At 56.5% G+C, this 70,303-nt stretch overlaps 2 pseudogenes; both read right to left on the bottom strand.

Annotated features, from left to right (window-relative positions):
* Positions 1-16,132: 16,132 nt before the first annotated feature.
* On the bottom strand, positions 16,133-56,064 carry LOC135325568 (class I histocompatibility antigen, F10 alpha chain-like; annotated as a pseudogene).
* On the bottom strand, positions 16,629-19,073 carry LOC135325534 (class I histocompatibility antigen, F10 alpha chain-like; annotated as a pseudogene).
* Positions 56,065-70,303: the final 14,239 nt, after the last annotated feature.

Genomic DNA, 70,303 nt, shown 5'->3' with positions numbered 1-70,303 from the left:
ACATACCTCTGTTACTGTGACCTTTTAAAGGAGTCCCTAAAACATCTAGCCACACTCCCTTTTCATTCCCTGCACGGTCAATGAAGTGTGACGTTAGTTTAGGGGACAACAGGGAGGAGGCTGATCTCACCCCATGCCAGACCCCGTCAGTGCAGGTGTCTCTGTCCGACACAGTTGTCTGCACTTCTCTTTCTAGTCAATGGAGGGAAATAGATTACTCAACTGAGCTGTTTAAAGATACATCTCCTAATGACAAGCTAAGGTCCCGTAGGAGCCCCCTCCAAAATCTCCAGCACCACATGGGAACACAGCAGCTATCCCAGGGCATCTCAGGCAGCAACAGCCTCTCTATGCAGTCAAATGAATCAAGCACCAGAAGGAGATTGTAGTCATAAGTTGAAATCTTCTCAAAAAATAACTCAATGAAGTAATTGACAAAAAAATCCTCTTTTCCAAAACTTCACACATTTTTACCACTTTGATATATATTTTTTTCTTTCTTATTAACTGGCAGCACCATGTTTGTGCTGCCACTACCGTGACCACGGCTATGAAGCATGGCAGGCACCAGGGTTCCAGATATAGCTCTCAGGATGATGTGTGTTCAGGGCACATTTGCTCTTTTCTGGCATATCATCTCCATCTTAAGCACCACAGGCTGGGAAACCCAGCTGAGGACTTAAAATCAAAGAGGCTGCTTTGGTGCCTCAAGCAGGAAGGCTGTGTGCTGTCCCATACTGTCCTACATCCTACTTCTACAAAAAGAGCAACCCACAGTAGAAACCAGTTTTGAGGCTCACCAAAGCATCTCAAACTGTGGCCATTCTTTGTGCTGTTTCATCCCATGTGACTTTAATCCTGTCTTAAAAAAACACTAAATCCCAGACCAACTAGATCTAGGTCCTAGACTCCCACACAGGTCTGCCCAGCGCAGAGATCTGACAGTGCAGAGGCACAGAAGTGACCTCACCAGTGCCCAGAGATATTTAGATATTTCAAAGCCTTTGGCACCATCTGGAGATGTTCTTGAAGAATTTGTCAGAAATTCTTGGAAAAACCTGGGGTGAAGGAAGGTGAGGTGAGGGGAAATCTCTCTGCTCTCTCCCTGGCTGTGCCATCTCCATGGCGGTGCCCTACTGAGCCCCCAGATGACACGAGCTGAGGTCACAGGGGGATGTGCTGCATCACAGGGAGGTCTCCCTGGTACCACAGGACTGTCCTCACTTCCCTGGGAGGATCAGGAGCTGCTTCCCTGCAAGCCCCTGCAGCCCCACTGCTGCCCTTCGGAGCTGCTTCATGGCAAGGAGGGGGAAGAGGAGACAGCGGGGCCACGATGGGGCCCCTCGATGGCAGGCAGAGGAGCAGGTTGAAGAGGAGTTTTGGGTGACGAGACAGGAAGAGCGTCCTTTTTCCTTGGATGGACAGAAGATCTGAGAGCAAGGAGACAAGTGAGATGGAGGAATGCTGAACCGAGACCATCGGCCTGTTACCACAGTTCCTTGTTCCCAACACTCCTGTGGCTCTCCACCAAGGTAAGGGCTTTGGGAGCTCCTTCCCAAGGTATTGCACAGAGACTGTTAACTGCAATAACTGCTGCAGATCCCGGGCTGTGAGGGTGGCTGGACAGGGTGGGGGCTGCGACAAGAGCCCTGCCTGACTGTCCCATCTGGCTTGGGGGACAATATGGCAGCCAGAACTCCTGGGTCCTGGGGATGGCACTGCCCTGAGCCCCAAGGCTCCTGTGGGTCTGGCTCCATCCCCTCATGGAGGGTGGGGGGCAATCCATAGCCAGGTTTCCCTGGGAGTGGGTCCCCCTTTGGGATCTGGCTCTGGCAGTAAAAGGGTCCTGTGTCCTGCAGCTCGGGTGTCCTGCAGCTCCCATGGGGCTCTCAAGAGCCTGCTGGAAATGCCCGTATGGGAAAAGAAAACTTCACCTTGTAATAACCCCAAGGTGTCTACTTGTCTGGGAGAACCTCTCTTCCTTCCCCATGGATCCCTTTATGCTTCCAACTTGGCAGAGCATATTTTGGGCTCAGAGATGTTGTCCTCCGATGGCCACAGCCCCTGTCCTCCTGCAAAATGGGGTCAGACCTCTGCACTCAAAAAAACCCTTTCTGGAGAACAGGCTGGAAACAAGTGGGGGTGCCATCACCACCCCACAAGACCCTGCTGACCCCAAGCCTGTTTCTCTGAGCCATGGGGGGCAGTGCTGGGGGCAGCCCAGGAGGGCCACGTCCCCCACCCCCTCCCGGCCCCACACCTCCGCTGCCCAGCACCCGCAGTCCCAGAGCTGCTCTGGCCCTGGCTGCCCCATGGCCCTGGGGCTCCTCAGCCCTGCGGTGTGATGCGCTGGGGCCCAGCCCAGCCCCGCAGAGAGCAGCCCCTGCCTGGCCGCGGTCCAGCCCTGCCGGGTGCAGCGCGAGGGCTGCTGAGCCCCCGGGGCTGCTGCCCACAACATGGCACCCCACCACGGTGCGGGGGGCTGCCTGCCGGGTCACACAGGGCAGCAGTGTTGCCATGGCCTCGCCCCCAGTGCTGCCCTCCCATTGGCCAGCAAGGGGAGGAGGGCAGGCTGGCCTTGACTGATGGCTCCGTCAGCCAATGGGAGTGCAGCAGGCTGCTGGGGGCCTCGCCAGGGCCCTGCCCCAGGCTCCCTTCTGTCCTGAACAGTGCGTTTCCCAGGGCTCGCAGAGAGGCTGTCCCCGCGGGTCCCGCCGGGCCCCAGCCGCTGCGGCTGCTCCGTGCCTCTTGCTGGGCCGCAGCCCTGTGGCCCTGGCAGCAGCCGGGAGGGTGTTTGCAGAGCAGCTCTGTGCTGGGAGCTGCTGGGCTCCTGCAGGGCCTTGGCAGCTGCTGGGCGGCCAGTGCTGCCCTGGCCGGTGCCATTAGCCCTGCTCCCAGGTGGGGCTGCAGAGCTGCTGAATCCCGGCTCTGCTGGTTCCACCCGCTGAGATGCCCTGGCCGCAGTCCTTCCCCGTGTCTCAGAGTGTCAGGGCCCCAAGCAGGAGAGTGCTTGTTGTCCTGGGGGTGTGTGGAGGATGTGCTGGGCAGGTTCAGCACTGGGGCAGGAACCAGACTTGGGAGTTGTGGGAAGGCTTCTCCCTCTGCCTGGGCCATGAGGCCCTGCTGTCTGCAGCTCCATGGTGGCTGCTCCCATGCAATCCTCCTGTTAGGAGATGTTGCCCAGAATTACTTGCAGGCCTTTCTGAAATTGCTAAATTTCACGGGCCAGGTGTAGGTGCTACCTAGGCACAGGCTGATGTTCTCTTGGGGCAGTAACTGGTGCGTAGTGGGTGTTTTGCTGCCCGATGAGTGTTGTGAGGCCTCGGGGTGAGTCCGGGTGGCCACTCAGGAGCTGGCTGAGCCTTGGGGGAGGCAGGGGGGCCTGCAGGCAGCAATAGCCACGTGGCCGGGCTGTGGGCAGGGAGGTCACGGCTGTCTGCGAGAGCTGGGCCGGGAGATCCCCAGTGTCAGATCAGCTCTTGGTCAGTAGCTGCCAGGCCAGCAGAAGCCACATGGCTCGGCTGTTGTTGATGAGGTCACTTCTGACTGAGTCCCTGATAGGCCAGCAGCAGGCAGATGGGTGTGGAAGCAGATCATGATCTCTCCTAGGTCAGAGTACCTGGTAGGGCAGCAGCATGTTCATGGCAGGGGAAGCCCAGAGGCCATCAGCAGGCCCCTGGTGGAGGTATGGACTTGTGAGGTCACTTCTGTCGAAGCAGCTGCTAGTTCAGGAGAGGGTCCATGGCACAAATCCCCACATAGCTGTGTTATAGCCATGCCTTACAGGTGTCCCAATGAATCTAGCCACACTCCCTTTTCATTCCCTGCACAGTCAATGAAGTGCAACTCCATTTTTGGGGACAACAGGGAGGAGGCTCATTTCACCCCATATCAGACCCAGTTGTCCGTACTTCCCTTTCTAGTCAGTAGAGGGAAATAAGCTTCTTGAACTGAGTTGTTTTGAGTTACATTTCCTAATGACAAGCTAAGGTCCCATAGGAGCCACCTCCAAAATCTCCAGCACCACATGGACAACCATGCAACCAGCAACAGCCTCTCTGTGTGGTCAAACGAATCAAGCCCGAAATGGAGATTCCAGTCATAAGTTGAAATCTTCTCAGAAAATAACTCAATGTAATAATTGACAAAAAAAAAAAAAAAAATCCTCTTTTCCAAAACTTCACACAGTTTTTACCATTGCCAATTATTTTTTCATTCCTGTTAATTGGCAGCACCATGTGTTAAAGAACAGTGAATTGAAACTGTCTAGGAATAGCCGCTTAGCACAACTTATATAAAACTTGCTTAGCATGAGTGGCTAGATTTGCTGAAGCCTTAGGCTGCATGTGGGAAAAGTAACGAATCTTTACTTAGCTTAATAAGAAATAGTGCCTCAGAGCTCGTTCAGGCTGGGAAGATAAGGAAGCCACACGCCGTCTGCGCACCTGTGTCACCGACTCCGAGAGGGAAGACGCCAAAACAATTGGGAAAAATAAGACCTTGGGAGACAACCGCCAGACCCAACAAAAACAGAAGTACAACCGTCATCAGAGACTGCAAAAAACAAAAATGAGGAGAAAAACAGCTTGCCTCAGAATGACGATGAGACCCAATGAGGAGCAGGAGACCCCAGACCAAAAAATTACTATTGGTCTAACTATCGCATGAGGGGTGGGAAATGTAAGTCGAAGAGACTATAATTACCCAGAATTTGTTTATGTTAGGGTCCCTCTTTGGAGGCACCCAGCTCGAGCTGTAATTATGGCACGTGCGTGATTAAAATTATCTAACTTGTTTTGATTTGATTCTGAACTTTTCTGCGGGAACCTAGGGTCGAGCCCTGTTATGGTGTCTGACAGGCCTAACTTCCATAACAGTTTGGCACCCCAGATGGGACCCTAGGCGACGACTGTCGGGCCTCTCGTCTCCAAACGATCATCTGGCGCCATCAGGTGAGTTCACCTGGGATCTTTGGCACCGAGAGGCACCGAGAAGGTGAGTCTTAAACTCCCGCCTAAATTCTAAAATCTGGTCTGGTAACAGTGCACTGAAGGGGGGGTACGCGGACTGGCCACCGTAAGGCGTACCAGGGGGACGGACGCGAGTCCCATCCCCAGGGTTAGGGTGGGTCTAAGTCCCAGCTCGGTCCGGCCAGAGGAGGGGTGCGCAGCCTGATCAGCGTAAGGCGCACTGCAAAACTTTGACACCAAAAATTAGAGTCACTGTGACTGGTGTGAGTTTAAACAGTACTGTGTATGTGTGTGTGTGTGAGTGCGTATAACTTGGGAACCGATCGGGGCACCCGTCGGCTGAGAAGCCGCCCACTGCGAAGGGACAGCAGTCCTAGCAGTTAAAGACTCGGGTGGTGTGACTGCGGTTCCCAGGGAGCGAGCGAGAGAGAGAGAGAGAAAGAAAGTGTGAAAGTTTGTGATCACACCAGCTACAGGGACTGGTGTTACCGGTAAGGAAGTGCGCTGCCTGATTTGCTTAAGACGCACTTTCCAGAAACTCAGTATGGGAAATAATCTTGACATAGACAAGGGGACGCCCTTAGCCGAAATTTTGGAAAACTGGAGTAAAATCGATGGCACCAAAAATTTAGGGAGAAAAAGGTTAGTCCAATTATGTCAGGAGGATTGGCCGTTCCTGACTAAGGAAGGTAATCTGGCAGAGCGATGGCTGCCCCAGGGGGCCTTCCGTTACCAGGAGCTAGCTTTCCTGTGTCATCATTTGGAGGATAGGTTCCCCACTCAAATGGATTATTGGTATGTATGGGACAACTGTCATTTGCTAGACGAAAAGAGGTGCCTGGGAAAGAGAGAATCTTTCCTCAGAATGCTGCAAGTACCGCAGCTGCTGAAACGCTTGTGGAAACTATTCCACCCTATGCGCCACCCCCTGCTTCAGCTTCCCTATACCCCCCCCTTGCCTTCCGCCCCCGTCCTTCAAGCTCCTCTGGAAATCGTTCCTATGCCAGGAGCAGCCCCACCCGATCCGGAAGGGGTACCTCGGATCGCCACTACACGAGTCTACCGACCCTGGAGACCCCAAGATTTAATTATATGGAGTCAACGGCTCCCCAGACTTAGGGATGATCCAGAGAGAGTGTTACAAATCATGAAGGGAATTATGCGGGCGTATGACCCTACCTGGGGAGATGTACAAACACTCCTTGAATCTGTGTTCACTCCAGATGAAAGGTGCTCAATTTTGGATGCAAACCACCGTTGGGCAGCAGAGGGGGGAGTTGGGGCTGCTCCAACAGCCTGGCCAGCTGTGGACCCCGGGTGGAATCATAATGTAGATGCAGATTACAGGCAGTTGCAATTAGCCAGAGAGGGCTTAGAAGAAGCTATACCTTTGGCAGGACAAAAGACTGCAAATTGGTCTAAAGTAAGGGAGTGTCAGCAACAGGCAGAGGAACACCCCTCGGCTTACTTTGCTAGGCTAATTAAGCAAGTCAGAATGTATGGGGGAGGACTAGACCCAGAAGCTGAGGCTAACAGGCTGCTAATGATTTCTACATTTGTAGACCAAGCAGCCCCGGACATTAAAAAGTATTTTTCCAAACATGTCCCTGACTGGCCAGGAAAGCAAATGGATGAAATATTACGTTTAGCCACATTTGTCTATAATAGTCGAGAGGAGGAGAGGGCAAAAGAAAAGAGACAGCAAAAAAAAAGAAGAAGTTCGTGTGTTAGCAGCTGTGTTAAGAGATGGATTTAAAGGACCCAGGGGGAGGGGAGGTGAAAGAGCCAGGAGAGATAGATGGAGTCAAAGTGAACGTGCTGTACAGTCAGGAGTTAATGATGTTTGTTATTATTGCGGGGAACAAGGACACTGGCAGCAGGAGTGCCCAGTGAGGCCCCGTGTAGTTAGGAACAGAGGAACCGGCATAAGACAATCAGACACTAAGGAGGAGACCAGGCGATTCCCAGTCAATCCACAATGACAGGAAACAGGAGACTCAGAAAATACTGTGGAAATTGGAGTAAATTTATGGGATGTAGATTTGGATTTTGAGGGTCACGTAATGGCAAATACAGAAGGTTTAGAAGTTCCCTTTCTAGTGGATACTGGAGCCACCCTTTCCCTTTTAAATTTTGAGCCTAAAGGATGCAAATCATCAGATAAAATAGTGATGCAAGGAGTGATGGGAAAGGGCGAACGAATGTTATCTAAGCCCTTATTACTCACTATTGGGGGTAAAACAGTGTGGGGACGTTTTATAATTTCCACAGACGCACCCATATGCCTTTTGGGGAGAGATCTCCTGCAAGCCTTGGATACTCAGATCTGCTTACAGCCGGAAGGGATAAAGCTAATAATTATGGGTTCATGTGTTCTGGCTAAGACACCAGAACCAGAGTCAACTAATCTGCAAATTCCAACAGGTTTAGAATCACTTTCTAAAAAGTTATGGAGCTCTTCAGGAATGGATGTGGGACTACTAAAACCAGCCAGTCCAGTCTCGATAAAAACAAAAGGGGGATTGCCTCCCGCAGTTAAACAATATCCTATCCCAAAGGAAGCAGAGAAGAGTATCCAAAAACAAATTGATCATTATCTGAAACTGGGTATCCTTAGAGTCTGTGAATCCCCATATAACACCCCAATTCTGCCAGTTAAAAAGAACAGGCAAGATGCTGATGGTGATCCAGAGTATCGCTTTGTACAAGGGCTATAAACCAACATGTAGTTGCTCCACATCCAGTAGTCCCCGACCCATCAACCATTTTACTACAGATACCCCATTGGGCAACTTATTTTACTGTGATTGACCTAACAGCAGCCTTTTTTAGTATACCGATAGCTGAAGATAGCCAAGATCTCTTTGCTTTCACTTGGAAGGGACAACAATTAACTTGGACAAGGCTGCCACAGGGATTTAGTGGGTCTCCAACTATTTTTTCGCGTATACTCAAAAATGACCGCTCAGATATCGAACTTCCAGGACATTCTGTATTAATACAATATGTAGATGATTTGTTATTAGCAAGTAAAGATTATGAGACATGTTTAAAAGATACTGTTTCTCTATGTAACGCTCTTGCAGAAAAAGGGCATCGGGCATCTCTGTCTAAACTCCAGCTGTGCCAAAGAGAGGTAAAATATTTGGGTTTTATCTTAAAAGAAGGACACAGGTTAGTTGATCCAGAACGAGTAAAGACAATTCTTGATATGCCTCGTCCTGTAACAAAAAAACAGCTTAGGGGATTTTAGGAGCTGTAGGATTCTGCCGACCGTGGATTCCTGGGTTAGCAGAACTTACTAAGCCTCTGGTACAGGCAACAAAAAAGGAGGAGATAGAGCCTTTGGCCTGGGGCCCAGAAAGGGAGAAAGCTTTTACATCTGTGAAAAAAGCATTGGCTTCAGCCCCTGCCCTAGGGTTACCAGATTATAGCAAACCATTTGAATTATTTGTCCATGAACGACAGGGAGTAGCAAGTGGGGTACTCACCCAAAAACTAGGCCCTCACCGTAGACCAGTGGCCTATTACTCCACGCAACTAGATGAGGTAGCTAAAGGCACTCCAGGACGCATCAGAGCAGTAGCAGCTACTGCAGCTCTTCTTGAAAAAACACGACCTGCAGTTTTGGGTCACTCATTGACTGTGTATGTGCCACATGAAGTAGAACTGTTAATGAAACAATACGCGACTCAAGCACTATCCCCACAGAGAGCTCACTGCTATGAACTGATAATACTGCATGCAGATAATGTGACTTTAAAAAGATGCAAGATTTTGAATCCAGCAATGCTATTGCCTCAAGCGGAGGACGGAGAGCCACATCATTCCTGTGAGCAGGTGGTCGTCAGCTCGAGCAAGCCCCGGGAGGACCTTAAAGATGAACCTTTGGAGAACCCGGACTTAGTTCTGTTTACAGATGGATCATCCTATTATTTGGACGGAAGGCGCCACTCCGGCTATGCTGTCACTAACGTCTTTGAGGTACTTGAGGCTAATCCTTTGTCTCCGTCTGTAAGTGCTCAAGGAGCAGAATTAATAGCATTGACCCAAGCAGCAAAAATAGGTAAGAACCTGCAGGTAAATATCTATACTGATTCTAAATATGCATTTGGAGTATTTGATGTAACAGGGATGTTATGGAAAGAGCGAGGATTCTTTTCGTCATCAGGAAAGAAATTAGCTAATGGAGAAGAAATACGTAATTTGCTGGAAGCAGTTCAACTGCCCAAAGAAATTGCGGTAATGCACTGGCCAGCCCATACTAAAGACACTACAGAAATTAGCAGAGGAAATGCTTTAGCAGACGCTGCTGCGAGGGCTGCAGCTTGACAACCTCTGAGAGAATGTATGGGGGCAGTTCCAAGGATGGACCAGAGTGAGTGGCCAAACTTAATAGACCCCAAAACTATGTATGAAAAAGAGTGCTCAGTGGAAGAGATAAAACGATGGCAGCAGTGGGAAGCAAAACAAAATGATGATGGAATATGGACAATTGGGGAAAAACCAATTCTACCAAAAAAATATTTAACTACGATAGCTAGGTGGTTTCATGATAAAGCTCATGGGGGAGCCGAGGCAATAGCTAAGCAGGTACAGAAAGTATGGGCTGCTCCAGGAATTAATGCAGCTGCTAAAAGAATAACAAATAGCTGCCCGACCTGCCAGAAGTTTTCAAATAACAAGCCAAGCTCAGATTTGGGGGGGCGACCATGGGCTTACTTCCCTTTCCAGAAGCTGCAAATAGATTATGCGCATATGCCATCTGTCGATGGATACAAACACTTGTTAGTGACAGTAGATCAGTTATCAGGCTGGGTAGAAGCTTTCCCAACAAGAAAGGCCGACACAGGGGGAGTGGTAAAAGCCTTACTGAAAGAAATCATACCCAGGTATGGGGTCCCAGAAGCCATTGATTCAGACAGGGCTGCCCATTTTACAGCAAGCATAATCAATCAGTTATACAAATCGTTAGGAATAAAAAGAAACCTACATACTCCTTATCACCCACGATCTTCAGGACAAGTAGAAAGAATGAATAGAACATTAAAAGAGAAAATAGCAAGAATATGCACACATGCTAGCCTAGAATGGCCAGAGGCATTAAACTTAGCTCTATGGGATGTTCAAAATTCTCCACGGCAACCCATAGGACTAACACCAGCAGGAATTCTTTTTGGGAGACATTTAGCGATACCAGGGACTTCTATCCCTGCTAAGACCAGCCTATTAGATGGAGATGAACAAGTGACACAATATGTACTAGCCTTACAGGAACGGTTTAAGGCCTTGCAAAATCAGGCTCAGTGGTTTCAGCTGGTGCCATCAGACATTCAGGCACATGATATACAGCCTGGAGATAATGTGTTGATAAAGGTATTCTCGCGAAAAACAAAATTAGAACCAAAATGGGAAGGACCCTATACTGTATTGTTAAGTTCTTACTACGCTGTTAAAATTCTAGGAAAAGAGAACTGGATTCACCACTCTCACGTGAAACGAGTGACAGTCAAGAAGCAAGCACAGCAGAGGGTGCAGCAGAACAGTGAAAACAACCACATAAAGCTCAATGGGATACACGACTTCCCCAGGGTAATCTGTTTGGACTCGCCTCACTAACACAAATCTCTTTTCCGTTACTGCACTCTGCAGGATGGCAGGCAGAAGTGCCGTGCTCATGTTGCTGTTTCAAACCCTGGCAATGCTACTTTCCCTAACCTGTGGTCAAAGAACCTTAGAGTGGCCATGGTCCCAGGCCCGTGTGAAGTATACCGGAAGTATGGGATTAAATTCTACTAAAAACTTAAACCTCTCAACCCTGGTCATGCACGGAACTGAAGTATACTCAGAAAATGAATGGAGCTGGGATAATACTAACCAACTTCCCCAACTCCTGGGAGGGACAGGAAAGGAAATAAAGATAGGGTGTCTAATGATCAACGGGTCCACCCACGAGAAGGCGACTCAAATCTCTCTCACTAAAATCAAATCAAATGAAAAAGAAAGGAAAATTTGTGCCACTGAAAACCTGGATTGTTGGTACAATTTTACCTTCGAACAGCCTGTTTTAATAGTTTGTCTGTGGGCTCACCACAATGTGGGACTATCATTTAAATTTAAAATAGGCGTTATTGAGCCCAGTACAGCAATACCTACCCCGACTACAATTATTTCCACCAATATAAATAACTCTGTTACCATGAAGAGTAAGAAAACCTTATCCCCACAAATCTTTGAAATTGGACCGTATGTGATTAGAAATACAGGCCAACAACAAGTGTTATTTAATCCATCATGGTCTCTCAAACGAGTAGAGCTATTAATGCAAATTAATATCTCTACAATCAAACCGACCTGTTCACCATTCTTAGGTACGTCCTATGTGGGATGGACGGCGTGGTTACATAGGCGAACTCTCACCTCTCCAAAACGAACAAGGAGAGATGTGACCGGTATCATAGGAACAGGATTGGGAGTCCTAAACAGTATAGCTGCTGAAGTACTTGTAAATAAACTGAGCACAACAAGTGACTTATACAGATTAAAACATCCATTGAGGTCTTCTTTATTAGCATTAGGAACTAACCAATGGCTTTCATCCGAGATATTACCTCAATGGGAAAAAATGAATGAAAAAGATCACCAATTGATAATAGATGCACTTGGGGAAACTCTGAACTTTTCTGCGGGAACCTAGGGTCGAGCCCTGTTATGGTGGCCGACAGGCCTAACTTCCATAACATCCTGATTAAACTGATCATTTCTAAAGGCATCTTTTCATCAGATGATCTGGACATATGCACTTTCCATAGTTTCCCAATTTTCCTCCTCCCCTTGCTCTTTATCATTCAGATAGCTCTCAACTCTCCAGTTGCTGCCCTGAGCTTCTGGGCGTCTGAAGCTTGCCTCGTCTTTCAGCAGGCTCATTGTCTCTTAAACAAACTCCTTCACTGTGTGTCTATCCAGCCTTTCCTATCTATTTGTCAAGAACATTTCCTTGTAGACTCTAGACATCAGCACAGGCAACGTGGAGTTGACATAAAGTTGAGGACTGTATTTTATTTCTTATGAAACTGGATAATGTTTATTTTCGTTTGATTGCAATTAAGACAAATCCTTCTGTGTCTGCTTGCAGCTAGTTCTCTAAGGAAAGCAGATGGGAACTGGTGCACAGGAGCTATAGCATTCAGCTACAGCCTTGAGTGGAAAAAGCTTAGATTTTAACCGGAGTGCTCTAAGTCCCCAGTGGCTGATGAGAGAAATGGCAGGGCTGGGGAGCTGGGAGAGAAGGTTGTCCATACATGTCTCCTATCAAAAATACTGCTTGTCCTACATGTCCAGACTTCATCTGGAGACCCAGTGGGTCAGTGTGAATTGGAGAATGTGGGTATGGCTTATTCTGAAAACTGAGGGATAAAGAAAGCTTCAGAAGCAGACATCTGTCTTTTTCAGGTGTTCATTGAAATCTGCCTAATTTCAATACTCTCCTGAAAGTTTCGCAATTAGCCACACAAGAATTGACAAAATGAGGAAAATTATGGAAAGATGCATGGTTCCTTAGGTGTTTTTGCTTTTTAATGGCCCCTCAGCTGTATTTGGTGCTCAGCCTGCAAACCGCAGATGCTGAGAGGAGACGGAACAAACCTCTCCAGAAGTTAAATACAGAAGAAAATTCCAAGTTTCTTGGAGCGTTAACAGGTCTCACTGAGGGTCATTACCAAAAAAACCTCCCCAGGGGCTGATTAGAGCAGAAAGTTGGAGGCCCTGATTGCAGGTAGGCAAAGGCAATGTGCAGGTGGCTCTGAGGCCAAGTCCACCTGGATGTGTGTTATCAAGCACAGCAGCCAGGCACTGACAGCCAGCCCCTGGGTAGAGTGATCCTTTCCATCATGCATTGCTCAGGGCTCTTCCTGGGGGCAGTGTGCGGGTGGGGGTGCACAATGCTGAGTGCAGGACCATGATACGGCACCTCCTGTGCTTGCAAGGGACAAGGAGGCAGCAAGGCCACAGTGCTTTAAGGAATGACATCTTGTGGGCCTCAGTGGCAGAGGCACCCAGCTATCGCCAAGAGGACAAAGACCTAGTTCTGTTAGAAGCTTTCAACCCTGGCAGTGCCTTTGGCCATCTTCACCTCAGGCTGTCCTACGCTTTCCCATGCCTGCGCCTGTTTCCTTGCAGAATGTAGACACCCAACCTGCTTCCCCACCTTGTTCTCACCCTGGGATCTCCCGACCTCCCCTGATGTCTTCCTGTCCTCACTTGCTTTTCCTTAAAACACAAAGCCAGGGGCTGATCACAGACTCCCTCTGAGTGACCTGTTGCACCACAGCACTGCCCTACGAGTGACATTTTCTTTTCCTAAAGTCACATCTAAACCCTACAAGCTGCTGTTTGTGGCTCTTTCTCCTTCTCATGCTGTTCCCCACTACCAAGAAAAGCTCCATCATCTCTGAAACCACCCTTCAAGCAGTCACAGGCTCCTACTCTACTGCCCTTTGCCTCCACGTCAGCAGGCTAAAGAAGCCCAGGTCCCTCAACCTCTACTCATGGACGGGGTCATTCCTGCCTAGGCACAGGACTTGACACTTCTCTTGTAAATCTTCACAGGGTATCTGTTGTCCGAATCACCCAAGTTTCTCAAGATCCTTCTGGACAAAAGCTCCTCTGTGTCAAAACAAAAAAGCACCCCCCCACACACCAAAATAAAAAACAAGAAATCCCCAGCACCAAAGAGTTAAGGGTAATCAGGAGTGGGCTGACTGTAGGGGAAGGGATTAGGATAGTAAAAGAGACACACTTAGAAGGGGGAAAAGAAAAAAACAAGGAAATTAAAAGTGAAGCAAAGCATTGGTCATGGCTGTCTTGGGGATTCCTGCCAAGAAGCCCTGCATCTGAACAATTCTGCCTGGAGGAGCACAAGAAAGCTGGCCTACTTCCACCGTCACAGGGAACCTGCCTCCTTTCCCTGACATCAACAAGAGAAGATCGAGAGTGGGATGAATCACGGACTGCTTCAGGGTGGAAGGGACCTCAGGAGGTCTCTAGCCCAGTCTCCTTGCTCACAGCAGGGTCAGCTCTGGGGTCACACCAGGTTGCTCCGGCCTTCATCCAGTCTGGTCTTGGAAACCTCCAAGGGAGGAGACCGCACCACCTCTCTGGGCAACCATTTCCAATGTTTGACCATCCTTGCAGTGGAAACCTTTTCCTTATGTCCTGCACGAATGTCTCTTCTCTCAACTTATGCCCATTGTCTCTTGTCCTCCCCCCATGCACCCTGGTGAAGAGCCTGGCACCATCTTCTTGACGACTTCCTTGTAGCCATTGGAAGGCTGCCCTGGGATCCCTCCAAAGCCATCTCTTCTGCAAGTAATCAGTAATGAGACCTGTGGAGAAAGCAAGAAGAGATCCCATGGATCCCCAGAAATTGCCCCTTGGCTGGAAGGGCTGTCTCAAATCCTGATGCCCTGTGTGCCATGAGGGCTATCAGGAAAAGACCCTCCGTCCCCCAGGTGCTGCTGGTTGTGGAAGAACGCCCTTGCCAGAGTGGGGGCAAAATCCACCTGTATTTGGAGATGTTTACCGGTGGGCCTCCTTGCCTGTATTGCCCCTCCTTTGATTCATTTCTACTTTCTTCCTCCCATTCTCCCACAGAAATTTATTTGACTCTGGGGTGTGTGTCATGAGCCCATGTCATGAATAATCCAAGGAGGACGTATCCAGCCCCATGGCTCAGGGACTGGGATTCTTGGCACCTCAGGAGGGACACGGCCACTTGTGTTAAAGAAGAGCAAACTGAAACTGTCTAGAGGTAGCCGCTTAGCACAACTTCTCTAAAACTTGCTTAGCATGAGGAGCTACATTTGCTGAAGCCTTAGGCCGCACTTAGAGAAAATAATGAACTTTTACTTAGTCCAGTAAGAAAAGGGCCTCAGAGCTGGTTCCAGCTGGGAAGATAAGGGAGTTACAAGCAGTCTGCATTCCTGCGTCTCACACTCCCAAAGGGAGGGTGTCAAGGCTTTGAAATAAGACCAGTGCAGGGCATTAGGACCTTGAGGGGCAAAGCCTTAGCTCACTGCTGGGGCAGTGTTCATTGTTATGATTTAGAATCACCTCCTCCTCCTCCTCTGGACCTTGAGAGACAACAGTAAGACCCAGCAAGAAACGAAGGTATAATCGTCGGCAGAAACCACAACAGTAAAGATAAGGAAGAAAAAGAGCCTGCCTAGGAACAATGATGAGATCCAATGAGGAGCAGGAGACCCCAGACCAAAAAATTACTATTGGTCTAACTACCGCGTGAGGGGTGGGAAATTTAAGTTGAAAAACTATAATTGCCCAGGATTTTTTTTTTTGTTGGGGTCCCTCTTTGGAGGCACCCAGCTCGAGCTGTAATTACTGCACGCATGTAACTAAAATTTAATTATTTAATTTGCTTTGATTTGGCTCTGAATTTTACTTGCGGGAACCTAGGATCGGGCCCTGTTATGGTGGCCGACAAGCCTAATTTCCATAACAGTACAGTCAGAAAACAGCATTGTTGTCGTAACAGACACACCTAAAAACAACGTTCCTATGCTACGAGACACACCAAAAAAACAGCGTTCTTGTTCAGAGGCCCACCACAGAAACAGCATTCTTGTTTGAAGAGGCCCACCACAGAAACAGCATTCTTGTTCGAAGAGAGCCACCAGGACAAGTGCTGAAAAAATCCAGCAAATTCTCTATTTCCCAGGCAACTGGCAGATGGAAACCCTGCCTCACACACTGATAAAACTGGTTTTACCCCAGCTCAGCGCTGGGACCACGGCAGGAGCAGGCTCCGAGCGCTCCTCTTCTCTGGGGGCTTCCCACCACCTTCACAGCTTTTTGCAGCACGTCGGAGCCAGGGAGCAGATCCAAGGCACAGTGAGACAAAAGCCTGAGCCCCCCGACCTGCCCCCGGGTGCCCACCTGCACCCCGCAGCGCCCGAGCACCCAAACGGGGCGGGTTTAGCCTCGAGCGGGGCGTTGGGTGCTGCTGCTCCCGGGCTGTGGGAGCCGAGGGGACTTGGCGGCGTCCCGGGAGCTGCAGCGAGGAGACGGCAGGCGCTCGGGCGGGCTGGGCCCCCGCTGCCCACGCTGCCGGGTCCGGCCGTGGCGCCTCGCTTACCAGGATGGAGCGCTTAAATGGCGGCATTGCTTCCTGCAAAGACAAGAGAGAAAAAATCAATAAAGGCAGAGGTGTGGGGGGCGGGGGGGTACCCCCGTGCGTGCCCTGTCCTGCAGGTCCCAGCCCCACGTCGCCGTCCCCCATGGGAGCTGCGCTGCGGGGCTAAATCCCCCCTCCCAGAGCCAGGGGAGCAGGCAGAAGCCCCCGAGGACCCAGCCGCAGCGCCCGGCCAGCCGGCAGCCCCGTGGCGGGTGCCAGCCTGGTATCGCGCTGGGCCGGGGCCCCCCGCCCTGCTCCCAGCACCAGCTCTGACCCATTCCGGAGCTGCTGGATGCCCCGTCGTGGCCTGTGAGAGAGGAGCGGCAGTGAGCCCCGGCCCCGTGCCAGTGGCACTGCAGGTCCCGCACCAGCCGCGGGCAAAGCCGGGCCAGGGCAGAGCCCGCTGGGCCGGGACCCGGCCCTGGAGCCGCCTCACAGGCGCCAGGAGCAGAGGGCAGCGCCCGGGCGCCTCAGCCTCCAGCGGCGGGACGCCAACCCTTTCCCTGCCCTGCAGCCGGGGAAAAGCTGTGGGGCACGGAAGAGGGGAGACGAGGGCAGGCGGGGGATGAGATGCGCCAGCCCCGCAGCCGCCAGAAACCAGAGAGCAAATGCTGCCCCGCTGCCGGGTGCGGCCTGGGATGGAGCGGCCCCGGCACTCACCTTTGGCGATCGCGTACCCCTGCTCCTTCCTCCCTGCGGGAAGAAAGAGGCATCAGGCCACGTGGCCCCTCGCAGCCCGGCTCTGCTCCAGCCCCGGGGCACCAGCTCGGGCCCCTTCTCCTCCCGGCCTCCCTCCCCCGCCTCCTCGGCCCTGGAACTTTACCCCATCTGCTCTTCCAGACCACGATGACAACAACCACAGCGACGACCGCCCCAAGGACAATGGGCAGCAGGGAGCTCGGTGGCTCTGGAAGAGAGCAGGGCCGGGAGCGGGGGCTGGGAGCTGCCCCCAGCGGGCACTCCACAAGCTCTGGCCGCCCGCGCTCACCCCAGGAGAAGAGGCCGGGCTCTGGCAGGCTGGCGTGCTCCACGCGGCACTGGTACTCGTGCTTCTCTGTGGGGAGGGCCTCAGTGCTGGCCCAGGCAGGGAGGTGCCATCGCTGTTGGGTGTGACGCTGTCCCGCTTGGTCTCCTGGGCTTGGATGCGGCCCTTTTTCAGCCAGCTGATGCTGATGGGCCGCGGGTAGAAGCCGTGAGCCCGGCACGACAGGGTCACGAAGCCGTGGCTCTCCTTGGCCGACACTCTCACCGCAGGGCGCTCTGGGGAGACGGCGCGAGGGAGGGAGGTCAGGCAGCTCGCGCCCAGCCCCGGACGCACACGCCGCACCGCGCCGCCAGCAGCGCCCTCGGGCGCCTGGGCCCAGCGCCGAGCCCGGGGCCCGTCCCCGTGTCCGGGGGGTCCCGCCTCGCCCTCACCAGTGCGGCCCTCCCGTGCTCCACGTATGTCCGCAGCCCCTCGATGCAGCTGTTCTCCAGGTAGTGCTTCCAGCGCTCAGGCTCATTCTCAGCCTCCCACTTCCTCTTCGTGATTAGCGCAGCAGCATCCGCCGTGACGAATGTCAGCGTGTCCTTGTCAAAGGCGATGAAGTCCTTCCCGTCGTAGCCAAGCTGCATAAACCCCCGGGTCCCGCCATCCTCCAGGAGGTCACAGCCGTACGTGTGCTGCACTGTGTGATACCCTGAGGCACAAGCAGGGAGACGGGGGCTCAGGGGCAGCAGAGGGGCTCGGACCCGGCACCCAGCACAGGGCCGGGGGCACCCCAGCCCCGCAGCCCCCAGCACTGATGGCGAGTGGCTGCCGCCGGGAGCCCCGGCCTGGCCCCTGGAGCCCCAGCCCGTGCTCACCCCCGCTCTGGTTGTAGCGCTTCTGCAGCATGTCCAGGTACACACGGAAAGTCTCCTGACAGTCCTGATTGAGCCGGGTCTCCTCGTCCCAGTGGTCCTGACCCTCCTGCTCCATCCAGGCCGCGCCCGGCACCGCCCTCTGCGTCTCGCTGTCGTAGCGATCGATGAGCTCTCCGTCCACGTAGCCCACGGAGACGAAGGCGGGCAGCCCCGGGCTGGGCTCCGTCACGGTGGTGTTGAAGTAGTGCAGGGAGTGGGGGCCTGCGGGGACACGGGGTGCAGTGAGGGGCTGGGGTGGGCACATTGGGGGTCATCTGGGGAATCAAGATGTCCCGGGGAGACAAGTCGGCGGGGGTCGGGGGGGCAGCACGTCCCGGGGGGTAGGTCAGGGTGGTCGGGGGGTGCTGCATGTCTCGGAGGGGCAGGTCAGGGGGGCAGCACGTCCCGGGGGGCAGATCGCGGGGGTCGGGGGGGCAGCACGACCCGGGGGGCAGGTCGGGTGCGGGGGCAGCACCTCCCTGGGGGCAGGTTGAGGGGGTGTCAAGGGGGACAGCACGTCCCAGGGGAAATGGTCGGGGAGGTCCAGGGAGGGGGCAGCCCATCGAGGGCGAGCAGGTCGGGGGGGGCTTCGGGGGTGGCAGCACCTCCCGGGGGGCAGGTCGGGGGGGCAGCACCTCCCGGGGGGGCAGGTTGGGGGGCTCCGGGCGGGCAGCACCTCCCGGGGGCGGTGGCAGGCAGGTCCGTGGGGCCGCTGACAGGGAGCCCGGCGGCGGGGGTGGGGGGCAGAGGGGGGCCGGGGTCCCCGCCCGCACTCACCACTCGCCGCTGCCCCCCAGCAGCAGCAGCAGCACCAGCGCCAGCAGCAGCCCCGGCCCCAGCGCCCGCCCCGCTACCGCCTCCTCGCTGCCAGCGCCATCGCCCTCACACAGCACCGAAGCCCACGGGGGCCACGCCCCCGCGCCACCATTGGCTCCGCTGCGATGCACCGCCATTGGCTGCGCTCTGTCCCACCCGCCAATAGCGGCTCGCGTCGACCCAGGTGTCACTAGGCGCTGGGCAGATCCCGACATGGCAGGTTGGGAGAAGCGACAGCGAGGGCGCGCACGGAGGGCGCTGCACAGGGCCGAGCTGCGGCTCCCGCCCCGCCTTGTCCTGCAGCCATTGGCCCCGCCGGCGGCCGCCCGCCAATGGCGCGGCGCGGCAGTGGTGACGCCACTGGGCGCCGGGCGGATCTCCGCGGAGCGCGTGATGGGCGGGAGCGCGGAGGCCATGTGGGAGGACGAGGACGATGTGGGGATGGAGATGATGTGGGGTTGGGGACGATGTGTGGACGGGGACACCATTGGGATGGGATGGAGTTGGCTCTGTCACAGGGGCAGGGGGACGTGGTGGGGACAGGGACACCGTGGGGATGGGGACGCTGTGGGGCTGGAGATGGAGTTGGCTCTGTCGCAGGGGCAGGGGGACGGGGACACCACGGGGATGGGGACGTGGTGAGGACGAGGACGGCAGGCGAATGGGGATGCTGTGGGGATGGGGACACTGTGGGGACGTGGATGCTGTGGGGATGCTGATGGAGTTGGCTCTGTCACAGGGACGGGGGGACACGGTGGGGACGGGGGTCAGCTCCGGGGATGGAGTTTGGCTCAGCCAAGGGACGGGGACCAGGCGGTGGAGATGGGGACCCGAGGATGCAGGGACGGGGGCAGGGATAGGGACAGGAGACCACGGGGACATGGCGATGGGGACACGGGGCCAGCAGTGGGAGCTCAGGGAGTGGCGCCCATCGAAGGCCGAGTGCTGGTAGGTGGCCCCCGGCCCACCCCCTGCACCCATAGGTCTACTGGAAGATGTGGAAACCTGCCCAAGGTGGCACCCATGGATGAGGAGCTGCCCGGGGACCCAGGCGTCCAGCCCCGTTGCACCCCTGGAGCCAGGCATCCAGTCCCATCAGCACCCACACCCATCCATGGAGCCAGGTGTCCAACCCCATCAGCACCTGCGACCACCCATGGACCCAGGTGTCCAGCCCCATTGCACCCGTGTTGTCACCCATGGGCCCAGGTGTCCAACCCCATCAGCACCCACCACCACCCATGGACCCAGGCGTCCACCCCCATTGCATCCCTGGACTGAGGCGTGAGGTCACATCAACACCCACCACCACCCATGGACCCAGGCCCCCTGCCCCATTGCACCCATGTCCCCAGGCCCCTGCCCCATTGTGCCCATATCCCAAGCCTCCCCGCCCCATTGCACCCATATGCCCAGCCCCTGCCCCATTGCACCCATATCCCCAGCCCCTGCCCCATTGCACCCACGTCCCCAGGCCCCTGCCCAATTGCACCCACCTCCCCAGCCCTCTGCCCCATTGCACCCATATCCCCAGCCCTCTGCCCCATTGCACCCACATCCCCAGCCCTCTGCCCCATTGCACTCACATCCCCAGGCCCCCGCCCTATTGCACCCATATCCCAGGGCCCCTCCCCATTGCACCCATATCCCAGGGCCCCTCCCCATTGCACCATATCCCCAGCCCCGTGCCCCACGCAGACGGGGCCACACTGCAGCAAGCCCAGCGCAGGCCCCCAAGCTGCCTGGCAGCTGCAGCACAGCACACAGGAGCAGAGGCCAAGGGGGCTGGCTTGGTGCAGCCGGCGGAAGAGAAGGCGTAGGGGGATCTCGCTGCTGCCTGCAAGAGCCTAACGGGAGCGTGCAGAGAGCATGGAGCCAGAGACGTCCTGAGGGGCCTGGGGACAGGACAAGGGCAACGGCACAGCTTGCGGCAGGGAAAATTCCCCTCAGAGACTGCAAATGGCCTTGGAAGCCGAATGGTGGTGCAACACTGGAGCAGGGTGCCAGGGCCGTGCGGGAATCCATCGCCAGAGACGGTCAGAGCTCGACCCTGACAGGCCCTGCGAAACCTCCTCCGCTTGCCTCCACTTGCAGCAGGAGGTTGCAGCAGACACCTCCGGAAGACCCTTCCCACCTCAGCTGCTCTCTCACTCTGCGACTGCTTGTAGGGCTTTCTCTGCAGCCCTGACTGCCTTCCTTGGCAGCGCCTGCACTAGTCTTTCTCCTGACAGTTCCCTGACACCAAGTAACACGGTGGGAACAGCTGCCGAGGGTTTATTTGGAGCAGAACATGTGCAGTGGGACACGATGCGGCAGCATTGCTGTAGCAGCCAGGAGAGAGCCTCCGTCGCTCTGCCTCTTTGCCATGCCCCATCTCGGGCGACCTGTCTGGCAGCTGCATCCTCGCGCTGTTCCTCTCACTGCCCTGAGACACAGCGGCAGCTAAAAGCTCTGCGCAGAGCCCGAAGCGCTGCCCTGAGCCGCGATGGCCATCGCCTGGAAGGCGCAGCATGCGGGAGGGCGGCGATGCCTGTGGAGGAAGGAGAGCCGTGGGCGAGGGGCTGGGCAGGCGCAGGGCAAGCACCCGCCTGTCCCTGGCACCAAGGGCTTTCCCGAGGGCTCACGGCCTCGGCATGGCCAGCCCCTGGGTGCTTCCTGCTGCCAGCCTCAGTGCCGCTCGCTGTGCCGTCCCCAGAGCGGCTCTCGACTTGGGTACCTACCTGAGTCCACCTCTGGCGTGGGCCGGAGGGAAGACGACGACTTGTGCTCCTCTTTGGGCTCACAGGCAACCTGCATGGGGAGAGCAGCAACACACCCCTGTGTGGTATCAGCTGGCCATGCTCAACATCCTGGTGCCCTGGGATATGTGAGGGGGGAAAGGGTCTGGGGTGGGGGGATGCTGTGAGTGGCCGCGAGCCCCAAGGGGAGGCACATGCAGCTGGCTGGGCAGTGGCACAAGGCTTGTCTTGGGGCCGTAGCAGCAGGGCTGGGCCGGGGGCCACGGCGGGCAGCGGGGGATGGAGGTGGCCGGGTGCGGGGCACGAGGGGGCTGGCTCGCTGGCTGTGGGAGGCGGCTGCTGCTGGGGCTGCCCCTGCCCTCCTCGCTCAGCATCCATGCCCCAGGGCTGGGTGCTGTGCAGGCCGGGGAGGGCACGTCAGCCCTGGGCCTCTGGCACTTGGAAACGCAGAGCACCAGGCATCTTCCCCAGGGCAGAGAGTGCAGAGGGCAAAGGGCTGGGGGGACAGCTTCTCACCACGGCCGCGGGGGACCCATGCGATGGGGCAGCTCTTCTCACCCACCCTGCACACCCCAGACACTGCTCACACCGCACCTCCCTTGGGTGGTGGGTGCCGACGCCATGCTCCTTGCTCACCTGGTGAGGAAGGCCTGCGGCCAGGGCAGAGCCTTCTGCTGCGCTTTCTTCGGGGAACGGTGGTTGGAGAGGCAGGCTGTTGCTCTCCCCACAAGGGCCTCCGCACAAGTGGGAGGCCTCTGGCGCAGCCTCTGCGGGAAGCGATGGAGGCAGAGGAGCATTTTCCCCTGCATCCTCAGGGCCTCTGGCTGCGGGGGAGGCCTCCGCCTTTGTCCCTGTGCTGGCCGATGGGGACAGAGGCACACTGTCCCCCGCATCCTGGCAGCCTCCTGCCAAAGGAGATGCCGCTGCCACGGCTCCTCGGGGCACTGCTGGGGCCAGAGGCGTGCTCTGCAGGTCACCAGCTGCCTCCCTGGCAGCATCTCTGCCCTTCACAACGGGGGAGCAGGGCACCTCCTCAGGGCACGGCTCTGTGTCTGCCAAGAGGCTCCTGAGGCTCGGTCTGACCCAGCTCATGACCAAGGCCGTGTTTTTCTCCAGCTCCTCCCATTGCAAAGGCTCTTCATCAACGTCCTCTTCCTCATCGCTCCACTCCACGCCACCATCCTCCGGCGCTCCCCGGACTCTCTTCCCAGCTCCCAGCTCCCTCCTGGGCGCATGGGCGTACAGCCGCTCCTGCACCTCCCACTTGGACCTGGCGTCCTTCAGGAGCTCCACTCGCGTCACCTCCGGTTGCCACAGGTTATAGAAGGAGTTTCTGGCACAGAGCTGAAGCCAGAGAGGGAGATTTGGGAAGGCAGCTGCTTTTCACACCAGCAATGCCCCCGCAGCCCTGCCAGCACTGCCACCATCACGCTGTTGCAGCAGGGCGCAGCGGCTGGCCCCAGCACACGGAGGGTCACCATCTGCCGCGGCCCACCCTTTGCACTCACCTCCTTGGGGCGAACATTGAGGCATCCCGATGCTGTCAGGGAGAAACGTTTCCCCTTGCCCTCCTCTTCCTTGACCTCCCTCTCCTTTGGCCTCGGCTCCTTCCTCTCCAGAAAGGCTTCTCGCAGCTGGGCCAAGCTCTGCCCGGTGCGCGCCACGCAGCTCCTGTCGAGCTCCTCCAGCGTCTCTGTTTTGATTGAGAGCACGGCGAGATACTGCGCGGGGTTGTCGGGGTGTATGTGCAGCGGCGTGCCTCGAAGGCGACAGATGATGCCCAGAGGCTGCTGTTTGGGCCTCTGCACTGCAAGCTGCCATCCTAGTGTGACCAGTCCATGGCCCCTGCCCGGGGAAGCTGGTGCACCGGCCCCCGTGACCTTCCTTTTGCCATCACGAGTGTGGGCATCAGGCCCTTGCAGAGCTGTGGCAGCTGTGCTTTTGCCATGCTCGCTGCTCTCCTCTTGGGCTCTCTTTGCCACTGCTGCTGGACCAAGGGCGTGTGCCGATATCTTCCGTGGCACGGCTGCACTGAGCTCCTTTGTGCCTTTGTCCACATCAGGCTGCACCAGCTGCCGGTCACGTCCAAGACTCATGTCATCAGCACAGCTCCAGGCTGCAGACACGAGCTCAAGGCCTGTGGATTCCAGAGCTGCGGCAGGTGCTACAGGGCTGTGTGCAGCAAGTCTCTGGCTCTCAGCCCTCAATTCCATGCACGCATCTGCAAGGATGCTCTGAATAAGGCCAGCAGGCGAAGGCCAGGAAGGCCAGGAGGACTCTGCTGTGACCGTTTCACTGGGGCAGCTGCCAGCAACGGCTTTGGCAGAGCTGGGTGGCACCTCTGCAAAGCGGGGGCTGCTGAGCCCAACCTGCTGTGAAACACCTTTGGCCATTGTCTCCCACTGCGGGACCTCCCCCACGCCAGAAGAGGCTGATTCTCCTTGGGGATTCTCAGCGGGGGAAACTTGCCCTTCTGCAGGCTGCACCTCAACACCTTGGGACGCTGAGGCCTTGCTCCGCACCAAGTCCTGCCTGTGCGCCATCGTCTCCAACCATTGTGCCTTGGTCTCCTGCGCACAGGCATCTCTGGGAGCTGCCTGCACCTTGCTACCTAGCTCCTGGCACAGTCCTTCGACAGTTCTCGAAAAAGCCACCCTCAGCGGCGACGGTGGCAGCCTTGGCTCTGTCAGGCAGCCTGGCCACGGCTCATGCTGCTCCTTGCATGCTGGCATGCCTCGCATCTGCCTTTGAGGAATGCTCTGTGCTCCCGCGACAAAGGAGGTGCCTCCTGGCAGCTGCCGGCTTTGCACAGGAAGACTTGTCCTGGCACCATCAGCTCGCAGCAGCCTTGTTTTTCCCAGCGCGGAAGACCCAGCCCTGGCCTCAGGCAAGCAGCGGACAGGAGCTTGAATTGCCCGGGGCAGAGCCCCAGCCTCCCGCTTGCCTTGTTGAAGGGCAGGCAAAGGAAGATGCACTGCCTGTAGACCTTCCTCTGCCAGGCTCTTCCTGCACTCCAGACACATCACAGCAGCACTAAGAGGCGGCAGCTGCTCCCTGGCTTTGGCCCTGCCTCTTGCAGAAGATCTGCAGGATGTCTCCAGAGCAGGCAGCTTGGTTCCACGGGCAGATCCTGCCGTTTTAGCTGCAGAGGCCTCCAGGCCTCCAAGGAGCTGCCTAGCTGCCTTGGGTGCACGAGGTGCTAAGCTGGGCAGATGGAGTGTTTCTGTTTCTCTCTTGAACGCTGCGATGAGAACATCTCTGGCAGTGTCCTTCACCGTCTGCAATCCAAGCCCAGGAGATAGGAAAGTGATTGCAGCCCTTTCCTCCCCCCCAGCCCCCGCCCCCGCTCTCCATCCTTCCCACAATTTCCAGCACCTCTGATGCCCTCAACAGCGGCAGCGCTCTGCCACGCAGGCGGCTCCCACCCTGCTCCCAAAGGCTGCATGGGGACAGGGCTCATCAGCACTGCGCAGGACAGGGGCAAAGGCAGTTCCCCTGAGGAGCCTGAGACCTCCTGGTCTCTCCCACCGCTTCCCGCCTGCTTCTCCGCAGCTGCAGCCAGGCAGGCAGAGGCTTTGCCACCATCGCTGCTCAGCTCGGTACCTCTGCAATGAGGTGTTCGAGGCCTTGCAAGCTCTGTGGGCCGGGCAGCAACGGCCGCCTGTCCCTTCGGTGCGACAAAGTCAGGGTCGGGATGCGTTGCAGCGCTGCGCGCGGCTCCCGCTGGCCCCCCTGCAGGGAGAAGGAAGCCCATGATGGAGGCGGTTGCGTTCGTACAAGCGGCCCCTCAGGCACAGGAAAGCCCGGCCCCATGGCGAAGGGAAGCTCAAGGCCGAGCACGGCCCAGCTGCGCTAAGCCCAGAGGTGCTCTCTGACCCTCAGCACAGCTCACAGGCTCCATTTGGGCCTTGGAGCATCCCGGTCGGTGTGCTTTGTGCACCAGAAAACCCCCAGCACCAGCAAGAAATACCCCCTGGCCAGAGAAGATCAGGCCTGGCTCGCTTGCCCCACCTCCTCTTCCCCACCGTCCTCACGCTTTCCGTGCGGCTCCCGGCCCTGCTGCCTGCCTCTCCCTCCAGCCCCACCGCTCACCTTGCTTCTGCGCTTCGGCCTCACAGAAAGCCCATCCACGGGCTGGGAGCCGGCATTCGCCTGCCGCCCCTTGTCCATCCGCAGGAGCTTCTCCTGCGCACCTGCCACTCTGGCCCTCAAGAGAGCTGCTCCCTCCTCAGCGAGCTGCTCTCCTCAGAGGGCACAGCCAGGGGCTCTGCTCCCAGCACGGACTCGGTCACCACGGGCACCGCCCCATCACAATGGCCTTGGGGGCACGATGCCACCCCCATCACAAAGCCCTGCACGTTGCCATGGGGACCCCCGTGACCACCTCCTGCTGTGACCAGGGCACCCGCATCACAAGGCCTTGCTGGTGACCGTGCTAGCACCGACATCACAAGGCCTTGCTGCTCACCGGGGGCACCTCCAGCACCACGGCTTTGCCTCCAAGCCTCTGGTGCCAGCTTCTGAGCCCAGCTCCGAGCTGCCATCTGTGCAGCAGCAGGGATTTTCCTCTCCCCACCTCTCTGCCTCCCAGACCGTGCAGATGCTGCCCTTCTTCAGGCCCTCTAGAGCACACAGCCAGCCACTGCAAGACCACTCCTCTTGCTCGGGCCACGAAGCCTCACCCATATGCCTCACCGTCCAGCCCTAGGCAGAGCTTCCTGCATTCCCGCTGCTTGCTCACAGAAAGGCCAACTGCCCCTCCGCCCCTTCCCAGACGGGCCTTCCCAAAGAGGCTGCAGCCATCCACCGCAGCGCTCCAGGCATGCCACGCTGCAGGCCCGCAGCTGCACACAGACTGCAAAGTGCTCCTGTCTGGTCCCCAGGCTGCAGGCATTAGCGGACGGACCCCTGAAACAGGTGCCCGGCTCTGCAGATTTCCCACAAAAGCTGTCAGAGATTGATTTCTCCAGACTGTTGCTCTCTAAGCACTTCCCTGTTGGCGTGCACGCACTGCGCTGGGCCCCTCCAGGCTTTCTTTGCTCCACATCACCCTGCACCTTTGCCTTGCCCTCCCACACCATCCCTTCCTCACTCTTCCATGCATCCTCCTCTCCCCTCAGGGGCGCCGACTTTTGGGCTCTCCTCACCACCTTGGCCACCGGCTTGAGCCTCACCGCAGCACACGGGCACACTCTCCTCCTGATGAAGCGTGACACCCCCCAGCCTTGGTGCCTCGCTGCTGGCTCGCCTTCGGGACGTCCAGCTGCTGGACCGCCAGGCCACCGGGGCAAGCAGGCCCTGCCCTCACCTGTGCACCTCTTCCTACTCATGGGGCTTGGGCTTTGCTTGCTTTTGCCCCCGGGGGCACGTGGGGACCATCTCTCCACGCCAGCCTTCATGCACAAAGAGGGGCCCACGCTCATGAAACCAAAGCCCTGCTGCCAGCACCAGCTGCACACCCAGGGGCTGACCTGCTGGATCCAAGCACTGCTGCTCAAGCCCATTCCCCTCACTGGCAGCATGCAGGAAAAACCCCACCTGCCCTGCCAGGCCTAGAGCCATGTCATCACACTTGGTACTTTCCAGGCAGGATCCTTGTGTCAAGGAATAGCAAACTGAAACTGTCTAGAGGTAGCTGCTTAGCACAACTTCTCTAAAACTTGCTTAGCATGAGGAGCTAAGTTTGTTGAAGCCTTAGGCCGCATTTAGATAAAATAATGAACTTTTATCTAGTTCAGTAAGAAAAAGGCCTGAGAGCTGGTTGAAACTGGAACGATAAGGGAGTTGCAAGCAGTCTGCATTCCTGTGCTTCACACTCCGAAAGGGAGGATGTCAAGGCTCTGAAATAAGGCCTCGTTGGGCGCCAGGACCCTGGGAAACAAAGCCTCCTCTCACTGCTGAAACAGTGTTAATTTGGGGGGTCTGGACTATCTTGGGGTCTGGATTATATCCCCTTCGTCAGGACCTTGGGAGATAACACCTACTGTCACTGCTGGGGCAGTGCTAATTGCTGGAACAACACCTCTCTGTCAGGGCCTTGAGAGACGAGGGCGGGACCTGAGGAATCAAGACACATCTGTCAGCAGAAACCTCAACAGTAAAGATAAACAGCCTGCCTAGGGACAGGGATGAGACCCAATAAGGAGCAGGAGACCCCAGACCTAAATATTACCATTGGTCTAAGCTACCGCATGAAAGGTGGAGAGGTTAGATTGGAAAGTATAATTGCCAGGGATTTCTTTGTTCGGGGTCCGTCTTCGGAGGCACCCAGCTCGAGCTGTAATTCGAACGGAGTCAGCAGAACATCATCGGACTCGGAGTGGTGGCAGCTAGCTTCTTCTCTTCTTTTCCAACTTTCTCTGTCTTCTCCCCTTACCCCCTTTCCCCTCCCCCCTTCACCTCCCCTTCACCTTTCCCCACCTTTTCTCCCCACTTTGTGGAAAATAAAGTTAAAAGGTTGTACGATATTTGACCGGTTTTAGCGTCTTAATCTCATCCTTGGGATCGTAACGAAACCCTCCCGATATTGGATTGGGACATGACCCCGATCCATTCTTTGGTTTCATTCCTTCAAACAGCAGAGATAATATCAAGCCTCGGAGGAGAACGTATGCTAAAGCCCTGCTCAGAACTAGGTCTTCCAAGAAGCCGCAGCTGCTGCTTCCTCCCTAGGCAGAGGGCAAGAGTCAGTTCAAATACCAGATCAGCTCATACAAAGAGGGTTTTGCCTTGCAAACTCTTCTACTTGGGAGAAGTAGAACGGAGAGTGAAAGCACCTTCTCAGCTTCTTCTAGTTGCTTTCAAAAAAAGACTAGGAAGCACCGTCACGGCTCTTAAGGCTTTCTTCAACAAAAGCAGGTCTTCTCAACTCTTGGGCTCCCAATCCCAGTTGCTACTATCACCACTGCACTATCTCCCTTTCGTGTCAGGGCCACAAAAAGTCCCTACGACCTCATGGAGAGCCTTAACTTCACTTTCCAGAGACCACAGGCAAGACTTGCTGTTCAGATACTACTAAAGTCAAGCAGAAGGTATTGGGTGGGGGTAGGGGATGGTAAACGCAAATATATTCCTATCAAAATAGATGCTCATTCAGCAGAGTCGGCTAGTTCAGAAGGTAAAACTCAAGGAGGCAAAACATTGCTGTGTCCTCCAGTTCAGCTTTCAGCAAGACATAAGCTTCAGTCGAGATGGCTTCACTCACACCTTGCCACCATCAGCCTGCCAGCAGAGACAAAGCACAATGCAACCTTCCCCATGGCATGTTCAGAGAGAACTACAGCTTCAGTCCCGGGCGATGGTAACAACACCTGCTCTAAGACACAAGCACATCTTGCCACAGCTCCAGAGAAGGCTGGGCCCATTCGTGCCAATCCTTTCCCTTCCCTCCTCAGCAATGCCAGGAGAAGAGGAAGCTCTCAAAAAAGCGCTACAACTCTACCTGGACTCCCACACCTTCAGGCCTTCTTCTTTTCAAAGCCCTTTTCCTCCATGGCAGCAGAGATGGCAGCTGTGCAGGGCTCATCATTTTATGCTGCCAAGCCGAGACCGAGTCCCGTTCTCATCACTTAAGCGAAACCTTTGAAAACAGCCCTTCCGCACTGCACTACAACAGCAGCTAATGCCCATCGAATTCCCCGGCAGCTCCACCACCCTCACCCAGAAACAGACTAAAGTATAGTGTCCTTTTCCCACGAGAGGAGGAAACACAGCCTGGTGTGGCATCAGCTGGGGGGGATTCCCTGGCCGCAGGAAATGCGCCAGCTGCCCACGCCTGGGAGAAGGAAACTTCTCCTTGGGCACGGAGTGGAGTGCAGCCTGCAGAGCTCCTCAGCTGAGCCCAGGAGACATGTGTGATCCGCAGAGCTGTGTCTCTGCCTGGGCTCCATCCACTGTATTTATGAGAGCTCCCTTCCTTCGGTGGCTTAGACACATGTCTGCGCCTGCATTGTGGGCCCGTAAGGTGATTCGGGGCAGATACTCGATGTCGTGGCCTAAGCCTGCTGCTCCGGGGCCCCGTGAGATGCCGGGGTGTCCAGCAGAAGCACCTACGGCTGGCAGGGACAGCAGGGGAGCTGCGAGTGGATGCTGCACAGACAGCGCGGGGCATCTGCAATGGATTTGGGGCCTGGTGCCACCAGCTGAGTCCCACCACAGCACCGAGCACAGACCGTGCTGGCTACACGCAGGGCTGCTGCAGGAGCGTCATAGGGGACATCCTGTGTGATGTCCTCTCCCGCGCGGCCCCGGCCCCTGCCCACGCGTCCCGGTGAGGCCGTGCCAGCCCAGGCGCCGGGGCTGCTCTTGGCCAACTCTGATGCCGGGAGGCACGAAGCCCCGAGCATGAGCTGCCAGGGGAGGCCAGGGCAGCACTGGGGACAGGGATGGAGCTCCGGGACGCTGGCCCACCCAGAGCAGGACGTTTCTTTGCCTTGCTTTGCAGTGGCTGTGCCCATCTGGGCTGCTGTGTGCGACCACGTTCTGGAGAAGCTGGTGCTGAACAAGGTGGGTGGGCCATCCTCTTCCTCCCCTCCAGCCCCAACGGCTGCAGCAGCCCTGACCCCTCTGTGCCATTGGGTGCAATGGTCCTGCCCCTCCTCTGACAGCAAAGGGAGCATGCTGCAAAGGACAGCTGTGCCCCGGACCAAGTTCTCCCCAAAGGGAGACGGCAAATGTCCAGTGCAGGGGCAGTTGCAGGAGGGTGGGAGGCTTTCTGGGCCTTCTCTGGTGCCCCTGGCAGAGTGCAAGGCCAAAGCGAGAGCCTGGCACCTTTCTCCAAGGTGAATGGGCCTTCTTGGAAACCCTTTGACGGATCTGCTGGAGGTGAGGCAGGCTTGCCTTGTAAGGCTGAGAGGGGGAGGAGGAGGGGGAGGGAACGATCTGCAATGTTCTTCTCAAGGACTTCTCCAAGGTTTCTCCCAAGCTCTCCAGAAGGCTCCATCTTGCCCCTTTGTACACCGGGTGTGGGCAGGGCACGTAGCACCATGGCCATGCTCGGGGAAGTCTTGGCTCTGTTCGTCCATCTGCCATGCTCCTAATGCTTCTCTCCTCTTCTCCTCTGGCTGCAGGACATGAGAATTCTTCCCCTGGGCACCTTCAGTGTTGTTGCAGAACAAGTCGTTGCTGGCAAGAAGGGTCTTCTGACTGTTCGTAGACCCACGTTTCGCCTCTGCAGCAACCTTGTGGATCTTCACAGCCTCACCCATGATAAGGCCGCTGTTGGTGGTAAGAAGGGAGAGTGAAACTTCTGCTTGCCCTGGGGACATGGGTGGGGTGTGTCTCTCTGCTGTTTCGCAGTGGCTGTTAGAAATGTGGAATTGCTCCCCCAGGTCTTGAGAACAGCCTCCATTTTTTTTTTTTTTTTAATCTTACCACAACATCATAATGGAGGATCAAATGAGACTCTCTCAGCTGCCTCCATCGGAGGTGTTTTGGGGCTGCTGCTACTTCTAAGGCCATGTCCTTCCAACTGTTGTTCCCTGTTTATGCCACAGCAGGCAAAGAGCAGCGTTGCTGCTGGCTCTTGCAAGCTGCCTGTGCTTTGAAGTGGCTCCAAGCCATGTGCAGAGAGCCTTGCAACACAGATGGGAAGCCTAGTGTGTAGGCAAAGGCATCAGAGGCCAGCGGTGCTGTGATTGCTGGGGAGTGGTGGGAGCAGTGCAGCTGTAGTGTGTGGCTGGGGATGGCTGTGGGGCAGCAGGAGCTCGGAGCTGTGTCTGGAGTGGGTCTTTCCTCTCCTATGACTCTGTCTTCTCCGTGCTGTGAACATCAGCCTGGGAAGGAAGCACTACTGTAGCCTTGGGCCAGGAGGTGGCAAAGTGCTTTGAATTTCTGCGGGGGAGGGAGGACATGAGCCTCCTTGATGGGCTTTGGCAGGGGGTTGAAGAAGACAGCTCTGTAGGCCTGTGCTGCTGGAAGGCCTTCGAGCTCCCAGCACTGGGTTGGAGGCTGCTGCAGTGCTCTGTCCGTGACGGTGCTGCTCTTCTGTTGCTGCCTAGGGCACAAGCAAGCTGCGACCCTGAAATATCCTCACGTAGCCGTGGCCATCTCCGTTCCTTGGAAAACAGTGGCAGCTTGCGTAGAGGAGACCATGTACCTTCTCTCCTGCTGCCTTGCGAATGGGCAGAACGTGGCCCTTGTTTTGGAGGGCATTGGCATGCTTGTCGTCGAAGGCAAAGAGGTGAAGATGCGATTTCACAAAGGCCTTCTGCGCAGGCTGAACGGCTCTCCACAGCTGCTAGAAGCTCTTCTTGCTGTAAGTTTCCCATTTTGGCAGCGCTCCTTCTCGCTCCTTGAAACCCCAGCCAAGTGGCAACGAAGAGCTTTCTCTTGGCCTGCCACAAGCTGTCTGGGTACATGGACAGTGCTATCTAGCCTCAAGGAACGCTAGCTCCCTGCCCAGTTCTTCTTCTGTGCTTTTCCCTGCTAGGCTTCCTCCAGAAGTATTGCCCCGCAGCTGCTCTTCTGCAGAATTGAGGAGCTGCTGTGAGGAAGAGCAAGGCTTGTTTCCAAGTTTTGGAGAAGCAGCTTCTTCTCCGTGTCTTCCCCTGTGTGTCTGCCCTTTGCAGATGCCAGAGATGAGGGATTCGGTCCTCTCGGGCACCGAGACAGCTTATTCCCAGATCGGTTCTGCTTGCGAGTGGTATCTTTTGCTGCTTCCAGGTATGTGTTGGAGACGGCCCCTGGAACACAAGCTGTGCGAGCTGTGAAGCCCACCTGTGAGGAGGAGAAGGGGCAAGATGTGGGCAGCAGCAAGAAAGGTAATGGAGTGGCTGGCTGCTGGCAGGGCTTTGTGCCTTCTCCTTCGGTCCTCCTTGGCAGGGCATCGGAGCCCAGGCTGCAGCACCATGGCTCGGCTAGCGTGAGGCAACGGACTGCGGAGGCAACAAGAGCTCAGGGCAGCTCAAGATTCCCAACAGCCCTTGGTCCTGCCAAGCTCCCCTTGGCCACAGGACCCCGTGCCCTAGTGTACGCTGCAAAGTACTCCTCCATTTGAGGAGTTGGAGAAGAAGGGAGTGCAACTGGAGGACGGTCCTTGTGACTCATCACCTCTGCCCAGAGCAGAAGGCGAAAGGAAGGAGGGCCCTCTCTCCTGGAATCCAGGGACTTTCCTCTCATGGGAAAAGTCCCCTAGAGTAGAGGGTCCAAAGTCTGCTCACACGTGCAGAGACTTCCTTGGGTTTTCAAAGCAGGCAGTTCTAGCCTTTTCTTGTGAGTTTCTCAGACACATTCCCAAAGCGCTGCCCTTGGGTTGACTCTGTCACCAGAGGTAACGTAGGCCTGTCACATGTGTCAAAGGATCTGCACGCCACTCTGGTTCCAAGGGTCACCGTGATGCTGCTCTGAAGTGTGTTCTTGTCTCCTGCTTGCAGAGAAAGTGTCTGGCCAGCGGCTGCTGCTGCGAGAGAGGCAGCCGGCACCCAGGGTAGCGTTTGTGCCTATGGAGGAAGACGAGGGGGTGAAGGACAAGGGGAAAGAGCCTCCTGGCAGGTGAGAGCCTTGGAGCAAGGGAGGAGGGTGACCCTGTAGCCCTGCGTGTCTTGGAGGGAGAGGTTTCCCTTGGACCCAACGTCCCTCGGAGCTCTGGATGCCTTTGAAGCTGTGCCGTCCCGCAAGGACTAGGCATCCCTCGCTGGAATTCTGGGACCTGGGAGCCCTTTCCTTCCCAGGAAATCTTGTCTGGTGGCTGGCACAAGCAGGGTGTGGTTACACCCTGCTAGCAGGAGCCTTTCTGCGTCCCCAAAGGAGTGCCAAAAACTTGTGCAAACTTGGTGGAAGAGGTGGAAGAGAGGGCTGCAAGTCAAGGAATGGTGTTGGAGGGGAGGAGCGCCTTGGGTGACTATCTGCCCAAAGGAGTGATGTTTCCCCTTGGGCAATGCCCTTCCTTTGCCTTCCATCAGCAACGCGCAAGGAGGGTCTTCTCCAGGCCGCCGTCAGGCGGTGTTGAGCAGCAGGTTTGAGAGGTGTGCCCTTGCCGCAGGCAGTCCTTAGAGGCCAGGGCTGGTTGTTTTGTCACTTGGAAGAGGATGTAACTGTGGGACATAAGAGCCTGAAGACTGCAGGAGTGCAAGCGACCAAGCAGTTATTCCCGTTTCAGTTTCCGAAGCTTCCAAGAAACCTGGCCATGGAGGAATGGCTAACAGAGTTGGCAGGATAGCAAGTAATGGTGTTTTTTGGAGCTGCTCCTTATAGATGGCCCTGCAGCTCTTCTTGTAGCATGGACAGACAGTCTGCCTGTGGGCACCCAGAGCTCTCATTCACACATGTCATGCAGCACTGCGTGTTTTGGCGGGGGGTGATCTCCGCGTCCATTGATGTGACCCCAGTCAGTGGAACCCACATGCTTCTGCTGCAGAAGCAGGTGCCCAGCCTGTGAGCACAGCTTGGAGACCCTCCTCCCCCTGTGCTCATCCCACCTCCCCATGATGTGTGTATTTGCAGCATGCTCCCAGCAATCCAAGCGCGCTCTGCCAAGGATGAAGCACCCAGCAGGAGGAAGCAATCTCTAGACCCTAGAGCACGAGCTGCATGGGCTGTGAATGAAGGCCATGAGAAGGCAGGAGAGGTAGGTGCTGCAGACAGAGGTGCTTCTTGTGCCAGCCTGCATTCTGCAAAAGCATTGTGCTATGGGCGCTGGCTGTACAAGAGCTCTTCCAAAGACCACGGTCAGAGGAGAGGGTGAGCAATAAGCTTCCTAGGAAAAGAGACCTGCCTTAGCCCCCACTGCCCCCTCCCACACTCCCAGGCAGGATTGCACTGCAGATTGCCCTAGATTGTAGTGAGCTGCCTTCCCCTGTGCTTGCCTCCCTTGCCTTCTCCATTAGGCAAGAACTGGTGTGCTGGCTGAGCCTCTTGGCCTTTGCCCTTGCCAAAAACCCGCGAGGGCTTTTAGCCATCCTCCTGTATTGCCCTGCAGCTGCTGCTCTGTAGAATTGAGGGGCTGCTGTGAGAAACAGCGAGGGTTGTTTCCGAGTCTCTGAGAAGCAGCTTCTTTTCTGAACAGTGGAAATGTTGGGTGCCCTTGTGAGCAGCGAGACCTTTTTCTTGGTAGCATCTCACCTGTGCTTCTCACCTTTGCAGATGCTACCAGACTGGAATTCTACCTTCACAGCCAGCAAAAAACCTAGAACTGAGGCCCCTGCTCCTCCTGCTCATCCCGATATGTTTCTACCCTGAGTGTATTTGTTTGCTTCTTCACCCCTGGCTGACGAAGGGAGCATCTTCTCAGCACAGGTCTGATAGGGCTGCCTTGCCAGGGCTTGCGCAGGCTGCTCAGGAAGTGCTTTGGGAGCAAGTCTTCCCAGTGGCTGCTTCCCAGGCACCTGCAGGCACACTCTGCCTTCATAAGGGCTCTGTGGGGGGGAGGTTCTGCTGAGCTCTGTGCTGGCTCCCACATTGCAAGTGGTTTGTGCTTTACTGCCTTGATCCTTTCCTCCTCCTTCGACACGGGGTGCCCAGCAACAGTCCCTTGTCTTTGGGGCCACCGAGCAGTGGCTAATGGACTTCGCAGGGCAGTGGGCAATGGTGTGTCTTGCGGGTCCTTGTAGATGACCCTGCTGCTCTCCTTGCGGCATGGATAGAAAGTCTGGCTGTGGGCAAGCCCGGAGCTCCCTTCAGACATGTTGTGCAGCCCTGGGTGTTTCATTGGGGGGTGATCTCCATGTACAGTGATGTGACTCAACTCAGTGGAACGCATGTGCTTCTGCTGCAGTCCTGCCTTCTGCTGCAGGAGCAGGTGCCCACTTTGTGAGGATGAGCGGAAGACCCAACTCCCCCTGTGCTCATCCCACCTCCCCACGACGTGCGATTGCAGCCCATTGCCAGTCATCCCGGAGTGCTCTGCCCTGAAGGCAGCACCAGCTGGAAGGAAGCAGCCTCCAGAAGCCCGAGCACGTGCTGCACGCCCTGCCAACGCCGGCCGTCGGAGGACAGGCCTGGTAAGTGCTCCGGATCGACGTCCTTCTTGAGCCAGCCTGCGTTCTGCAAAAGCATCATGCTATGGGCGGTGGCTGTTGAGCTGTGTGATTATTTAGCTGCTTGGTCCAAACAAGTAAGGGCTGTTCAGCCTTGCTGGGCTTCCCTTTCCGGCAAAAGGGTGCTGCCAGGAAGGCTCAGGGCAAGGGGCAGAGGAGACGGTGAGAAGTAACCTTCCCTTGCGGGAAAGCAGACCAGCTGTCTCCCCCAGATTTCAAGCTCTGCAAGTAGCAATTCCCTCCACTTTTTTTCTGACAGCAAGAGAAATCAGAGACTGAGCCCATGGGAAAGAGAGGGAAGCCTGCGCAGGCTGAGAGCTAGCCTGGGGCGTGTTGCAGTCCCCTTGCTGTTCTGCAGCTGGGGCTGCAGCATGGCTGCCTGGGGCAGCAGTTGTCATGCGGGGTGCCTGAGGGCAGGCCAGAGCCAGGGGGCTGGTGACTGCTCAGGTCCTGCAGGCACTGGGTGCTGGAGAGGTGCATGTTGTGAGCAGCTGAGTGGACTTGGAAGTGGGGCACAAAGGGGTGTGGGATTGTCTGGCAGGTGCAGTGGGCTGGTGAGAATCTGGCTGAAGAAAAGCTAAGTGTTCAGAATGTCATGAAGTACCAGCTGGGAGAAGATAAGGAGGTGATCCTGAACATTTATTTCTCGCGCCTGGAGGAAGAGGCCAAAAGGCTGGCGGCTGAAGCGGGGCCTCCCCCGCAGAGCAGGTATGTGGCAGCTCCAGGAGAAACCTGGCTGAGCCTGACACTAAGCAGCGCTCTGCAGCCCCAAGCAAATGGCTCGCACTGCTGTGGAGCTGAAGGGCTGTGGCTGCAACTGGGAGCAGGGTGGAGGGGCTGTGGGAGGAGAGGAGCAGGAGGGGTCCGAGGCAGAGTGAGAGAGAGGAGGTGTCAGTGCTGCTGCAGCCCCATTGCGCCCGGAGCAAGCCACAGGGCTGGCCTTGGCTCAGCCTTGCCTTCCAGCCCAGGGGTAGCTGTTGGGTGCTCAGAATTGGCTTCAACGGTGGCACCTAGCAGTTCTGAGCAGCTGAGCGCAGAGGGATCCTTGCAATGCTTGTGTGCCCCTTTGCAAAGCTCTCACTGACTGCTGAAGCCAAGACACACGTTCCCCACCTCCACCAGTCTCGGTGCCAGAAAAATCAGCCACAGGCTGCTGAGCTGCACGCGGGACCTTGTTTGGACCCAGGGGCCTGTGTCCCATGCCGGTGAGCATGGCACCACCAGCAGAAGCCCCTGCAAACAGCACTGGCCTCAACTAGTCAGCAGTATTTCTCGGCCTTTCTGCCCAGGCAGAACACAACCTCTTCCTTTCTCCCTCCTTCTGCGGGGGGAAGAGGAGCCGTCGGTGGAGGCCGAAGAAGCAGCAGCAGTGACTGCGAGGCATGTGGGCACACGGGAAGCTTTTTTCGGTTGAATTAAACCACCAGGGTCACTAAACCTTGCCCAAGAGGGCAAGAAGAAGGACACAGAGAAGGGCTTGAGCCTGGGCCTCCCTTGCTGGTGCCCAGTGCTGGCTGCATGCTGGGAGGGAGCTGCCAGCTCCTGTGTGTGTGTTGGGTGCCCTTGAGTGGGGGCTTTTACGGGTGTGAGGGGCCTAAGGAGGGTGCCAAGGGCCGGAAGGGGAAGCTGCCACCCAGGAGTTTTGGTGCCAGCAGAGTCCATGGCCACCTTGGCGGTAGCATCCATGAACTACGGGAGTTGCAGAGCCTGAGGGGAGCGAGGAAGGAGAGCAGCAGAGCACAGAGCCTGGCCTTGAGGCGAGCAGACTTCCCCTTCTGCAGGGACCTGCTAGGACAAAGGAGCTTGGGAGATCTGGCAGGTCTTTAAGGTCTTTAGGGACAGCCTCCTCCAAGTGCTGCTGTGCTCCACCTTGCTACTGGAGCAAGGAAGCAGCCAAGTCTGTTCTGCCCGTTCTGTGCACCTCCAGGTCTGCATTTCTTTCAGTGAGCAGTGGCAAGGTGTTTCTCGCTGTGGCGTCTCCAGGACCAAGCCTGCACCCCATCTCTTCCTCTCCCAGGCCACAACTTCTGTGTTGTGGACTCCAAGCCAAGAACTACCTGCTACTGCGAGCAAGATCAAACTAGCGTCATAGCACTCAAAGAGAAACAAAACCCATGAGCCATATGAACGTGATGCAAGAGAGAAATTGCTCTCACAGCTAAACCAAGTGAAAGCAAGCTGCAGGCAGGTCTCCCAGAGGTCAGTGACAGCAAGCCTGACAAGCCTCAGGCCTGAGGCCTTGCCAAGTCAGTGCAAAGCTTACAGCCCATCACTAGGAATGGCAGATTCCATAGGACAGGGCTTCATCGTTACATCTGGTAAGTGCACATCTGCAAATGCAGGAGCTTTGCTTGCGAGCCCGCTCATGAAAACATTCATAAGCATTTCACGAGGATCAAGTGCCCTTCTCCCTGCAAAGTGACAAGCTTAGGGGAAGAACGTGCACCTCAGACAAGTTTCCAGCCTCTTCATCCTCCACAGCTTTTCACTAACCCCCCCAGCAGGCGCTGCGAGAGAAAGCCCACACCAACTCTTGCAACTGCCTTGGCAAAGCCAGAGGAGGGCCTGCAGAAGTCCAGGACATCTGCTGTGGCAGATGTCCTACACGGACACCGAGGTTCTGCTTGCACACTGCAGCTCCCGAAATGCTTGATGCCAGGGTTGTGAGAGCTGCAGGCTGCTGTGGCAGGAGAGGCCTTGGCTGTGCTAGGGTTCATTCCTCAGCTGCTTGCTGGGCTGTGCTAGGCCTCGGTTTTCCGGCAGATTCCTCTCTTGCCCCTGTCACCACTGATGGGAAAACACGTGGAAACAGCCCTGCCCTTCCAAGGTAGCACTCTGAAAGACAAAACCAGGCTGCTGTTGCAAACTTTGCAGCAACCAGAGGCAGCCAGGGCTCCTGTGCTCGGAAACACCAGGCATAAGATAAATCTCAACCTAAGCAGGCCTCCTTCAGTGAACAGCAGATGCCTAAGAAGGAGCATCAGTACAGCAAAGAATTTACTGATTTTCTTCCTCAGAGTATTCTGCCAGCAGGCTCTGGCCTGGCAGTTTCCTCACACAGAGGAAGGCCGAGCTGCTGCCTGCCATCTTTGCCTCAGTCTTTACTGCTAAGATTGGCCCTCAGGAATCCCCGGCCCTGCCCTCGGGTTGCTGCCGTCATGCCGGGACTGCCTGAGTCCTGCCGTGGCCCCTGGCATCACTGCGGCCTCTGCTCGCATGCTGACGTGCTGTCTGGGATGGAGAGTGGAGGGAGCCTTCGCCCGGTCTATGTGCAGGCGTCTGGGCCGGGCGATGGCCTGGCCGGGTCCTTATGTCCAGCGGCCGAGGTTGAGGTCAGGCCTCGGCCCAGGAGTGGGTGAGCAGGGCTGCAGCCCGGCCTCGCCAAGGCCGCTGTCACAGTGCTGTCACAGGCTGCTCAGGGGCTGGCCCTGGCGCCGGGCCAGGTGGGGTGTAAGGAACCCTTACGGACATGGCAGTTGTTAATGTCTCAAACACTGTCGCAAGACAAGTGTTTGTAAGCAAGTTCTGCGTGGCAGTGGCAGGCCATGAAGGAGGTGTGCGAAAGACCATGGCACAGGGCTGCCCCTGCACGGGAGAAGCTTCCAGAATCCGGCAGCGCGGCACCATTGGACAGTACAGGACGGGGGCGGGGGGGGCAGAGGGCACACAGTCCGCTCTCTGATTGGCTCTGACGTCACATCAGCAGGGGCGGAGACCACCAGAGACCCCGGGAAGCCCCTAGACCGTTTCTGGAAGGTTCCGGGAGGGTGGGCTGCGCAAGGCAGCTAATTTGCGTGAGAAGCGAGGAGCCCCCTCCCGGGGCAGTGGAGAGCCTGTAAAAAACCACAGACGCTATGACACATGCGTGGGCTCAGCTCTGGAGGATTACTGTGGCTGTCGTGGACACTGTGGGATCCAAGGGGGTGACTGTCTCTTTCACTCCTTTTCTCTCTTTGTTTCTTCTTATAAACATTTCAGTAGAATCCCTTGCTGACCACTAACACTTTCCAGGTTCAGGTTGCCTCCAAGTTAGTGTTGTTTCCAAGTTGATGTTAATGAATAAAGCAGGTAACCGATCGTTTGGTGTATTTTCACCTTAATTTAGCCCAAGGGAATCACGAAACCTGGATTTCTATGGCCCTGGGTCGTAACACAGATGTTGTCTGAAAAATGGATTCGTTGCCCGGTGTGCAATAAGCCGATAATTTCACACTCAGGAGAGACATTGGCTTATTTCTTTCAGAGTTGCGCAAGCCTGGGTGCTCGGTGCTTTCCCACAAATCAAGCACACCCCCCAACTTTTCAAGTAACATTTATACAAACAAATTGCCAGATTTGCAATTTTCCCTTTTACACTGATTGGTTAGTGATTTCGTCATTCCCCAGGTCCCACCCCTGTCTCTCAAGGTCCTGAGGAGGGGAGATCAATTAACACTGCCTCAGCAGGGACAGTAGGTGTTATCTCCCAAAGTCCTGACAAGGGGGAGATAGTCCAGACTCCTTAATTAACTTTGTTTCAGCAGTGAGAGGAGGTTTTGCTTCCCGAGGTCCTGGCGCCCCAGCAGGCCCTATTTCAAAGCCTTCACATCCTCCCTTTCGGAGTGTGGGGCACAGGAATGCAGACTGCTTGTAACTCCCTTATCTTTCCAGCCTGCACCAGCTCTGGGGCCCTTTCTTACTGAACTAGGAGTGAGGCCTAAGGCTTCAGCAAATTTAGCTACTCATGCTAAGCAAGTTTTATACTTAATGTTAGAAGTCATCCTAATCTACCTAGTTCAAACATTCTTTCTGAGCTTCCCAGGGTTGTCTTGTAACAACAGCACTCCCATTGCCTGAAACGCCAGTGGCAGGCCTCTGGCTTCTTGGTGTGCTTGTGAGGTCACAGCAGCCTCTGTGTTGTAGAGGACCAGTACTAAATGCGGTTTTGTCTCAAGATTGCTGCTGCTGCTGCAAAGCCGCCGCTGCCAAGGTGCGTCGGGTAATGCCGCACTGGCGCCCCTGGGAGCCCTCCGCGAAGTGAACAACCTCGTGCACTTGCACGGGGTGAAAACGGCACGAAAAGGGCAGAAGGCCATCTCTAGGGCACAAACCGCACGTACTCATTTGCCATCTGCGCATGAGCAGGAGACCCCCAGATGCCCCAGCCCGTTTCTGGAGGCTTCCGAGAGGGTGGACTGCGCATGACGGTTAATCTGCATGGGAAGCGAGGAAGCACCTCCCAGAGGCGGGGCAAGAACCTATAAAAACTGCAGACTGTGTGAATGGGGGGGCTTGCTTGCAACGACTGAAGAACTCAAGCGGAGTCAGCGGAACCAGATGGGAGCTTCCCCCCCCCCCGCCGCCGAGACTCCCAAAAGAAGAGGACCAACGGGACGCCGCTGGATTCACGGGTGGTGATATCTTTCTCTCTCTCTGTCTCTTCCCCTTTTCCTCTCTTTTTCCCTAAATGTGTGATGCGGGACGTGTCTAGTTAGTTGATTCCATTTTGCCTTAATAAATCTTAAATTGGTTGGCTGGTGTCGTTTTCACATTAATTCAGTCCAAGGGCATCACAAACTTGGTCGTTGGTCCTAAGGGGATGGAGGTCGTCCTGAAAGACTCCTTTCGGGCCGCGACACGTGTCTGATAGGTCACTGACAGGCCCATAGCTGCTGACTGTGCTTGTGAGGTCACAGCAGTCCTATAGCCTGATAGGCCAGTGGGATGGCTCCTGGCTGCTGGCTGTCCTTGTGATGTCACAGCAGCCTCCGTGTCTCATAGGGCAGTGGCAGGCCCCTGGCTGCTGGCTGTGTTTTGAGGTCGCCTTTGTCTCAGTGCTTCATAGGGCAGTCGCAGGCCTCTGGCTGCTGGCTGTGCTTGTGAGGCCATGTTTGTCTCAGTGCTTCACAGTTCAGTGGCAGGCCCACAGCTGCTGCCTGTGCTTGTGAAGGCACAGGAGTCCCAGTTCCTCATACATCAGCGGCAGGCCCATGGCTGCTGGCTGTGCTTGTGAGGTCACAGCAGCCTCCATGTCTGTTAGGTCAGTGGCAGGCCAGTGACTGCTGTTTGTGCTTGTGAGGTCACAGCAGCCTCAGTGCCTCATACACGAAAGGGAGGCCCCTGAATGCTAGCTTTGCTTGTGAGGTCACAGCAGCCTTAGTACCTGAGAGGCCAGTGGGAGGCCAATGGCTTCCTGGTGTGCTTGTGAGGTCACAGCAGCCCCCGTGTCTGATAAGTCACTGGCAGGCCCATAGCTGCTGGCTGTGCTTGTGAGGTCACAGCAGGGTCAGCGCCTCATAGGCCAGTAGGAAGCCAATGGCTGCTGGCTGTGCTTCTGAGGTCACATCAGCCTCTGTTCCCGATAGGCCAGTGGCAGGCCCACGGCTGCTGGCTGTGCTTGTGAGGTCACAGCAGTCCCATTGCCTGAAAGGCCAGTGGCAGGCTTCTGGCTGCTGAGTGGGCTTGTCATCTCACAGTAGCCTCAGTATCTCATAGGCCAGTGGCAGGCCCCTGGCTGCTGGCTGTGCTTGTGAGGTCACATTTTTCTAAGTACCTCACAGGGCAGTGGCAGGCTCCTGGCTGCTGGCTGTTTGTAAGGTCACAGCAGCCTAAGTGCCTCATAGGCCAAACGGAGTCTCCTGGCTGCTGGCTTTGCTTGTCAGGTCACAGCAACCTCACTGCCTGATAGGCCAGGGACAGGCTCCTGTCTGCTGGCTGTGCTTGTGAGGTCACAGCAGTATTAGTGCCTGATAGCCAGTGTGAGATCCATAGCTGCTGGCTGTGCTTGTGAGGTCAGAGAAGCCTCAGTGCCTCGTAGGCCAGAGGGAGGCCCCTGGCTGCTGGCTGTGCTTGTGAGTGTTAAAGAACAGTGAATTGAAACTGTCTAGAGATAGCTGCTTAGCACAACGTACATAAAACTTGCTTAGCATGAGTGGCTAGATTTGCTGAAGCCTTAGGCCGAGCGTGGGAAAAGTAACGAATCTTTACTTAGCTTGATAAGAAATAGTGCCTCAGAGCTCGTTCAGGCTGGGAAGATAAGGGAGCCACAGGCAGTCTGCGCTCCTGTGTCACCCACTCCGAGAGGGAAGATGCCAAAACAATGGGGAAAATAAGACCTTGGGAGGCAACCGCCAGACCCAACAAAAACAGAAGTACAACCGTCATCAGCGACCGCAAAAAACAAAAAAAAGGAGAAAAACAGCTTGCCTCAGAATGACGATGAGACCCAATGAGGAGCAGGAGACCCCAGACCAAAAAAATTACTATTGATCTAACTACCGCGTGAGGGATGGGAAATGTAAGTCGAAAAGACTATAATTACCCAGGATTTGTTTATGTTAGGGTCCCTCTTCAGAGGCACCCAGCTCAAGGAGGCACCCAGCTTGAGCTGTAATCACGGCACGCGTGTGATTATAATTATCTAATTTGTTTTGATTTGGCTCTGAACTTCACTTGCGGGAACCTAGGGTCAAGCCCTGTTATGGTGGCCAACAAGCCTATTTTCCATAGCAATTTGGCACCCCAGATGGGACCCTAGGCAACCACTGTCGGGGCCTCTCATCTCCAAACGATCATCTGGCGCCATCGGGTGAGTTCACCTGGGATCTTTGGCACCGAGAGGCACCGAGAAGGTGAGTCTTAAACTCCCGCCTAAATTCTAAAATCTGGTCTGGTAACAGTGCACTGAAGGGGTACGCAGGCTGATCACCGTAAGGCGTACCAGGTGGGGGGGGGTGTACGCGGGCTGGCCACCGTAAGGCGTACCAGGGGGACAGGTAGGAGTCCCATCCCCTGGGTTAGAGTGGGTTTTAAGTCCCAGCTCGGTCCGGCCGGAGGAGGGGTGTGCAGCCTGATCAGCATAAGGCACACTGCAAAACTATAAGATCGAAATCTAGAGTCACTGTGACTGGTGTGAGTGTAAACAGTACTGTGTGTTTGTGTGCATGTGTGTGAGTGCGTGTAGCCTGGGAACCGACTGGGGCACCCGTCGGCTGAGAAGCCGCCTGCTGCAAAGGGACAGCAGTCCTAGCAGTTAAAGACTCGGGTGGTGTGAGTGCAGTTCCCAGAGAGCGAGAGAAAGAGAGAGAGAAATAGAGTGTGTGATCACACCAGCTACAGGGACTGGTGTTACTGGTAAGGAAGTGCGCTGCCTGATTTGCTTAAGACGCGCTTTTCAGGAACTCAATATGGGAAATAATTTTGGCATAGAAAAGGGGACGCCCTTAGCTGAAATTTTGGTAAACTGGAGTAAGATTGATGGTACCAAAACTTTAGGGAGAAAAAGATTAGTCCAACTATGTCAGGAGGATTGGCCGTTCCTGACTAAGGAAGGTAATCTGGCAGAGCGATGGCTGCCCCAGGGGACCTTCAGTTACCAGGAACTGACTTTCCTGCGTCATCATTTGGAGAATAGGTTCCCCAGTCAAATGGATTACTGGTATGTATGGGACAACTGGGCATTTGCTAGACAAAAAGAGGCGCCTGGGAAAGAGAGAATCTTTCCTCAGAATGCTGTAAGTACCGCAGCTGCTGAAACGCTTGTGGAAACTATTCCACCCTATGCGCTACCCTCTGCTTCAGCTTCCCTATACCCTCCCTTGCCTTCCGCCCCCGCCTTTCAAGCTCCTCTGGAAGTCGTTCCTGTGCCAGGAGTGCCCCCACCCGGTCTGGAAGGGGTACCTCGGGTCGCCACTACACGAGTCTACCGACCCTGGAGACCCCAAGATTTAATTATATGGAGTCAACGGCTCCCCAGACTTAAGGATGATCCAGAGAGAGTGTTACAAATTATAAGGGGAATTGTACAGGCATATGACCCTACCTGGGGAGATGTACAAACACTCCTTGAATCTGTGCTCACTCCAGATGAAAGGTGCTCAATTTTGGATGCAAACCACCGTTGGGCAGCAGAGGTTTAGAAGTGCCCTTTCTAGTGGATACTGGAGCCACCCTTTCCCTTTTAAATTTCGAGCCTAAAGGATGCAAGTGATCAGATAAGATAATGTTGCAAGGAGTGATGGAAAAAGGCAAACGAATGTTATCTAAGCCCTTATTACTCACTATTGGGGGTAAAACAGTGTGGGGACGTTTTATAATTTCCACAGACGCACCTATATGCCTTTTGGGGAGAGATCTCCTGCAAGCCTTGGATACTCAGATCTGTTTACAGCCGGAAGGGATAAAGCTAATAATTATGGGTTCATGTGTTCTGGCTAAGACACCAGAACCAGAGTCAACTAATCTGCAAATTCCAACAGGTTTAGAATCAGTTTCTAAAAAATTATGGAGCTCTTCAGGGATGGATGTGGGACTACTGAAATCAGCTAGTCCAGTCTCGATAAAAACAAAAGGGGGATTGCCTCCTGCAGTTAAACAATACCCTATCCCAAAGAAAGCAGAGAAGAGTATCCAAAAACAAATTGATCATTATCTGAAACTGGGTATCCTTAGAGTCTGTGAATCCCCATATAACACCCCAATTCTGCCAGTTAAAAAGAACAGGCAAGATGCTGATGGTGATCCAGAGTATCGCTTTGTACAAGACTTAAGGGCTATAAACCAACATGTAGTTGCTCCACATCCAGTAGTTCCCGACCCATCAACCATTTTACTACAGATACCCCATTGGGCAACTTATTTTACTGTGATTGACCGAACAGCAGCCTTTTTTAGTATATCGATAGCTGAAGATAGCCAAGATCTCTTTGCTTTCACTTGGAAGGGACAACAATTAACTTGGACGAGGCTGCCACAGGGATTTACTGGGTCTCCGACTATTTTTTCGTGTATACTTAAAAATGACCTCTCAGATATCGAACTTCCAGGACATTCTGTATTAATACAATATGTAGATGATTTGTTATTAGCAAGTAAAGATTATGAGACATGTTTAAAAGATACTGTTTCTCTATGTAACGCTCTTGCAGAAAAAGGGCATCGGGCATCTCTGTCTAAACTCCAGCTGTGCCAAAGAGAGGTAAAATATTTGGGTTTTATCTTAAGAGAAGGACACAGGTTAGTTGATTCAGAATGAGTAAAGACAATTCTTAATATGCCTCGTCCTGTAACAAAAAAACAATTTAGGGGATTTTTATGAGCTGTGGGATTATGCCGACCGTGGATTCCTGGGTTAGCAGAACTTACTAAGCCTCTGGTACAGGCAACAAAAAAGGAGGAGATAGAGCCTTTGGCCTGGGGCCCAGAAAGGGAGAAAGCTTTTACATCTGTGAAAAAAGCATTGGTTTCAGCCCCTGCTCTCGGGTTACCAGATTATAGCAAACTATTTGAATTATTTGTCCATGAACGACAGGGAGTAGCAAGTGGGGTACTCACCCAAAAACTAGGCCCTCACCGTAGACCAGTGGCCTATTACTCCATGCAACTAGATGAGGTAGCTAAAGGCACTCCAGGATGCATCAGAGCAGTAGCAGCTACTGCAGCTCTTCTTGAAAAAACACGACCTGCAGTTTTGGGTCATTCATTGACTGTGTATGTGCCACATGAAGTAGAACTGTTAATGAAACAATACGCGACTCAAGCACTATCCCCACAGAGAGCTCACCGCTATGAACTGATAACACTGCATGCAGATAATGTGACTTTAAAAAGATGCAATATTTTGAATCCAGCAACACTATTGCCTCTGCCGGAGGACGGAGAGCCACATCATTCCTGTGAGCAGGTGGTCGTCAGCTCGAGCAAGCCCCAGAAGGACCTTAAAGATGAACCTTTGGAGAACCCAGACTTAGTTCTGTTTACAGATGGATCATCCTATTATTTGGACGGAAGATGTCACTCCGGCTATGCTGTCACTAACGTCTTTGAGGTGCTCGAGGCCAATCCTTTGTCTCCATCAGTAAGTGTTCAAGGAGCAGAATTAATAGCATTGACCCAAGCAGCAAAAATAGGTAAGAGCTTGCGGGTAAATATCTATACCGACTCTAAATATGCATTTGGAGTGTGTGATGCAACAGGGATGTTATGGAAAGAGCGAGGATTCTTTTTGTCATCAGGGAAGAAATTAGCTAATGGAGAAGAAATACATAATTTGCTGGAAGCAGTTCAGCTGCCCAAAGTAATTGCGGTAATACACTGGCCAGCCCATACTAAAGACACTACAGAAATTAGCAGAGGAAATGCTTTAGCCGACGCTGCTGCGAGGGCTGCAGCTCGACAACCTCTGAGAGAATGTATGGGGGCAGTTCCAAGGATGGACCAGAGTGAGTGGCCAAACTTAATAGACCCCAAAACTATGTATGAAAAAGACTGCTCAGTGGAAGAGAAAAAACAATGGGAACAGTAGGAAGCAAAACAAAATAATGATGGAATATGGACAATTGGGGAAAAACCAATTCTACCAAAAAAATATTTAACTACGATAGCTAGGTGGTTTCACGATAAAGCTCATGGGGGAGCCGAGGCAATAGCTAAGCAGGTACAGAAAGTATGGGCTGCTCCAGGAATTTATGCAGCTGCTAAAAGAATAACAAATAGCTGCCCGACCTGCCAGTCGTTTTCAAATAACAAGCCAAGCTCAGATTTGGGGGGGCAACCATGGGCTTACTTCCCTTTCCAGAAGCTGCATATAGATTATGTGGATATGCCATCTGTCTATGGATACAAACACTTGCTAGTAATAATAGATCAGTTATCAGGCTGGGTAGAAGCTTTCCCAACAAGAAAGGCCGACACAGGGGGAGTGGTAAAAGCCTTACTGAAAGAAATCATACCCAGGTATGGGGTCCCAGAAGCCATTGATTCAGATAGGGGTGCCCATTTTACAGCAAGCATAATCAATCAGTTATGTAAATCGTTAGGAATAAAAAGAAACCTACATACTCCTTATCACCCACAATCTTCAGGACAAGTAGAAAGAATGAATAGAACATTAAAAGAGAAAATAGCAAGAATATGCACACATGTTAGCCTGAAATGGCCAGAGGCTTTAAACTTAGCTCTATGGGATGTTCGAAATTCTCCACGGCAACCTGTAGGACTACCACCAGCAGAAATTCTTTTTGGGAGACATTTGGTGATACCAGGGACTTATATCCCTGCTAAGAGCAGCCTATTAGACAGAGATGAACGAGTGACACAATATGTACTAGCCTTACAGGAACAGTTTAAGGCCTTGCAAAATCAGGCTCAGTGGTTTCAGCCGGTGCCATCAGACATTCAGGCACATGATATACAGCCTGGAGATAAAGTGTTGATAAAGGTATTCTCACGAAAAACAAAATTAGAACCAAAATGGGAAGGACCCTATACTGTATTGTTAAGTTCTTACTACGCTGTTAAAATTCTAGGAAAAGAGAATTGGATTCACCACTCTCACGTGAAACGAGTGACAGTCAAGAAGCAAGCACAGCAGAGGTTGCAGCAGAACAGTGAAAACAACCACGTAAAGCTCAATGGGATACACGACTTCCCCAGGGTAATCTGTTTGGACTTGCCTCACTAACACAAATCTCTCTGCCTTTACTGCACCGTGCAGGATGGCAGGCAGAAGTGCCGTGCTGATGTTGCTGTTTCAAACCCTGGCAATGCTACTTTCCCTAACCTGTGGTCAAAGAACCTTAGAGTGGCCATGGTCCCAGGCCCGTGTTAAGTATACCGGAAGTATGGGATTAAATTCTACTAAAAACTTAAACCTCTCAACCCTGGTCATGCACGGAACTGAAGTATACTCAGAAAATGAATGGAGCTGGGATAATACTAACCAACTTCCCCAACTCCTGGGAGGGACAGGAAAGGAAATAAAGATAGGGTGTCGAATGATCAACGGGTCCACCCATGAGAAGGCGACTCAAATCTCTCTCACTAAAATCAAATCAAACGAAAAAGAAAGGAAAATTTGTGCCACTGAAAACCTGGATTGTTGGTACAATTTTACCTTAGAACAGCCTGTTTTAATAGTTTGTCTGTGGGCTCACCACAATGTGGGACTATCATTTAAATTTAAAATAGGCGTTATTGAGCCCAGCACAGCAATACCTACCCCGACTACAATTATTTCCACCAATATAAATAACTCTGTTACCATGAAGAGTAAGAAAACCTTATCCCCACAAATCTTTGAAATTGGACCGTATGTGATTAGAAATACAGGCCAACAACAAGTGTTATTTAATCCATCATGGTCTCTCAAACGAGTAGAGCTATTAATGCAAATTAATATCTCTACAATCAAACCGACCTGTTCACCATTCTTAGGTACGTCCTATGTGGGATGGACAGCGTGGTTACATAGGCGAACTCTCACCTCTCCAAAGCGAACAAGGAGAGATGTGACCGGTATCATAGGAACAGGATTGGGAGTCCTAAACAGTATAGCTGCTGAAGTACTCGTAAATAAACTGAACACAACAACAAGTGACTTATACAGATTAAAACATCCATTGAGGTCTTCTTTATTAGCATTAGGAACTAACCAATGGCTTTCATCCGAGATATTACCTCAATGGGAAAAAATGAATGAAAAAGATCACCAATTGATAATAGATGCACTTGGGGAAACTCTGAACTTTTCTGCGGGAACCTAGGGTCGAGCCCTGTTATGGTGGCTGACAGGCCTAACTTCCATAACATCCTGATTAAACTGATCATTTCTAAAGGCATCTTTTCATCAGATGATCTGGACATATGCACTTTCCATAGTTTCCCAATTTTCCTCCTCCCCTTGCTCTTTATCATTCAGATAGCTCTCAACTCTCCAGTTGCTGCTCAGAGCTTCTGGGAGTCTGAAGCTTGCCTCGTCTTTCAGCAGGCTCATTGTCTCTTAAACAAACTCCTTCACTGTGTGTCTATCCAGCCTTTCCTATCTATTTGTCAAGAACATTTCCTTGTAGACTCTAGACCTCACTACAGGCAACGTGGAGTTGACGTAGAGTTGAGGACTGTATTTTATTTCTTATGAAACTGGATAATGTTTATTTTCATTTGATTGCAATTAAGACAAACCCTTCTGTGCCTGTTTGCAGCTAGTTCTCTAAGGAAAGCAGGTGGGAATTGGCGCACATGAGCTGTAACATTCAGCTACAGCCTTGAGAGGAAAAAGGTGAGATTTTAACCAGAGTGATCCAAGTCCTCAGTGGCTGATGAGGGAACTGGCAGGGCTGGGGAGCTGGGGAGGAAGGTTGTCCATACATGTCTCCTATCAAAAATACTGCTTTTCCTACATGTCCAGACTTTGTGGGTCAGTGTGAATTGGAGAATGTGGGTATCACTTATTCTGAAAACTGAGGGATAAAGAAAGCTTCAGAAGCAGACATCTGTCTTTTTCAGGTGTTCATTGAAATCTGCCTAATTTCAATACTCTCCTGAAAGTTTCGCAATTAGCCACACAAGAATTGACAAAATGAGGAAAATGAGGAAAGATGCATGGTTCCTTAGGTGTTTTTGCTTTTTAATGACCCCTCAGCTGTATTTGGTGCTCAGCCTGCAAACCGCAGATGCTGAGAGGAGACGGAACAAACCTCTCAAGAAGTTAAATACAGAAGAAAATTCCAAGTTTCTTGGAGCGTTAACAGGTCCCACTGAGGGCCATTGCCAACAAAGTCTCCGCAGGGGCTGATTAGAGCACAAAGTTGGAGGCCCTGATTGCAGGTAGGCAAAGGCAATGTGCAGGTGGCTCTGAGGCCAAGTCAACCTGGATGTGTGTTATCCAGCAGAGCAGCCAGGCACTGACAGCCAGCCCCTGGGTAGGGTGATCCTTTCCATCCTGCATTGCTCAGGGCTCTTCCTGGGGGCAGTGTGCGGGTGGGGGTGCGCAATGCTGAGTGCAGGACCATGATACGGCACCTCCTGTGCTTGCAAGGGACAAGGAGGCAGCAAGGCCACAGTGCTTTAAGGAATGGCATCTTGTGGGCCTCAGTGGCAGAGGCACCCAGCTATCGCCAAGAGGACAAAGACCTAGTTCTGTTAGAAGCTTTCAACCCTGGCAGTGCCTTTGGCCATCTTCACCTCAGGCTGTCCTATGCTTTCCCATGCCTGTGTCTGTTTCCTTGCAGACTGTAGACACCCAACCTGCTTCCCCACCTTGTTCTCACCCTGGGATCTCCCAACATCTCCTGCTGTCTTCCTGTCCTCACTTGCTTCTCCTTAAAACACAAAGCCAGGGGCTGAACTCAGACTCCCTCTGGGTGTCCTGTTGCACCACAGCACTGCCCTACGAGTCACATTTTCTTTTCCTATAGTCACATCTAAACCCCACAAGCTGCTCTTTGTGGCTCTTTCCCCTTCTTATGCTGTTTCCCACTAGCAAGAAAAGCTCCATCATCTCTGAAACCACCCTGCAAGCAGTCACAGGCTCCTACTCCACTGCCCTTTGCCTCCACGTCAGCAGGCTAAAGAAGCCCAGGTCCCTCAACCTCTACTCATGGACGGGGTCATTCCTGCCTAGGCACAGGACTTGACACTTCTCTTGTAAATCTTCACAGGGTATCTGTTGTCCGAATCACCCGAGTTTCTCAAGATCCTTCTGGACAAAAGCTCCTCTGTGTCAAAAAAAAAAAGCACCCCCCCACACACACCAAAATAAAAAACAAGAAATCCCCAGCACCAAAGAGTTAAGGGTAATCAGGAGTGGGCTGACTGTAGGGGAAGGGATTAGGATGGTAAAAGAGACACACTTAGAAGGGGGAAAAGAAAAAAACAAGGAAATCAAAAGTGAAGCAAAGCATTGGTCATGGCTGTCTTGGGGATTCCTGCCAAGAAGCCCTGCATCTGAACAATTCTGCCTGGAGGAGCACAAGAAAGCTGGCCTACTTCCACCGTCACAGGGAACCTGCCTCCTTTCCCTGACATCAACAAGAGAAGATCGAGAGTGGGATGAATCACGGACTCCTTCAGGGCGGAAGGGACCTCAGGAGGTCTCTAGCCCAGTCTCCTTGCTCACAGCAGGGTCAGCTCTGGGGTCACACCAGGTTGCTCCGGCCTTCATCCAGTCTGGTCTTGGAAACCTCCAGGGGAGGAGACCGCACCACCTCTCTGGGCAACCATTTCCAATGTTTGACCATCCTTGCAGTGGAAACCTTTTCCTTATGTCCTGCACGAATGTCTCTTTTCTCAACTTATGCCCATTGTCTCTTGTCCTCCCCCCATGCACCCTGGTGAAGAGCCGGGCACCATCTTCTTGACGACTTCCTCGTAGGCATTGGAAGGCTGCCCTGGGATCCCTCCAAAGCCATCTCTTCTGCAAGTAATCAGTAATGAGACCTGCGGAGAAAGCAAGAAGAGATCCCATGGATCCCCAGAAATTGCCCCTTGGCTGGAAGGGCTGTCTCAAATCCTGATGCCCTGTGTGCCATGAGGGCTATCAGGAAAAGACCCTCCGTCCCCCAGGTGCTGCTGGTTGTGGAAGAACGCCCTTGCCAGAGTGGGGGCAAAATCCACCTGTATTTGGAGATGTTAACCGGTGGGCCTCCTTGCCTGTATTCCCCCTCCTTTGATTCATTTCTACTTTCTTCCTCCCATTCTCCCACAGAAATTTATTTGACTCTGGGGTGTGTGTCATGAGCCCATGTCATGAATAATCCAAGGAGGTCGTATCCAGCCCCATGGCTCAGGGACTGGGATTCTTGGCACCTCAGGAGGGACACTGCCACTTGTGACAAGGAATAGCAAACTGAAACTGTCTAGAGGTAGCCGCTTAGCACAACTTCTCTAAAACTTGCTTAGCATGAGGAGCTAAATTTGCTGAAGCCTTAGGCCGCACTTAGAGAAAATAATGAACTTTTACTTAGTCCAGTAAGAAAAGGGCCTCAGAGCTGGTTCCAGCTGGGAAGATAAGGGAGTTACAAGCAGTCTGCATTCCTGCGTCTCACACTCCCAAAGGGAGGGTGTCAAGGCTTTGAAATAAGACCAGTGCAGGGCATTAGGACCTTGAGGGGCAAAGCCTTAGCTCACTGCTGGGGCAGTGTTCATTGTTATGATTTAGAATCACCTCCTCCTCCTCCTCTGGACCTTGAGAGACAACAGTAAGACCCAGCAAGAAACGAAGGTACAACCTCAGCAGAAACCACAACAGTAAAGATAAGGAAGAAAAAGAGCCTGCCTAGGAACAACAATGAGATCCAATGAGGAGCAGGAGACCCCAGACCAAAAAAATTACTATTGGTCTAACTACTGTGTGAAGGGTGGGAAACTTAAGTTGAAAAAACTATAATTGCCCAGGATTTTTTTTTGTTGGGGTCTCTCTTTGGAGGCACCCAGCTCGAGCTGTAATTATTGCACGCATGTAACTAAAATTTAATTATTTAATTTGCTTTGATTTGGCTCTGAATTTTACTTGCGGGAACCTTGGGTCGGGCCCTGTTATGGTGGCCGACAAGCCTAATTTCCATAACAGTACAGTCAGAAAACAGCATTGTTGTCGTAACAGACACACCTAAAAACAACGTTCCTGTGCTACGAGACGCACTAAAAAAATAGCGTTCTTGTTCAGAGGCCCACCGCAGAAACAGCGTTCTTGTTCGAAGAGAGCCACCAGGACAAGTGCTGAAAAAGCCAGCAAATTCTCTATTTCCCAGGCAACTGGCAGATGGAAACCCTGCCTCACACACTGATAAAACAGATGAGTTTTACCCCAGCTCAGAGCTGGGACCATGGCAGGAGCAGGCTCCGAGTGCTCCTCTTCTCTGGGGGCTTCCTGCCACCTTCACAGCTTTTTGCAGCACGTCGGAGCCAGGGAGCAGATCCAAGGCGTGGCGAGACAAAAGCCTGAGCCCCCCGACCTGCCCCCGGGTGCCCACCTGCACCCCGCAGCGCCCAAGTGCCCAAACGGGGCGGGTTTAGCCTCGAGCGGGGCGTTGGGTGCTGCTGCTCCAGGGCTGTGGGAGCCGAGGGGACTTGGCGGCGTCCCAGGAGCTGCAGCGAGGAGACGGCAGGCGCTCGGGCGGGCTGGGCCCCACTGCCCGCACCGCTGGGTCCGGCCGCGGCCCCTCGCTTACCAGGACGGAGCGCTTAAATGGCGGCATTGCTTCCTGCAAAGACAAGAGAGGAAAAAATCAATAAAGGCAGAGGTGTGGGGGGCGGGGGGTACCCCCGCACCCCCGTGCACGCCCTGTCCTGCAGGTCCCAGCCCCACGTCGCCGTCCCCCACGGGAGCTGCGCTGCGGGGCTAAATCCCCCCTCCCGGAGCCAGGGGAGCAGGCAGAAGCCCCCGAGGACCCAGCCGCAGTGCCCGGCCGGCCGGCAGCCCCATGGCGGGTGCCAGCCTGGCATCGCGCTGGGCCGGGGCCTCCCGCCCCGCTCCCAGCACCAGCTCTGACCCATTCTGGAGCTGCTGGATGCCCTGTCATGGCCTGTGAGAGAGGAGCGGCAGTGAGCCCCGGCCCCGTGCCAGTGGCACTGTGGGCCCCGCACCAGCCGCGGGCAAAGCCGGGCCAGGGCAGAGCCCGCTGGGCCAGGACCCGGCCCTGGAGCCGCTTCACAGGCGCCAGGAGCAGAGGGCAGCGCCCGGGCGCCTCAGCCTCCAGCGGCGGGATGCCAACCCTTTCCCTGCCCTGCAGCCGGGGAAAAGCTGCGGGGCGCGGAAGAGAGGAGATAGGGGCAGGCGGGGGACGGGACGCGCCAGCCCCGCGGCCGCCAGAAACCAGAGAGCAAATGCTGCCCCGCTGCCAGGCGCGGCCTGGGACGGAGCAGCCCCGGCACTCACCTTTGGCGATCGCGTACCCCTTCTCCTTCCTCCCTGCGGGAAGAAAGAGGCATCAGGCCACGCGGCCCCTCGCAGCCCGGCTCTGCTCCGGCCCCAGGGCTCCGGCTCGAGCCCCTTCTCCTCCCGGCCTCCCTCCCCCCGCCTCCTCGGCCCCCGTGCTTTACCCCATCTGCTCTTCCAGACCACAAAGCCGGCAATTGCCGTGATGACGACGACCACAGCGATGACCGCCCCGAGGACAACGGGCAGCAGGGAGCTCAGTGGCTCTGGAAGAGAGCAGGGCCGGGAGCAGGGGCTGGGAGCTGCCCCCAGCAGGCGCTCTGCGAGCTCCGGCCGCCCTCGCTCACCCCAGGAGAAGAGGCCGGGCTCCGGCAGGCTGGCGTGCTCCACGCGGCACTGGTACTCGTGCTTCTCTGTGGGGAGGGCCTCAGTGCTGGCCCAGGCAGGGAGGTGCCATCGCTGTTGGGCGTGACGCTGCCCCGCTTGGTCTCCTGGGCTTGGATGCGGCCCTTTTTCAGCCAGCTGATGCTGATGGGCCGCGGGTAGAAGCCGTGAGCCCGGCACGACAGGGTCACGAAGCCGTGGCTCTCCTTGGCCGACACTCTCACCGTGGGGCGCTCTGGGGAGACGGCGTGAGGGAGGGAGGTCAGGCAGCTCGCGCCCAGGCCCGGATGCGCACGCCGCACCGCGCCGCCAGCAGCGCCCTCGGGCGCCTGGGCCCAGCGCCGAGCCCGGGGCCCGTCCCCGTGTCCGGGGGGTCCCGCCTCGCCCTCACCTCTCCTCTCCAGCGCGGCCCTCCCGTATTCCACATATCTCCGCAGCCCCTCGATGCAGCTGTTCTCCAGGTAGTGCTTCCAGCGCTCAGGCTCATTCTCAGCCTCCCACTTCCTCTTCGTGATTAGCGCAGCAGCATCCGCTGTGACGAATGTCAGCGTGTCCTTGTCAAAGGCGATGAAGTCCTTCCCGTCGTAGCCAAGCTGCATAAACCCCCGGGTCCCGCCATCCTCCAGGAGGTCACAGCCGTACGTGCGCTGCACTGTGTGATACCCTGAGACACAAGCAGGGAGACGGGGGCTCAGGGGCAGCACAGAGGCTCGGACCCGGCACCCAGCACAGGGCTAGGGGCACCCCAGCCCCGCAGCCCCCAGCGCTGATGGCGAGCGGCTGCCGCCGGGAGCCCCGGCCCGGCCGCTGGAGCCCCGGCCCGTGCTCACCCCCGCTCTGGCTGTAGCGCTTCTGCAGCGTGTCCAGGTACACACGGAAAGTCTCCTGACAGTCCTGATTGATCCGGGTCTCCTCGTCCCAGTGGTCCTGACCCTCCTGCTCCATCCAGGCCGCGCCCGGCACCGCTCTCTGCGTCTCGCTGTCGTAGCAATCGATGAGCTCTCCGTCCACGTAGCTCACAGAGACGAAGGCGGGCAGCCCCGGGCTGGGCTTCATCACAGCGATGTTGAAGTAGCACAGGGAGTGGGGGCCTGCAGGGACATGGGGTGCCGTGAGGGGCCGGGGGGGCACGTTGGGGGGCATCTGGGGGATCAAGATGTCCCGGGGGGACAAGACAGGCGGGTCGGGGGGGCAGCATGTCCCAGGGTTCAGGTCGGGGGGGCAGCACGTCCTGGGGGGGCAGGTTGGGGGGCTCCGGGGGGGCAGCACGTCCCGGGGGGGTCCAGGGGGGTAGCACGTCCCGGGGGGCAGGTCGGGGGGGTAGCACCTCCCGGGGACGGTTGCAGGCCGGTCCGTGGGGCCGCTGACAGGGAGCCCGGCAGCGGGGGAGGGCAGAGGGGGGCCGGGGTCCCCGCCCGCACTCACCACTCGCCGCCGCCCCACCGCCCCCCAGCAGCAGCAGCAGCCCCGGCCCCATCACCCGCCCCGCTACCGCCTCCTCACTGCCATCGCCGTCGCCCTCACGCAGCGCCGAAGCCCACGGGGGCCACGCCCCTGCGCCACCATTGGCTCTGCTGCGGCACACCGCCATTGGCTGTGCTCTATCCCACCCGCCAATAGCGGCTCGAGTCGACCCAGGCGTCACCAGGCGCTGGGCAGATCCCGGTGCGGCAGGTTGGGAGAAGCGAAAGCGAGGGCGCGCGTGGAGGGCGCTGCACAGGGCCGAGCCGCGGCTCCCGCCCCACGTTGTCACGCAGCCATTGGCCCCGCCGGCGGCCGCCCGCCAATGGCGCAGCGCGGCAGTGGTGACGCCACCGGGCGCCAGGCAGATCTCCGCGGAGCGCGTGGTGGGCGGGAGCGCAGAGGCGATGTGGGAGGACGAGGACGATGTGGGGATGGAGACGATGTGGGGACGGGGACACTGGGGGGACGGGGATGATGTGGGGATGGGGATGATGTGGGGATGGGGACGATGTGGGGATGGGACGCCATGGGCATGGAGACGATGTGGGGATGGGATGCCGTGGGCATGGGGACGATGTGGGGATGGAGATGGAGTTGGCTCTGTCACAGGGGCAGGGGGACACTGTGGGGATGGGGATGATGTGGGGTTGGGGATGATGTGTGGACGGGGACACCACTGGGATGGGATGGAGTTGGCTCTGTCACGGGCAGGGGGACGTGGTGGGGACAGGGACACCGTGGGGATGGGGACGCTGTGGGGCTGGAGATGGAGTTGGCTCTGTCACAGGGGCAGGGGGATGGGGACACCACGGGGATGGGGATGTGGTAAGGACAAGGACGGCAGGCGAATGGGGATGCTGTGGGGATGGGGACACCATGGGGACGGGGATGCTGTGGGGACGCTGATGGAGTTGGCTCTGTCACAGGGACAGGGGGACACGGTGGGGACGGGGGTCAGCTCCGGGGATGGAGTTTGGCTCGGCCAAGGGACGGGGACCCGGCAGTGGAGATGGGGACCCGAGGATGCAGGGACGGGGGCAGGGATAGGGACAGGAGACCACGGGGACATGGCGATGGGGACACGGGGCCAGCAGTGGGAGCTCAGGGAGTGGCGCCCATCGAAGGCCGAGTGCTGGTAGGTGGCCCCCGGCCCACCCCCGGCACCCATAGGTCTACTGGAAGATGTGGAAACCTGCCCAAGGTGGCACCCATGGGTGAGGAGCTGCCCGGGGACCCAGGCATCCAGCCCTGTTGCACCCCTGGAGCCAGGCATCCAGTCCCATCAGCACCCACACCCATCCATGGAGCCAGCTGTCCAACCCCATCAGCACCGTCCGCCACCCATGGACCCAGGTGTCCAGCCCCATTGCACCCGTGTTATCACCCATGGGCCCAGGTGGCCACCCATCAGCACCTGAGACCACCCATGGACCCAGGTGTCCGGCCCCATTGCACCCGTGTTGTCACCCATGGGCCCAGGTGGCCACCCATCAGCACCCACCACCACCCATGGACCCAGGCGTCCACCCCCATTGCACCCCTGGACTGAGGCGTGAGGTCACATCAACACCCACCACCACCCATGAACCCAGGCCCCCCACCCCATTGCACCCATGGTCCCAGCCCCCTGCCCCATTGCACCCACCTCCCCAGCCCCTGCCCCATTGCACCCGTATCCCCAGCCCCCCTGCCCCATTGCACCCATATCCCCAGCCCTCTGCCCCATTGCACTCACATCCCCAGGCCCCCGCCCTATTGCACCCATATCCCAGGGCCCCAACCCATTGCACCATATCCCCAGCCCCCTGCCCCACGCAGATGGGGCCACACTGCAGCAAGCCCAGCGCAGGCCCCCAAGCTGCCTGGCAGCTGCAGCACAGCACACAGGAGCAGAGGCCAAGGGTGCTGGCTTGGTGCAGCCGGCGGAAGAGAAGGCGTAGGGGGATCTCGCTGCTGCCTGCAAGAGTCTAACGGGAGCGTGCAGAGAGCATGGAGCCAGAGACGTCCTGAGGGGCCTGGGGACAGGACGAGGGGCAACGGCACAGCTTGCGGCAGGGAAAATTCCCCTCAGAGACTGCAAATGGCCTTGGAAGCCGAATGGTGGTGCAACACTGGAGCAGGGTGCCAGGGCCGTGCGGGAATCCATCGCCAGAGACGGTCAGAGCTCGACCCTGACAGGCCCTGCGAAACCTCCTCTGCTTGCCTCCACTTGCAGCAGGAGGTTGCAGCAGACACCTCCGGAAGACCCTTCCCACCCCAGCTGCTCTCTCACTCTGCGACTGCTTGTAGGGCTTTCTCTGCAGCCCTGACTGCCTTCCTTGGCAGCGCCTGCACTAGTCTTTCTCCTGACAGTTCCCTGACACCAAGTAACACGGCGGGAACAGCTGCCGAGGGTTTATTTGGAGCAGAACATGGGCTGTGGGACACGATGCGGCAGCATTGCTGTAGCAGCCAGGAGAGAGCCTCCATCGCTCTGCCTCTTTGCCATGCCCCATCTCGGGCGACCTGTCTGGCAGCTGCATCCTCGCGCTGTTCCTCTCACTGCCCTGAGACACAGCGGCAGCTAAAAGCTCTGCGCAGAGCCCGAAGCGCTGCCCTGAGCCGCGACGGCCATCGCCTGGAAGGCGCAGCATGCGGGAGGGCGGTGATGCCTGTGGAGGAAGGAGAGCCGTGGGCGAGGGGCTGGGCAGGCGCAGGGCAAGCACCCGCCTGTCCCTGGCACCAAGGGCTTTCCCGAGGGCTCACGGCCTCGGCATGGCCAGCCCCTGGGTGCTTCCTGCTGCCAGCCTCAGTGCCGCTCGCTGTGCCGTCCCCAGAACGGCTCTCGACTTGGGTACCTACCTGAGTCCACCTCTGGCGTGGGCCGGAGGGAAGACGACGACTTGTGCTCCTCTCTGGGCTCCCAGGCAACCTGCATGGGGAGAGCAGGAACACACCCCTGTGTGGTATCAGCTGGCCATGCTCAGCATCCTGGTGCCCTGGGATATGTGAGGGGGGAAAGGGTCTGGGGTGGGGGGATGCTGTGAGTGGCCGCGAGCCCCAAGGGGAGGCACATGCAGCTGGCTGGGCAGTGGCACAAGGCTTGTCTTGGGGCCGTAGCAGCAGGGCTGGGCCGGGGGCCACGGCGGGCAGCGGGGGATGGAGGTGGCCGGGTGCGGGGCACAAGGGGGCTGGCTCGCTGGCTGTGGGAGGCGGCTGCTGCTGGGGCTGCCCCTGCCCTCCTTGCTCAGCATCCATGCCCCAGGGCTGGGTGCTGTGCAGGCCGGGGAGGACACGTCAGCCCTGGACCTCTGGCACTTGGAAACGCAGTGCACCAGGCATCTTCCCCAGGGCAGAGAGTGCAGAGGGCAAAGGGCTGGGGGGACAGCTTCTCACCACGGCCGCGGGGGACCCATGCGATGGGGCAGCTCTTCTCACCCACCCTGCACACCCCAGACACTGCTCACACCGCACCTCCCTTGGGTGGTGGGTGCCGACGCCATGCTCCTTGCTCACCTGGTGAGGAAGGCCTGCGGCCAGGGCAGAGCCTTCTGCTGCGCTTTCTTCGGGCAATGGTGGTTGGAGAGGCAGGCTGTTGCTCTCCCCACAAGGGCCTCCACACAAGTGGGAGGCCTCTGGCGCAGCCTCTGCGGGAAGCGATGGAGGCAGAGGAGCATTTTCCCCTGCATCCTCAGGGCCTCTGGCTGCGGGGGAGGCCTCCGCCTTTGTCCCTGTGCTGGCCGATGGGGACAGAGGCACACTGTCCCCCGCATCCTGGCAGCCTCCTGCCAAAGGAGATGTCGCTGCCTCGGCCCCTCGGGGCACTGCTGGGGCCAGAGGCGTGCTCTGCAGGTCACCAGCTGCCTCCCTGGCAGCATCTCTGCCCTTCACAACGGGGGAGCAGGGCACCTCCGCAGGGCACGGCTCTGGGTCTGCCAAGAGGCTCCTGAGGCTCGGTCTGACCCAGCTCATGACCAAGGCCGTGTTTTTCTCCAGCTCCTCCCATTGCAAAGGCTCCTCATCAACATCCTCTTCCTCATCACTCCACTCCACGCCAGCATCCTCCGGCGCTCCCCGGCCTCTCTTCCCAGCTCCCAGCTCCCTCCTGGGCGCATGGGCGTACAGCCGCTCCTGCACCTCCCACTTGGACCTCGCGTCCTTCAGGAGCTCCACTCGCGTCACCTCCGGTTGCCACAGGTTATAGAAGGAGTTTCTGGCACAGAGCTGAAGCCAGAGAGGGAGATTTGTGAAGGCAGCTGCTTTTCCCACCAGCAATGCCCCCCGCAGCCCTGCCAGCACTGCCACCATCACGCTGTTGCAGCAGGACGCAGCAGCTGGCCCCAGCACACGGAGGGTCACCATCTGCCGCGGCCCACCCTTTGCACTCACCTCCTTGGGGCGAACATTGAGGCATCCCGATGCTGTCAGGGAGAAACGTTTCCCCTTGCCCTTCCGCTCCTTGCCCTCACTCTTCTTCGGCCTCGGCTCCTTCCTCTCCAGAAAGGCTTCTCGCAGCTGGGCCAAGCTCTGCCCGGTGCGCGCCACGCAGCTCCTGTCGAGCTCCTCCAGCGTCTCTGTTTTGATTGAGAGCACGGCGAGATACTGCGCGGGGTTGTCGGGGTGTATGTGCAGCGGCGTGCCTCGAAGGCGACAGATGATGCCCAGAGGCTGCTGTTTGGGCCTCTGCACTGCAAGTTGCCATCCTAGTGTGACCAGTCCATGGCCACTGCCCAGGGAAGCTGGTGCACCGGCCCCCGTGACCTTCCTTTTGCCATCACGAGTGTGGGCATCAGGCCCTTGCAGAGCTGTGGCAGCTGTGCTTTTGCCATGCTCGCTGCTCTCCTCTTGGGCTCTCTTTGCCACTGCTGCTGGACCAAGGGCGTGTGCCGATATCTTCCGTGGCACGGCTGCACTGAGCTCCTTTGTGCCTTTGTCCACATCAGGCTGCACCAGCTGCCGGTCACGTCCAAGACTCATGTCATCAGCACAGCTCCAGGCTGCAGACACGAGCTCAAGGCCTGTGGATTCCAGAGCTGCGGCAGGTGCTACAGGGCTGTGTGCAGCAAGTCTCTGGCTCTCAGCCCTCAATTCCATGCACGCATCTGCAAGGATGCTCTGGACAAGGCCAGCAGGCAAAGGCCAGGAAGGCCAGGAGGACTCTGCTGTGACCATTTCACTGGGGCAGCTGCCAGCAACGGCTTTGGCAGAGCTGGGTGGCACCTCTGCGAAGCGGGGGCTGCTGAGCCCAACCTGCTGTGAAACACCTTTGGCCATTGTCTCCCACTGCGGGACCTCCCCCACGCCAGAAGAGGCTGATTCTCCTTGGGGATTCTCAGCGGGGGAAACTTGCCCTTCTGCAGGCTGCACCTCAACACCTTGGGACGCTGAGGCCTTGCTCCGCACCAAGTCCTGCCTGTGCGCCATGGTCTCCAACCATTGTGCCTTGGTCTCCTGCGCACAGGCATCTCTGGGAGCTGCCAGCACCTTGCTACCTAGCTCCTGGCACAGTCCTTCGACAGTTCTCGAAAAAGCCACCCTCAGCGGCGACGGTGGCAGCCTTGGCTCTGTCAGGCAGCCTGGCCACGGCTCATGCTGCTCCTTGCATGCTGGCATGCCTCGCATCTGCCTTTGAGGAATGCTCTGTGCTCCCGCGACAAAGGAGGTGCCTCCTGGCAGCTGCCGGCTTTGCACAGGAAGACTTGTCCTGGCACCATCAGCTCGCAGCAGCCTTGTTTTTCCCAGTGCGGAAGACCCAGCCCTGGCCTCAGGCAAGCAGCGGACAGGAGCTTGAAGTGCCCGGGGCAGAGCCCCAGCCTCCCGCTTGCCTTGTTGAAGGGCAGGCAAAGGAAGATGCACTGCCTGTAGACCTTCCTCTGCCAGGCTCTTCCTGCACTCCAGACACATCACAGCAGCACTAAGAGGCGGCAGCTGCTCCCTGGCTTTGGCCCTGCCTCTTGCAGAAGATCTGCAGGATGTCTCCAGAGCAGGCAGCTTGGTTCCACGGGCAGATCCTGCTGTTTTAGCTGCAGAGGCCTCCAGGCCTCCAAGGAGCTGCCTAGCTGCCTTGGGTGCACGAGGTGCTAAGCTGGGCAGATGGAGTGTTTCCGTTTCTCTCTTGAACGCTGCGATGAGAACATCTCTGGCAGTGTCCTTCACCGTCTGCAATCCAAGCCCAGGAGATAGGAAAGTGATTGCAGCCCTTTCCTCCCCCCCAGCCCCCGCCCCCGCTCTCCATCCTTCCCACAATTTCCAGCACCTCTGATGCCCTCAACAGCGGCAGCACTCTGCCACACAGGCGGCTCCCACCCTGCTCCCAAAGGCTGCATGGGGACAGGGCTCATCAGCACTGCGCAGGACAGGGGCAAAGGCAGTTCCCCTGAGGAGCCTGAGACCTCCTGGTCTCTCCCACCGCTTCCCGCCTGCTTCTCCGCAGCTGCAGCCAGGCAGGCAGAGGCTTTGCCACCATCGCTGCTCAGCTCGGTACCTCTGCAATGACGTGTTCGAGGCCTTGCAAGCTCTGTGGGCCGGGCAGCAATGGCCGCCTGTCCCTTCGGTGCGACAAAGTCAGGGTCGGGATGCGTTGCAGCGCTGCGCGCAGCTCCCGCTGGCCCCCCTGCAGGGAGAAGGAAGCCCATGATGGAGGTGGTTGCGTTCGTACAAGCTGCCCCTCAGGCACAGGAAAGCCCAGCCCCATGTCGAAGGGAAGCTCAAGGCCAAGCACGGCCCAGCTGCGCTAAGCCCAGAGGTGCTCTCTGACCCTCAGCACAGCTCACAGGCTCCATTTGGGCCTTGGAGCACCCCGGTCGGTGTGCTTTGTGCACCAGAAAATCCCCAGCACCAGCAAGAAATACCCCCTGGCCAGAGAAGATCAGGCCTGGCTCGCTTGCCCCACCTCCTCTTCCCCACCGTCCTCACGCTTTCCGTGCGGCTCCCAGCCCTGCTGCCTGCCTCTCCCTCCAGCCCCACCGCTCACCTTGCTTCTGCGCTTCGGCCTCACAGAAAGCCCATCCACGGGCTGGGAGCCGGCATTCGCCTGCCGCCCCTTGTCCATCCGCAGGAGCTTCTCCTGCGCACCTGCCACTCTGGCCCTCAAGAGAGCTGCTCCCTCCTCAGCGAGCTGCTCTCCTCAGAGGGCACACCCAGGGGCTCTGCTCCCAGCACGGACTCGGTCACCACGGGCACCGCCCCATCACAACGGCCTTGGGGGCACGATGCCACCCCCATCACAAAGCCCTGCACGTTGCCATGGGGACCCCCGTGACCACCTCCTGCTGTGACCAGGGCACCCGCATCACAAGGCCTTGCTGGTGACCGTGCTAGCACCGACATCACAAGGCCTTGCTGCTCACCGGGGGCACCTCCAGCACCAGGGCTTTGCCTCCAAGCCTCTGGTGCCAGCTTCTGAGCCCAGCTCCGAGCTGCCATCTGTGCCGCAGCAGGGATTTTCCTCTCCCCACCTCTCTGCCTCCCAGACTGTGCAGATGCTGCCCTTCTTCAGGCCCTCTAGAGCACACAGCCACTGCAAGACCACTCCTCTTGCTCGGGCCACTAAGCCTCACCCATATGCCTCACCGTCCAGCCCTAGGCAGAGCTTCCTGCATTCCCGCTGCTTGCTCACAGAAAGGCCAACTGCCCCTCCGCCCCTTCCCAGACGGGCCTTCCCAAAGAGGCTGCAGCCATCCACCGCAGCGCTCCAGGCATGCCACGCTGCAGGCCCGCAGCTGCACACAGACTGCAAAGTGCTCCTGTCTGGTCCCCAGGCTGCAGGCATTAGCGGACAGACCCCCGAGACAGGTGCCCGGCTCTGCAGATTTCCCACAAAAGGTGCCAGAGATTGATTTCTCCAGACTGTTGCTCTCTAAGCACTTCCCTGTTGGCGTGCACGCACTGCGCTGGGCCCCTCCAGGCTTTCTTTGCTCCACATCACCCTGCACCTTTGCCTTGCCCTCCCACACCATCCCTTCCTCACTCTTCCGTGCATCCTCCTCTCCCCTCAGGGGCGCCAACTTTTGGGCTCTCCTCACCACCTTGGCCACCGGCTTGAGCCTCACGGCAGCACACGGGCACACTCTGCTTCCTGATGAAGCGTGACACCCCCCAGCCTTGGTGCCTCGCTGCTGGCTCGCCTTCGGGACGTCCAGCTGCTGGACCGCCAGGCCACCGGGGCAAGCAGGCCCTGCCCTCACCTGTGCACCTCCTCCTACTCACGGGGCTTGGGCTTTTCTTGCTTTTGCCCCCGGGGGCACGTGGGGACCATCTCTCCACGCCAGCCTTCATGCACAAAGAGGGGCCCACGCTCAGGAAACCAAAGCCTTGCTGCCAACACCAGCTGCACGCCCAGGGGCTGACCTGCTGGATCCAAGCACTGCTGCTCAAGCCCATTCCCCTCACTGGCAGCATGCAGGAAAAACCCCACCTGCCCTGCCAGGCCTAGAGCCATGTCATCACACTTGGTACTTTCCAGGCAGGATCCTTGTGTCAAGGAAGAGCAAACTGAAACTGTCTAGAGGTAGCCGCTTAGCACGACTTCTCTAAAACTTGCTTAGCATGAGGAGCTAAATTTGTTGAAGCCTTAGGCTGGACTTAGATAAAATAGTGAACTTTTACCTAGTTCAGTAAGAAAAGGGCCTGAGAGCTGGTTCAAACTGGAACGATAAGGGAGTTGCAAGCAGTCTGCATTCCTGTGCTTCACACTCCGGGAGGGAGGATGTCAAGGCTCTGAAATAAGGCCTCGTTGGGTGCCAGGACCCTGGGAAACAAAGCCTCCTCCCACTGCTGAAACAGTGTTAATTACAGGGTCTGGACTATCTTGGGGTCTGGATTATATCCCCTTCATCAGGACCTTGGGAGATAACACCTACTGCCACTGCTGGGGCAGTGCTAATTGCTGGAACAACACCTCTCTGTCAGAGCCTTGAGAGACAAGGGCGGGACCCGAACAATTAAGACACATCTGTCAGCAGAAACCGCAACAGTAAAGATAAACAGCCTACCTAGAGACAGGGATGAGACCCAATAAGGAGCAGGAGACCCCAGACCTAAATATTACTATTGGTCCAAACTACCGCGGGAGGGGTGGAGAGGTTAGATTGGAAGGTATAATTGCCAGGGATTTCTTTGCTCGGGGTCCCTCTTTGGAGGCACCCAGCTCGAGCTGTAATGACTGCATGCGCGTCATTAAAATTTAATTATTTAATTTGCTTTGATTTGGCTCTGAACTTTTCTGTGGGAACCTAGGGTCGGGCCCTGTTATGGTGGCTGACAAGCCTAATTTCCATAACACCTGGGAGGAGGGAGGTGTAACCTAGGCCATTCCCGTGTCACCAGAATGCCAAGGGTGTTGTCCGCAACCCCAGGCCCCAGGGATTTGGAGCCATAACACCCTGTGGGGGTCAGGGACACTCGACCGCCCCAGGCTGGGGCTGGGCTCAGCGCACACTTACTGGGGCTGGATTGTCTCCAGCTTGGCTGCTGCTTTCTTCTCTTCCACGGGCTGGGGGGAGGCTTTTCCACCTCTGCCTGTGCTCCTTTCTCCTCGGCTGGGCGGGAGGGTGGGGAGCCCAAGTCTCTTTACGGCCAAAGCCCTGCCAAGAAGGAGCGACTGACTGTCTGCAAACCAGACCGGGAAGAGAGGAACCCTTTCCCAGGGGCCCTCTGGCAAGCACCCGGCAGCAGGAGCTGGGCAACCAGGAACCTCTCCACCACAGGCCCCCAGGGCAAGGGCAGGGTGGGAGCAGGGCTTCACTGCAATTCCCAGCTGGCCCTCTGCTTTGCTGCTGACATCACTGAGAGCATGGGAAATGGGGAGGAGGGAATTGCCATTTGCAGGGCAGGAACTTCCAATGAGCTCCTCCCTAGGTTTGGCAGGGCACACCAAGCGATCCAAACCCTTCTGGACTCAGGTTTTACCCACAGCTTCAGGCCTCACTGCCCCACTGGCTGCTTCCCCAACCCCCGGCAGCCCAGCAAGGGGGATTTGATAACACCGTGACTTTTCCTCAGCAGGACACCCCTCTGCTGCTTGGCCTTTGGCTGCTGCAGCACTCACGGAAAAACACCCGGCAGGATTCACACAGCCATTAGTGGGGCGGGAACTACTGCTTTCCTTCCCCAAATGCTCCTACCAGGTGTGCTCTGCTCTCAGCTGTACTTCTGCTCCTGGCAGCTCTGGGCAGCTCTGGATCCTCCCAAATGCTGCAAGAAGCTTCCCTGGGGTGGAGGTCTTTCTCTGGGGCCAACTGTTAGGCAAAGAACAAAAAGAGGCCCTGCCTTTTGGAGGCAGGTGAGAAGAGAGCTTTCCGCAGCATCTGCAGCCTGAGGTGACTGCAGCACGATTGGGACCAAGAAGGAAAAAAGCAGTGAGGTGTACGCTGTTTGTCTGGCAGGAGTCTGCGTGGAGCAAGAGAGGCAGGTAGAGAGGAGGTGAGAAGCTGGTTGCAGAAAGAGAGCAAATGAGGCATGAGGACTCCAAAGAAGAAAGGAGGGGCCGGGGGAAACTGCAGCGGGGGTATCTTCCAACAGTGAGCGTGTGATGTGTACACATGGCAGTGAGGCTGAGCTGCAGACCCAAGCTCATGCTGACAGCCTCGGAAAAGCCAGCAGACTCTCCACCAGTCTATGTGCAAAAGCCTTGGAGGGGCTGTGCGAAGTAGGGAGGGAACAAGTTGCACCCTAGACACTAAGTGCTGGGCAGGGAAGGGAGATGCAATTGTAATCCAGTATTAGCTGGGTGGGAGTCCTAAGACCATGGGTGGTAATTAGCTGTGCTGCAGTTGCAAAGTGTCCCATTGACTGAGCAGCAACACTGCCCCCAAGGCCAGAGGACCTCCCGCCCTCGGCTCCGTGACGGAGAGGACGGCCGTCGTTCCGAAGGGTGTCCAATGGGGCCGGTGCCTGAGCCGGCTCTGGAGCCTCCCCTGTACACCAGGCTTCCCACGCAGCCAATTCGGCCTCTGCTTGTTCCTGCCACTCTCTGTACAAGGAGCCCAGGCTCTGCCTTCGGTCCCACTGCGCACACAGCTCGCCACTTTCCTGCAGGGCCACAGAAACGCTACAGCACACAGGATTAGTCTCAGCTGCTGCCAGGGCACGGCTTTCTGCAGGTCGTACCCTCACTCCTGGGCTCTCTCCTCAGCCGGCCTGTCGCCAGAGTTTGGCTCCAGAAAGGTGAGCAGGCCTGAAGTTACGCCCGGCTCCTCCCTTCACTGCACACACCATTGAGCGGTCTGGGAGGACCAATGATGTCAACTACCAAGGGTCTAGAAAAGACCTGTGCATTGCCACAGCCTCAGAATGCAGCAGGTCCTGCGACTAGAGCCAACAGTGCCCTGGGGAAGTGTCCGTGGCTGCTTCCTGCAAGTACAGGAGGCAAGGACACAGTGGAAAGGTAGAGCAGGCCTTTGGCCCACAAGGAGATCTGAAGGAAGGAAGAGCAATGGTCAACGGAAGAGTGCTTAAGGGCTCTTGGCAGAGTCGGTATGTGCACAATGGGGCTTTGGCACCGTTTGCAACAGCACAGTCATTACAGCAACCCAGGGCATGTACCTGCAATAGTCTCCAACAGCCTTCAGGAACAGTGAGAGCAGCCGTGCACCTGGCTGGAGGAGGTGGGTGCTGCTTGCCGGCCTCCTTGGTCCTGGGGGAGCTGCCTGGACACGGTGGGAGCAGACTACAAGGAGATAGCAGGAGGAGTTGGCATGAGCACAGCGGGACGTTGTTCTGCGTCCCGTGCGCCCGTGCTGGGCTCCTGCCTCTGCAGTGGGAGGCAGTTCTGCCAAAGATGCAGCTGTATTTCACTAATCGTGAAGCAGATCCTCGCTACGACACAGGGGCAAGCCCAGCTTTGAATCTCGCTTCTTACCAGGCCACGGGCTCTTCTCAGAGCTGAGATTCTTCTCCAGCAGAAACACCTTGTCCACCCGAAACACTCGTCTCCAAACATGCAAACTCTTCTTCTCCACATCACGCAAGTAGTTTTCCGGAACGGACATGTTACCCACGCCTGCTAGCTGGACAGGCTGAAAACAGGAGAGCAACAAAGGAACAAAAGCAGGGCTTTCACACACACAATAACGAAGACTAGACTTGTCAGGGCACACTAAGGGTGATCTCCAAAGGGGCAAGATGGGGCGCTTTGCAGGAGAGCCTTGCACTCTCCAGTCTCCCCCTCTCCCACTCCTTCACCTCCCACCAGCTGAGAGTTGACGCACAAGCAGGGAAAAACCCCTGGAGCCTCAGAACCTCCGAGGAGGGACCACACCTGGCAGAAACTCTCCACAGCATGCCACCATCTCTGGCGGGTTGTTCCACCCTGCCAGGAGCAGCTAGAGAGGGCCCCAGAGGAGAAACCCCACACTCGGCTTCTCCAGCTGTGCTTTGCTTCTGCTCTCCGGTGAGGGAGAGCTTGCTCTGGGGCAAAACTGCCAGCTGCAGGCTCCTGCTGGGGCCTGGCTGCTGCTTTCCAAGGCAGGCAGGAAGAAGGCTGCTCAGTGGCAGCATGCAAGCAGAAGCCAGCACTCATCAAGGTCGGAGGGACAAGGAGGACATGAGCCCCACCTCGTTCAGCAGCAGCGCTTGGCAGTAGCACTCACACACGCTCTCCCAAACTTTAGCTGCATCTGGGCAGCAAGAAAAACATGGGCTCTGCCTGAAGTCAACAAGCTCACCACCATCCCACCCGCTCCAAACCAAGCAGACACAGGCAGCACCCACCACCACCACCTCCACCAATCCCAAGAGAACCTGCACAGTGGGCAGCTGCAGAGCTGACACCTTAACTGACTTCCAACCAGAAGCCCTCCACTGGCCCCACCAGAGCTCTGGAGACAAAAGAAGGGCAGAAGAAAGGCTTGCCACGAGGGCTTCCTCCCAGCCAGGAGACCAAGGCGTCTCCGACGGCAGAGCCTCTTCCCCGCTCTGCAGGCACCAGCACAACCAGGGGCGAGAAACCAGGGGCCGTGACCGCGCTTCCCAACACAAAGCCAAGCTCAGCAGCGGGAATCACAGGCTCTGGCAAAGCAAACGATCCAGCTCTCACACGGGCGTTTCCAAGAGCCTCTCCAGAGCCCAGCAGCAGCACCAGGACACCTCAGCCTTCTGCCAACAGCACTCCTGTCCTTTCACAGCCTCCTCGCAAAGCCAGACCCTCTCCTGGCAAAAACTGCCCCTCCGTCCCCAGCCCGGCAAGAGGACAGGCCTCTGCCCACGGGCACCTCGCGGGCTCGCGGAGCTCCAGGCCTTATCTGCCTTCCAGAAATGCACAGGCTGCCGAGACAGCGACGGCAGAAGCGGAGCAAGGCAGAAACGGGCCGGTTCCGCGCCGTCGCCCCCAGCTCTGACGAATCCCCTCCGCGCTCAGAAAGGCTTTGGCCCAGCTCAACCCAGCCACAGCTGCCGCCCCACACCGGCACCCACTGCCCCACACCCCCCACCTGCCCGCCCCCAACGCGAGTGAGGCCTCCCGCCTTGACGCTCCGCCCCCCGCCCCTCCCTGCTGCGCGCTCCCCATTGGCTGAGGCGGCGCGTGGCCTGCCGGGGCTGCACAGGCGGGAGGGGAGGGCAGGGGAGGGCAGGGGAGGGGCGAGCAGGGCAGGGGCGGGGCGAGGCAGTGGGCGTGCGCGTGCGCAGTGCGGGGCCCCGCGGCAGAGCGCCCCAGGCAGGGCGGGCGAGGGGCGGGGCTGCGCGCATGCGCGGAGGCCGCAGGCGCTGGGGAGGCAGCAGCAGCTGCGCGTGCGCGGCCTGGGGCCTGGGCGAGGCGTGGGGGGGGCTGCTGAGGTGCTGCCGCGGGGGCAGCAGCTGCCCCGGAGAGACCTTCCCGTGTCTCTGCCGGAGAGGATCCCCGAGGGCCTGGGGAGGGAGAGCTGCGGGGCCTGGATGCTTTTTGTGAGACTTCCAAAGCCAAGTGGAAGTGGGCAGTCAAAGCAGGGAGTCCCCTGCATCGCTGATGGGGAGCTCCAGAAGGCAGCTGCTGGAAGCTGCCCGTGACTGCACACGCCAGGTGAGCTGGTGTGAGCACCAGAGGGGTTTGGTCTCTGTGCCCTGCTGCCGAGCTGTGCGCCTGCCTGCGCAGCAGCAGGTGGTCCTGCAGGAGAGGGAGGTAGATGCGACTGCAGGCGCTGAAATCCACAAAGCGAGGGGCAGAGAGACAGAGGCACAAGAGGAGGCTCTAATTCCTCGTCAGGAGAAAAACGCAACCGATGGCAGAGTCTCCCCAAACCCTGGCACGCGCTTGCCCCTCCCAAGGAGACGCACCTCCCTGGGCCAGGTGTCCATCG

This window comes from Dromaius novaehollandiae, unplaced genomic scaffold (assembly GCF_036370855.1).
Source record: "Dromaius novaehollandiae isolate bDroNov1 unplaced genomic scaffold, bDroNov1.hap1 HAP1_SCAFFOLD_31, whole genome shotgun sequence".
Taxonomy (NCBI): Eukaryota; Metazoa; Chordata; class Aves; order Casuariiformes; family Dromaiidae; genus Dromaius; species Dromaius novaehollandiae.
The sequence above is the reverse complement of the archived record's forward strand: the minus strand, read 5'-3'. Positions and strand labels throughout refer to the sequence as shown.